Source organism: Myotis myotis, unplaced genomic scaffold (genome assembly GCF_014108235.1).
Source record: "Myotis myotis isolate mMyoMyo1 unplaced genomic scaffold, mMyoMyo1.p scaffold_m19_p_13, whole genome shotgun sequence".
NCBI lineage: Eukaryota > Metazoa > Chordata > Mammalia > Chiroptera > Vespertilionidae > Myotis > Myotis myotis.
Window position 1 is genome coordinate 21,194,814 of NW_023416317.1, and position 71,871 is coordinate 21,266,684.

A 71,871-nucleotide genomic window follows, 5' to 3' on the forward strand; every position below is an offset into this window, starting at 1 on the left:
TATCTTCCTCCCAACATCTGCCCCTCCCTGGGTCCCCTCACCTACCACAGCTCAGCTCTCCCGTGAACTCGTGTGCCATGTGCACCACATACGCTGTCACTTTGTCGCCCGCAATCCTAGCAGCCATCGCTCCCATTTACAGGTGGGTCTCCGGGCACACTGCCACTGAGCCGGGATGTCACCCCAGACTGTGGCCACGGAGGCCACACCGTGTGGCTTTGTACCACACTGCACCGTCTCCCCCACGGAGTGTCCCAGACCCCTTAGTCCTGCCTGACTGTGCAATCACAGAACAGAAACTAACTGTCACTAAACCGGCAGTGACTGACTTTGGCTTAAAGACTAACCAGCTCCTCATGCCCAGGCCACACCTTTCTGTTAGCTGGAAACTTCAATTCCGCCAGCTGGAGGGGCAAAGCAAGGAAACGCCCGGACTCGAACATGCAGACAGGTGGCAACACCCTCCCTCACTGGGGATCGGGGTAGAGGGAGGGGACCCCAAATCTGAATGCTCCAGGGCCCTTCTGCTCCAGACAGAGTACAGGAAGAATACCCAGAGTAACACAACACATTTCTACAGTGCCTTCTTCACTCTGAGAAACACGCCATCAGAAAATAAGGTCATGTCAAAGGCTTAACTCGAAGGGAGGAAGGAAGGAAGGAAGGAAGGAAGGAAGGAAGGAAGGAAGGAAGGAAGGAAGGAAGGAAGGAAGAGGGAGGGAGGGAGGGAGGGAGGGAGGGAGGGAGGAGGGAAAGGACAGCCTTCCCAGGTGCTGAGCTCCTACTGACTCTGAGCCCGCACCTGATCTCCTTTGATCTTTTCTACCCTGCAAAGCAAGCAGGGTCGGCCCATCTCACAGATGGAGAAACTGAGGCTCAGTGAGGTTACCAGAACTGCCCGGGGTCACACAGCTGGGCATCAGCAAGGCGGGGATTGGAGCCAGAGTACAAATGCTGCCCCCTCCACGCTCTTCCCACAGGCCCCGACCATTAAATAGAAGCAAAAAGAGATTGGGATTCTGAGCACAAGCCGTCAGGGCCAAGAAGTGGCATCTAGAAGGTTCTTCCCTGCTGGGAAACATAATTCCACTTGGGGTGTTTGTCTCAACCATGAAAAAAAACACAGTTCTCCCGTCACCCTTCGTGGCAAGGGCTGCATGTGAACGAGAAAGGAAAGCCGGCCGTGGCTGAGCGCGTGCTGCAGGCTGGAGCGTTGGGAATACCAACAACGAGGGGGCCCGTAAAGGGGGGGAAACGGGGAGGAAGTCCTCCTGCCTTCTGAGTAGTGATGCTCCCCACCTGGCAAGCACACACATACCCCATGTACACACAGGTATACACACACATCATGTACGCACATACATATACAAACATACATATGCACACACACATACACCGTGGATGCACAAATATGCACACACATGCACACACACAAGCAGCGCACACACTGTGCACACATGTACATGTGCATGCACACATGTGCACACATATATACATATTAACCGTGTGTGCAAGCATGTACACACATTCAGTGTGCATACACACATGCCATGCACACACACATACACACATGCACATACATACATACACTTGTAGCCGTCACCACCAACTTGGGCCTGAGGCATTCTCGTGTTGTGAAGCTCCCCAATTCCCGGAGACTCCTTCCTTCTCTGCATACGTGCTGCCCTGTGGGCTCCGGGCAGAGACGTCAGCCCCCTGCCAACCACTAAGCCCAGCATGGCTCTGGCGCCCAGGGGACAGCCAGCGACTGCTCAGCAGGGCGACAAAGAAGAAGCAAGCACTTGCGTCTGATGTTCTAAAACAAAGTCGAATTGGGGGCAGAGCCACATCCGTGGTAGTCAGTTTTGGGGTGAGGGCTGCCCTCGTGCGCTCTCTCTAACCCCCACGACGTCGGCTGGGTCTGGGCTACACAGTCAGAGCCGGCTCAGTCCGAGGATAGGGGAGGCAGCAATAGCAGGTCAGTCACATCCCGGCTGCTGCAAAGGCATGAAGCAGAGAACACTGAGGGGAACACACACCGGTTATCCACCAGAGGACCCGGGTTCGCTGGGCCTCGGCCGGGACCGTGGGGGCGGAGGGCCTGTGGCTGTGGCTCCCGCGGCCTCCATTGGAACAGCGTCCCCTTGGACCCACTCATTCCCGCTAGGTTTTCTCATTGGGTCACAGGCCAACAGTGTGTACGACCCGCTGGGCCTCAACCTTAACATGGTCCCTATTTATCCTGAAATGACATGCATGCGTCATTTGCATGTGATATACTGAGACATAATATATCATTTACACACCGTTTTTTAAAAAGTCAATGGAATGCCTGAAGTGAACGATAAAGGAGAAGAGAGAAGGCGATTTTCAACACGTGTATTTCAGTCTGTGGGTGCGCGGGCACAGCGCACGGGACGCCCGTGATGGCATCAGCTACAGGTGTGGACTGAAGGGCAGGGAGAGGATCAGAAGCTTTTCAAACGAGACAGGAAAACCAGAGAGGTTGGTTCTACATAAACATCGCCTTGTGTTCAGGGGTGATTGATGAGAGTCTGTCTGACCAAGTTCGGCACGAATGTCGTGGGATTTCTGCAAGTCCTGGGAGATGTGGAGAGGCGCTGCATCATGGGAAGTCCCCAGGCCTGGGGGACATCAGCTCTCCTGGACTCCAGCCACCAAGCGCCAACAGTGTCACTTCTAATCATGACAGCCGTCCCCTCCATTTGTACAGGCCCCTTGGGGCACAAGCACCCCCTCTGAGACCAGGAAGGTGGGGTGGGGACACCAGGAAAGGGGGGCTGGCCTCCCTATCGGCCGGAGCCAGAACCTCCAGGCAGAGCACACAGAGCTTCCGGGTTTCCAGGGAAGAGGAAGTGGAAAGCCTGGGGGAACCCTCCCTGTCTCCCCTGCCACCACCAGGCTCTGTCCCCACAGTTCAGAGCGTACCCCCAATGTAAGGGAGTACCTCATCCTGCCCTTGACCTCCCCCGCATGCAGAGCCTGTGGCACTGGCTGGGGGCAGCATCTGATCCTGGAAGGTTTGCTGGGCTCTGGGGTCAAATCAACTTTCCTTTGCCTCCCTGCAGCCCTCCCCTGAGCCCTGCTCCTCCTGTTAGCCAGCCCCCCAGCCTCTCAGCCCCCCCAGAGTACAGGAAACAGCGACACCCTGAGCAGAAGACTGGGAGCCAAGCCTGGGAGTGGCGGGTGAGAAGGCAGTGCTCATCTGCCTATCACTGGATGATGATGCCCTGGGAATGGCCTCTCCAACCAGGCCTGCTGGGTCCACGTCCTCCCACCCCACTGGGGGACAAGGGCTGGGGACAGGAGCTTGGGAGTCAAGTGAGGGTATAGCCTGGCCCTCTCAGGGTACAGCAATCCCCTTCAGGTCAGGGGCAGGTGTGGTAACATGACAGGGGCCTCTGGTTACCCACAGCCAGGTGCACAGTGGCCTGCCCAGCCCCCACACCCTTCCAAAGCCACCTGGGCATTCAGTGTGCAGGGCACTCCCTCTACCCACCCCGCCTGTCGGCACCAGCTGGGAGCTCCTGCACGTGACTGGGTGCATATGTGCTGCTCAGTGGACAGGTTCTAAAGCCGGCACATGACGTAAGCACCTGCATGCATCCAAAAACCACTCTCCCAAATCTGCCCCCGCAGAGGCACATGCTAGAGATCAGCATGTCCATCCAACACAGCAGGCTTGTTCTCTCCTCTGGGAACAGACTTTCTTCCGTCGGGGCACCTGTGAGGGGCACTGAGCCTTACAGCAGCCGTGCTGTGAGGAAGCCCAGGCTGCACAGAGTGGCCGCGTGTAGGTGCTCCAGCTGACAGCCCAGCGAAGGTCCCAGCCAACAGCCACGTCAACCACCAGATCTCTGGTGACCAGCCTTCAGGTGACTTCAGCCCCCTGCCCATGAGCCATCGCAGCCTTCAAGTCTTCCAGGTGAGGCCCCAGACATCATGCAGCAGAGATAAACCATCCCCATGATGACCATGTCCGAATTCCTGCCCCACAGATGGGAAGTCAAGTTCTAGGACATAAAGGTACTTTGTGCCGAAGTGCACTCCTTGGTGTGCATGCAGGGGCAGCCGATTCGTGTGCATCTTTAAACATGTCAGTGACACTCGGCTTGGCAAAGGCTCGAACTAGAAGGGGAATGCCTGGCCCAGGGAAGAGCAAAAGCAAACCCCACACGCAGTCAGCATTGCCTTCGCTTTGTCTGAAAGGTTTGTGTGGAGTTGAATTCTTGCAGGTTAAACACAGGACGGAGTCCCCCAGAGGAGTTCCGGAACGACTTGTGCTTGGCAGATGGTAAGGTGAATTTTCTAGGATAGACACGCCAGCGTCGGTAAGCGACATCCAATGAAGCCAATGATGGGTGAGCTCAGAGCCTGGTGGCCCTCCCTGGTGAGTGTGAGGGGCGGGCGGAGGGGAGAGCCAGCCGAGCCGGGTCAGATGACGGTGCAGCTGCAGCAGTAGCGCTCGGGGTAGTCCGCCACGTACACTCTGTGGTCGGTGCCGTAGATGTAGTAGACGTTGTTCTTCCCCCGGTACCAGTAATGCACTTCCGTGAGGGGGACCAGCTCAATGGTCTGGCGCTGAGGAAACAATTGGCCGGGAAAAGCCTCAGTGTCCTGCCCAAGTCGCTCTCCTGTCCGAGAGCTGTCGGGGGCTCCCCACCACCTGTGGGCTGCAGTCCCTGCTCTGGAGTCGGCATTTTGGCGGAAATCTGCCTTTCTAGCTGTATCTCCCACTACATTCCTACATCAACGCTTAGCTCAGGCCCAAGCCGAACCCTCTGACTCTAGGTTCCATGCCGTGGAGGCACAGGCATCCCCGGGGGAGGAAGGGGATGCACGGAGAGTCGCTGACGAATGGGACATCTTCCAGGACATTAATTTCAGATGGGGGTGGGGGGGGAGGGGAGAAAAGTAGAGGATAAAGTCATTTTAAACATTTTTATATTACAACAGCCATGGACATATTAGGGAGTGGATTATACAATTTGAATTGCATTTCAAGATAAACATTGACACCAAAGAAACTCCAAAGTTCGGTAGGCTGTTTCAGGCTATTTTCTCAGACCCCGTCCTCTCTTACCATGGTTTTGCATCGACCCTCCTTTGAGAAAAGTCTCAAATATTCCCCTCCTTTTACAGATGGGGAAACTGAGGCCCATGGGCTCAGGGATTTCCGGTTTGGAAGATCTGAGTCAAGCCCCATCTCCTCGCCATAGCTGGACCTGTTCAACGCTCAAATCTCTCCGCAGCATCCTCCTCTACCTAGAGCCTGGGACACTCCCTCCGACAGCGTGGCCCTAAAGCCCCTCATTCTCTGGCCCCTTCTCTGATCGATGACGCAACAACCTTCCAAAATGGAGGGGTCCTGAATGGGACAAGCCACCGCCCTGGGTGAGGACGCTGGCCTCCCTCTGAGGACCCACCCCCGTTAGTTTCTGGGGCTGTTTTGTTATGACAACTGCGGATGCGGCTGACCCAGCACAGTCACCCCTGATCATTGAAGCGAAGCATTCCTGGGTACATCCTGTGGGCCAGGCTTTATGTCAGAACCCCTAAGTCCTTCCGCACTGGCTCTTCCCCTGCCCAACACTCAGGTTTGGGGATCTCAAGCCCAGAGGGAGGTGGCGTGGCTGGCCCAGGATCAGGCCCTCTTACTTCCCCTCCTTAAGTAAAGAGCCCAAGTCCTGTTGCTGTAGGTAGTGGTTCAGGGCCCTAGGGAAAGGGTGAAACAGGCTGGGGGCGGGGGGTTTGAGAAAATGCTCCCTACTACACTGGGGGGAAGCTGGGGGAGGCATGACATTGCGGCAGAAGGGGATCAGAGTCAGGGTGTGCGTTTTCCACGAAGCATTCTGTAGGATCTCACACTTCCTTTATCTGGGCCTCAGTTTCCTCATCTGTGAAATGGGAATAAAACTTCTCTGTCACAGAGTTGTTGAGACGACCAAATGAGACTGTGAGACAGATTTCTCCGTATGCCAGAAGCTGGTCTCCAACTGATAACTTTGGAAATAAAAGACCACCCTTGACATTTTGGTACCGAAGGTTATTCACGATGACCAAGACATGGAGATGACCAATGTGTCCTTTGGTAGATGATTGGATAAAGAAGATGGTACATGTACATGAAATACTACTCAGCCATAAGAAAAGATGAAATGCTGCCATTTGCGACAACATGGATAGAGCTTGAGAACATCATGATAAGTGTAAAAAGTCGGTGGGAAAAAGTCAAGAGCCACATGATTTCACTCATGTGGGATATAAAACTGAAATCAACAAATAAAAAAACTTACAGTCACAAACAACAGTATGGTGATGATCAGAGGGGAAGGGGAGGAAGTTGAAGAGGGTAAAGGTGATCAAGTACATGGTGATGGAAGGAGATTAGACTGGGTGGTGAGCATACAGTGCAATCAATATACAGATGTATTTAGAATTGTACACCGGGAACCTAGATAACCTTATTAACCGGTCATTCCAATAAATTTAATACAATTTTAAAAAAAGAAAAAGAAAGTTGTCTCATTCTTACAAACCTCCATGAGGCCATTTTAGCATTTCTTTTTCCACAGGTGAGAAGCTCAGCTTCAAAGAGGAGGAGTAGGTGGCCATGGTCAGGTTAGGGTGCAAAACAACCAGGATCTGAGCACACTCTGCCAGACTCAGGCCCCCCGACAATCCCCTACACAGAACTGGCCCAGGCTGGGCATTCCCTGTCCAAACCCCCACCCTCCCTCTGGCAGCTTCCAGCCAGCTGCCGGGAAAGCCACTCCTGGGGACACGCCGGGCACCACTGCCACCTAGTGGCCGCTGGGATTCAGCACCAAGGCAACCCTAGCCCTGGGGATGTGGACGGCACCACTGCCACCTAGTGGCCACTGGGATTCAGCACCAAGGCAACCCTAGCCCTGGGGATGTGGACGGCACCACTGCCACCTAGTGGCCACTGGGATTCAGCACCAAGGCAACCCTAGCCCTGGGGATGTGGACGGCACCACTGCCACCTAGTGGCCGCTGGGATTCAGCACCAAGGCAACCCTAGCCCTGGCCGCCACCCCTGCCCCAGGAGGCTTGGGGAAGACAGGCTGGGACTTGGGAAATGCCCTGAGGGGCAGGGCACTGGGTTCCCACCCTACCTACCACCCTGGATTTGAGATTTCCCTTCCTGTCTGAATATCGGGCAGGTTTGGATCAAAATCACACTGAGCCAGATTCCTGCTTGAAACCCTGTAGTAGCTTCCTGTCAGGATAACAATCCAAACCTGTCACCATGGACTGTGCGTCCTGTCCCGCTCGCTGCCCCCGGCCACACTGGCCCCAGCTCAGTCCCCAGTCCACCTCGTGTTCCTTAGACTGGGACTCCCCTGCCACCCTCCCTCCCTGCCTTCTCAGGACGGAGCCCCCGGCAGAGGGAACATCCCTTTCCTCCCTTATGGGACCTGGGAGCCCCCTCCTGGCCCCAGAAGCAGCCCCGGCCCCGCCCGCTCACCTGCTGAAGGACGCGGGCTCTGGAGGCCAGGGTGGCGGCGCTGTGCTGGGCAATGCCCCGCTGGGAGGCCAGCGAGATCTCCCGCAGCGGGAAGTCCGCCAGGGGGTACACCTGAGGAGAGACGCACCACCTCGCCGCTCTGACCAAGTGCCAGCACCTGGAGCCCTGGCAATGGACTTCAGGTGGACGGGAGCGGGCACAATTGGGAAGGGCCCGAGGGAGGCCAGGCAGCAAGCGGATGGGGTGGCTGAAGCCTGCGGACCCTTGAGGACCCACATTCTGTTGGGAATGTCACCGACAGGGGGCTGTAGACACAGTACTCCTCGGCCGTGCCATTCCTAGGACAGTGGTTCTCAACCTTGGCTGCACATTAGAATCACCTGGGAATCTTTTTAAAATCCTGATTTGTGGGCCTTATCCTCCGGAAATTCTGTTTCTTTGTTATGGGGTGGGGCCACGACATTAGTAACAAAGAAACAGAATTTCCGGAGGATGAGGCCCACAAATCAGGATTTTAAAAAGATTCCCAGGTGATCCTACTGTGCAGCCAAGGTTGAGAACCACTGTCCTAGAGGGATGGCGCCTGCCAGGAGCCTGAAGGAAAGGCAGCGATGAGGCCGAGAAAGAGGCTGAGAAATACTGCTCAGCCACAGAAAGAAGGAAGACCTGGCATTGCCACCTTGAGGGGATTGTGCCAAGTGAAGTCAGACAGAAAGACAAATACCGTGTGTTCTCACTTGTATGTGGAATCCAATGAGCAAAGCCACCAAACTCACCGGTACAGAGGACAGATTGATGGTTGCCAGGGGCAGGTGAGGGGTGGAGGAAGGGGGTGGGGGGAGGTCAAGAGACACAAACTTCCGGTTATAAAATGAGTCCCAGGGATGTAATGAACAGTGTGGTGACTGTAGTAAATAATGCTGCGCTGGACATAGGAAAGTTGCTGAGAGAACAGATCTTAAAAGTTCTCGCTACAAGACAAAGATATTATGTAACTGTACAGTGACCGATGTTAACTAGACTTCTCATGGCGATCATTGCACAATACGTACATATATCCAGTCATTGTGTTGTACACCTAAAGGCTAATCTAGTGGTATATGTCAATTATATCTCAATTTTTAAAAATGCATATGGCAGAGTGAAAGAAGCCAAGCTAAAAAGGTCACCATACTATAGAGAAGAGAGAAACAAAGAAAGAAGAAATAAAAGGAGGCTGAGCACCTGGCCCTCTCAGAGCAAACAGCACGAGGACCCCGCTCAGGCCCCCCAGGCGGCCGAGCTCCTGCCGAGGCCCACAGGAAAGGGCCACGTCGCATTACTGCAGGCTCTGGGGGCCATCGCCCTCTGTCCCAACTACAGTGGAGCCTTGACTTAGGGTGTTTAATTCGTTCCGAGACCGAGCTCGTTAAGGAGCTCATTAACTCAAATTACTCTGTCAACTCAATGCAAAAAATCAGCTGAGAGACAGCTGGAATCTCAAAAAACTCCTTAGTCAGGACACTCGTAAGTCAAGGCCCCACTGCACTTAACTCTGCCCTCACAGCACAAAGCCAGCCACAGACAATACCTAAACCAGCCGGCATGGCTATGTTCCAATAAAAGTTTATTTATAAACTTTATTGTTAAACGAGGGCCTGGAGTTTGACAGCCCCTGGCCAACAGGGCCCTCCCGACCTGGCTGCTGGCACAACGCGAGTCCTAGCTCCTCGCTCCACCTGGCTCTCTGCCCTCCAGCGCCCTGCCCTGCCGCTCTGCAAGGCCTCTGTGAACTGCTCCCTCTGCCGGACACCCTCGCTCCCACGGCCACTTGATCCACCCCCACTGTCACCTCCCTGTCCCACCCCCGACCCCCGGTGCTGAAACAACACCCTACCCTTCCGGTCTCCTCACCTGGCTGCGTGTTTCTCACTGATCCTCACTGTCTCTGACACTGTGCTGCAGGTTACCATCTCTCCCTCCCCAGACTATGACATCTACGCAGCAGGGATGTCCTGGACAGTATCCCCAGTGCCCAGGAAGGAGGGTCCCCAAGGTTGTGGAGGGAGGGAGGAGGAAGAGGGAGGAAGGGAAAAGGGAGGAAGGGCCTGATATGTGACATTCAAGAGGCCTGGCCCCATGGGGTCCCCGAGGCCTCTGGCCTGACCAGGCTGCTCTCTTCCCTCCCAGCCTGTCCTTCTAGAGCAGGGGTGGGGAACCTCTTTTCTGCCGAGGGCCATTGGATATTTATAACATCATTCGAGGGCCATACAGAATTACCAACTTAAAAATTAGCCTGCTGTATTAGGGCAAACATTTAATTAACTCACCCCTAATGCCTGGCCAGGGCCAGACCACATGATTTCACGGGCCATAAAGGGCCCGAGGGCTGGACGTGCCCACCCTGATCTAAATGAATGCGGCGCCCACAGAGAGCCAGAAGAGCCAGAAGAGCCAGAGAGGCGCGTAGCTTGGCGTGGTGCCTGCAAACCCTCCTTACCGTCGTGTTCTCATCCTTGAAGAGGTTCTCTCCTTTGGCTTTAGCTAGGAGCTGCCCGGGGCAGTTCAGCCGGTGCTCGGACACAAACTCAAACAGGCTGTTCTTCCTGCAGGTGAAGAGCATGGGGGCGGCAAGATCGTGGGTGTGGGATCAGGCAGGCCTGGGCTGCGGGGACCTGGGAAGGTCTTGACCTCCCTGGGCCCAGCACGTCCAGCTGTGAACTGGGAAACCAGGCAGGTACCCACAGCGCAGCTCATCCTTCCCTGTGCGGGTCTAGCAAAGTGCCCACCAGGAGAACCCTTTAAGGCCTGGAGTGTTCCCCCACCTGGGGATTTAGGACACAGACGGGGACGCCAGGTGTTGAGAGGCTGCGGCACTAGGAAGTGATGATGTCGGACTGTGAAGTCGGTAAGTTCCAAAGCCCGCCAGCAGCCTGCCACCTCTGCCACCTCTTCCCAGGGATCTCTCTCTCCCCTTTCCTGGGAGCTTTAAGCCCTTCCCCACCCCATGCCCCCCAACCCCCATGGGTCCCTGTACTGTGTGCAAAAGCCCCAACCATATGGTTTCTCTGCAGAAACCAGTCCAGGCCATGTCCCACAGGGCCACGCATGGAGACACCGCCACGTACCACACGATGACCAGCTGGACAAAGTGCAGCAGCTTCTTTTCCCCCTTGCAGGTGGCACAGGTCTTGTTCCCCCTCCCCGAGCACGTGCTGCACCTGAGAGGGACACAGCGTCAGTACCACTCAGACATTCCTAGGCCCTGGTGGCTGCTGGGGGCCCCACCCCAAATCCTTGTTCATGGAGGAGGACTGTTTCTACCTTCCCACCATTCAGACCTCTTCCGGTGGCAGTGCCGCAATTCCCTATGGAGACCACCCTTCTCCTACCCCGTCTCTAGGGTTCTTGGGCTTGCCCACCCTTCTGTGACCAGCTTTGTCCATCTCCCTGGCCACAGTGGCTGATACAAAGATGGGCACATGATCCAGGGAAATGCCATGAGATCCACCCTAGAACTTTTGTGGGAACTTTCAGAAAAGGGACATCCTTTCCTAATGTGATTACTAAGCGTGGAGCTGCTGATGGTCCCCTCTGCCACAACAAGAGACAGCCTGCCTGAGACTAAAGCCATCACAAAGGAAAGCATAGTGCGGAGTAGAGACAGATTCCTGATGAGACTGTTTAAGCACCTGGATCCAGCTGTACCTGAAGCCTTCCCGGAAATCTATTCCTGGACGTTTCTGTTCGGTAGGACTATACATTTACGTTTTTGCTGAAGCCAGTTTGAACTGGATTTCTTTCACTTGTAAATGAAAGAAACCTGAGTTTCTTTCCCCATCAAAAACCTTCTATACTAGTCACAGGGGGCAGGTCAACTAAAGCTTCACCATCTGGCTTGTTAGAAGGACGGCCAGGGCCTTAATGAGCTAAAAGTATCTTCAACCAAAACAAGTTTGAATAATTTCACTCCTCATGGTTTTCTGTTTCCCTTTAAAGATTTATAAATACATTAAAGGCCCTGATTTACAAAATGCAATGCCCCGCTATCTGCAAAGCCCTGTGAGCAGAGATGCAGTTTTGCTGGTTGTTTAGTTAATCACCCAACCTTCCTGGACTCCCCCATTCACAGGCCCTCAGAGAGTTAAGAATCTCAGCTTTGGCTGCTTCTCTGTGTCCACTCCCCCCACCTCCAACGTGAGCAGGAACAGGTCTCCTTCCTTCCTTTCCCCCTCCTTCCCTGACCCATTGCTGGATGAGTTCCAGTCTTGTCCAGAAATACCAGGCCTCCCTCCAGAAAAGCCCACTGCTCCACAGATACGTATCAGCACCTACTATTCGCAGAGCCTTGGGACACAGGAGGACAAGGTGGACAGGGTGCCTGGTCCCCTTCCAAAAGGGCAGACAGTGAAAAGCCAGGGAGACCTGCTCCTACCTGTGCCTGCCCGACCCGGAGCACAGCTGGCACCTCCCAGGCTGCTTGGCTCTGCGCTTGGCTCCGCTGCAGGAGGGGCACCTCACCTGCGGACACACAGGCCTCAGTACCCCTGGCCGCGCAGGGAAGTGGGGCAGAGAGCATCCCAGACGTGGTCAAATCCCAGCCTGGTGACTTTGAGCAGCCCCTTCCTCTCCCTGGGCCTCCACCCCTCCCCCTGGAAAATGGGAGGGCGGGACGGAGTGTATATTAGGACCCCTCCAGCGGCTTTCAGGGGCTCTACATCCTCCATCCCTGGGGCAGCATCCTCTCCTGCTCCTCACTAATCCCCGTGATCCCAGGGACTGTCCCCTAACCAAGCAGCCATGGCCAGAGGACCAGGGAGAGGGCAGGCTGGCTGAGGGAGCTGGCGTTGGACATGAGGTCTCATCTTGGAGAGGCCCCCAGAGGTGACTTAGGCAACGCTCCCAAGGTGGCTCAGAGTGGGTGCCAGGGACACTCCACGGGGAGCCTGAGAGAGGAGGGGGAGGAGGAGGAGGAGCAGGGTGGAGAAAGGCACAGAAATGACCTCAGGGAGGAGGTGAACAGCAGGAGTGAAGGCACAGAATAGACTGGGCAGGCGTGGCCACAGCTGGCCCCACACGGTGCTCAGGCGGGCAGAGGAGTGAGCACACAGCAGGCGGAAGGAGGGCAGCAACGGGGTGAAGTGGCAGGCGGGCAGAGGGAGATGGAGGGAGACACAGCTCAGAGTGACAGTGGTCAGCATGTGCCCAGGGGATTAGGTGTAAATGGGAGAGCTGAGAACATGTGAGGAGCTTGGTACGACTCCTGGGACCATTAGTAGCCCTGGACGTGTATGCAAAGAAGGCTGATGCCACCAGAGCCTGGCTGTGTGCTTAGGGGCCTGTCCGGGGTGGAACAGTGTCCCACCTCTCCCCCCACCAAAATTTACACCCAACAGAGCCTCAGAATGTGACCTCATTCGGCACTGGTCTTTGCAGACTAATTAGTTAAGAGAGGTCATCCTGGACTAGGTGGGTCCTAATTCAATACCAGTGTCTTTATAAGGAGGCCAGGAGGACAGAGAGACACACAGGGCGATGGCCATGGAGGACGGAGGCGGAGATTGGAGGGATGCGGCCACAAGCCAAGGACGCCCAGGAGTGCCAGCAGCTGCCCAGAGCTCAGAGCCTCCAGAAGGGACCGCCCCGCTGACACCCTGATGCTGGGCTTCCAGCCCCCAGGACTGTGAGAGAATAAATGCCTGAGGCACCCAGTTGGTGGTGATCTATTACAGTCGCCCTCGGAAACTGGGAGCCCTATGAGCGTGACCTTCTCGGCTTCCATCACTCTGTACTACAAGTGCCAGTCACGGTGCCTCCCCCACAGCAGGGAGGCCTGGTGGGCAGGACCCAGGCCTTAGTCCTCTTTTGGGCCTAGTGCCAAGCAGGTACTCAATGAATGCTCATAGATGGATGAGAAAAAAAAAGAGCAAAATTAAAATCATAAACCACCCAAGTGAAAAAGGCCAATAGAGACCACCGAATCCAACCTTCCCATTGTACAGGTGGGAAAACGGAGGTCGGGCCAGAGGGAATGACTTGCCTGGGGTGCCACTGTTAGGCCCCCAGCCCAGCCCTCTGCCCCCGGAGAGCTCCTCCGCCCACACTACACTTACCATCGGCCACACAAGACTCACCATGCAGGCCCCATGGCAGCCGCTGCACTTGTAGCGTCCCCGCCCGTGGCACTTGTGGCATTCCTGAGGGAGAAACACTTTCCTTGGATCCAGTTTCTCAGTCACCTGCCGTTTCACCACCTCCACCCCCACTCCCGCCCCCATGTCACCATCCCAAACAGAGGTACCGACATTCAGAGCCAGAGGGAGAGGATGGCCCTTCCCACTGACCAGGATTCCCAAGGGCCTTGAATGCCAAGCCCAGGAGATCCTCAGAGCCCAGCCGGGTCCGACCTGGGTGCTGTGAAGGACACTTGCTCTCTCAGTCCCACGTCCTAACTCACACCCAGGGTAAGCCACAAAGGCCGGGGTCCTTCGCCCACTGAGTGGCGAAGGGGGCTCTGGGAACAGGAGCCGTAAAAATGGACCCCATTTTTGTGAACGGCCCCGAGCTAGCTACTGGAATTTAATCACTGCTGAAAAGAACGGAACACTGCTGGAAGCCGGCCCATCCTTGCTGCTTGACACAGTCGCTGCAGGATAGAAACATCTGCACAGCATATGTTTCAAGGGACCTGGCGTATATAGCATACTGTTCTTAATGTTTGCTCCCCTTAGCGCTGTGTGTTTTAACCAAGGTCACCTCTCCGAGAAAGGTTGTTTCCCCAGGCAGGGATTTTTCCCTGAAGTTAGGGAGGGGATGAAACTCCTTAACTAAGTGCCAGGTGGGTAGTTAATCACTTTAACTACAAACAATCATACTTAAGCTACATAATCTTTACTCCCTGGAATGGAGATAAGAAACGCCCTAACCTTTGTAATAGAAATTGACAGGATTAAAATCAACTGGTATAAATACGGATGTAACAAGACAATAAACAGCAGAACTTCGCTGGAGATCCAGACCAGAACTTGGCTGGAGATCCTGGCTAGAGATCCTGGCTAGAGATCCTGGCTAGGCTGCTGATCAACTGAACGCTGTCTCCGTGTCATTCCTTCTTCGCCGACTCCATCCACGCCTTTGGGGACCCCTGGACCTGCTGGGGCAGGACCCCGGCAGAACACTCCATTGAGCTAGCTCTCGGCGTCCTCCACCTCACAGCGCTAGGAAAACACACGGGGCAAACCACAGGCTTGACTCCAGGTCCGCAGTGGAGACAAGACAGGTAATCAGCTGAGACACCACATGAAGGGTCTCAGCCGTGCTCCTGTCGTGTGTTAGGTTACCCTTGCTTCGTGGCATGATTAAGTGCCTGTGAACCAGGAAAGAAGTTAAATTCTGTTCCCCTACTAACTTCCAGACGTTTTCACTCCATCCGTTTACTGTCAGGCCAAAGGGGGTGGGGCGGGGGGCGGACAAACACTCAGAGGGTGTAGGAATGTGAATGCTCACTATTCAAAGCTGGAGACAACTTCTGTAAATGGGACTGTCCTTTTGCTGTGTGAATAGACAGCCCAGAAATAAACCAGCAGCCCGGCTTGGGGGTTTCCTTTCTAGAAGGCTCATGTTTCAGGAAACCCACAGTCTCTGGGAAACCAGCTCAGGAGAAGCGGGTGTGACGATAATCGTGTTACCTTGACCAGTGACGAGTGAGGAACCTGGAACTTCCTGGTTTCCTCCTGGAACATCGGGGGAACCTGGACCTTGATGTCCCAGAGCTGGGGGGAGGTCCCTCTTCTCGGCCCATCGACTGCGTGGTCTGACACAGAAGCGATCGTTGTGAGACAGCAGACGGCGGCCAGGACAAGCTTTCATTTAGTCACCAAACAGCACGAGCCTTCCCGTGGTGCCAGGCATAGGCTAGACCCCGGCGCTACCAGGAGGGGTAGATACGGGCCCCCCTGGAGTTCGTAGTGAAGCACCCAAGCTTTGGGGTTGAAGGGTCTTGGGTTTGACTCCTGGTTCTTCTACTTCCAAGCTGGGTAAACTAGACACGTTACCTAACCTCTCTGACCTTCCACGGTCTCATCTCTAAAATGGGGATAATTTTTCGCTCACCAGAGGATGGCAGCGACCATTACACAGACGGCATCTGCGTGCGAGCACAGGGCCGGCACATGCCGGGGCGCAACACACAAGAGCTATCACCACTATTGTCTCCTCCCCGCCGGCTTCTTCCTCTTCTGTTCAAGGGAACAGATAGAGCTAAACCCAAGGGTGAGCACTTTGGCCAAGAATCGCATAAAGGGCTCCGAAATCCCAGACGACTGACTCATTCTGCTGGGGACCAAAGTGGTGGGAGAAGAAATGCTGAAAGGCTTCATAAAAGGGGCAACTTGTGAGCTGAGTCTCGAGGGATGAAACAAAAGGGTCAGCAGAGGAAACAGGTAGGGTGTGGGCTTCCCAGACAGAACCCAGAGCCTTAGCGGGGTCGGCAGGAGGCGGGCTGGCTCAGTGAACGGGACCTGGGGCAGCCTGGGGGGCAGCAGACGCCCGAGCACACACGCTGCCCGGGCCATCTCCCCCGTGGCAGCACCAGCCTGTGGCCAAAGGCAAATGCGAGGCTTTCTCAGGACCTTCTGCTAACCGCTTTCTGCACAGCAAGCAGTGCTAAGACCAGCACGGGGAGGTACGTCTCTGCCATGAAAGCCCTCCCTCTCATTTTACAGGGGACGGGGAAACCGAGGCTCAAGCAGAAGAGCACCTCCTTCCAGGTTAGTGCTCAGACTAGCTCCTGCCAGGCTTGCTCCCAGTGACACTCATTTCAGACAACTCACTAGTAAAGGGCTGAAATGTCCATTCGCTTATCCTGGACTCGCTGAAAGTCTCCAGTCGATACTGTAGAGAAAAAGACATCATGTCCACTCACACACTCCTGGCCGTAGGAATACGGAGCATTGTGCAAAAAGTGGGGAAACCAGGGGTCCCACACACCGCACAGGGGCTGCACAGAGCAGGCTGCCACCAGCGCCTTCTGTCCCAGCTGCCCCGGCACGTCTGCAGGGGGGTCAGTGGGCCCAGGAATCTCCCTGACAGGCCCACAATGGGGTGATTTCCGTTCCCCATTTCTTTATACGAGGGGTGTTCTATGAGGCAAGTTTTGGAGCGGCATTTGCCTTCTGACAGGTGGAGGCCCCTGGAATCCACTGCCCTGAGGGTCCCCCCTGGAGGAGCTGATCTGCCTGAAGCCATGGTCCTTCTTAATCCTCGTCCACAGAGTCACACACCAGAAAGGTATCGTGGACATCACCTGGCTCCTCCTTTCTCACGTGAGGAAACGGAGACCCAGAGAAGTCAGTGGACTTGCCCAAGGCCACACAGCTATGCAGAGGCCTTTTCCCCCAGATCCCTGCACTAACCAGTCCCTGCCAGGCCGGCCCCTTACCCTGCACACGGCCCCCCCGGCCGGCCCCTTCCCCTCCACACGGCCCCCCAGACCGGCCCCTTACCCTGCACACGGCCCCCCCGGCCGCCCCCTTACCCTGCACACGGCCCCCCCGGCCGGCCCCTTCCCCTCCACACGGCCCCCAGGCCGGCCCCTTACCCTCCACACGGCCCCCAGGCCGGCCCCTTACCCTGCACACGGCCCCCCAGGCCGCCCCCTTACCCTGTACACGGTCCCCAGGCCGGCCCCTTACCCTGCACACGGCCCCCAGGCCGGCCCCTTACCCTGCACACGGTCCCCCAGGCCGGCCCCTTACCCTGCACACGGCCCCCCAGGCCGGCCCCTTACCCTGCACACGGTCCCCCAGGCCGGCCCCTTACCCTGCACACGGCCCCCCAGGCCGGCCCCTTACCCTGCACACGGCCCCCCAGGCCGGCCCCTTACCCGGCACAGCATCTGTTGCTTCATCTGCTGGATGACCAGGTCGCTGGCGGCTGAGCGGCCATAGCAGCATTTGGAGCTCACAAAGCTGAGGAGGGCTTCACGCGCCACCTCCTCTGTCACCAGAGGGACTCTGCTGGGGATGGAGCAGAGAGGCAGGGGTCTGGGGAGGCCCTCATTGGCCCCCAGGGCGGGAAAGCACTCAGGAGTCCCACGATGGAGGGTGTGTCAGCAAAGGGGTCCATGGGAACCGATGTCGGGGGCGGGGGGGTGCGGGAAGGACAGTAACACTGTGTTAGCTCAAGTGTGAGCTCAGGAGTCGGTTGATAGAATCTCAGAAATAAAAATAAAAAAATACTTAAAGATGAATTATGCCATTTTGAGATGAGGAAATGGACAGCCAGAGAAGACATCACAGCTAAGGAGGTGGGGCTAGTGAGGTCCCTGCCCTCGGGAGCTTGACCTCAACCAGAGGAGCTGTGAGCCCCTTCACGGGAGGACCGCAGCCAGGAACCAGCCAGGAACCAGTGATGGCGCGACCACAGCTCGTGACTCACCGTGAGCTGGACCAGAGCGTGGCCAGGGGAAGGCAGACCCTCCTCGGCCTGCTGTCTGGACACCTCCCCCTCCTGCTACAAAACTCTCCTGAGGCCCAGCTGTCAGGTCCCCTCCTCCAGGAAGCCCTCCGGCCCCAACCTCTCCGGTGAGCAGGAGCCCTCTCCTCCTTCCTCCCGCTCACATCTTCATGCGTTTCTCCACAGCAGCCAAGCTCCCGTGGTCAGCCCCTCTCATGTGCATTGTGTCTCCAGCCCCAGGACCTGGCTGCCTGTGGGAGGCTGCAGGCTGCAAGGCTTGTGCCCCATGCCCTCCCTTTCCCTCCCAACAGGGAGGAGAGGTGACCGAGGGGAGGCGCTCCAGGCTGCCCCCTCTCTGGGCACAAAGCTGGCTGTGACCTTGGAACTCTGCCCCAGTCCTCGAAAAACAAGGAGGGTGTGGGCCTCTCCAGGGAGCAGCCGGCTTTTTCTGTAAAGATCCAGAGAGTAAATATTTCAGGCTTTGCGGACCATCTAGTCTGTGTCTCAACCACTTACCTCTGCTGTTGCAGTGGGAACGCAGCAAGTAAAACAGAAGAGAGGGCTGTGTTCCATAAAACTCAATTCACAAAACCAGGCGGTGGGCTGGGTTTGGCCCCAGGGCCATAGTTTGCCACTATGGTTTTCAACTCTGGCTTGGTAGCCAAGCAGCCTGCAGAGCATGGTAAATACAGATTCCCAGGCCCCGTCCCTGGAGAATCTGATCCAGGTCTGGATCCTGATGGGCTGTTGGGGTTGAGACCTGTGGACCCTGAGGCCCCCCAGGGGGGCTCTTGGGGGCAAGGGTGATGGAGCAGTTCACCCCCTGTGATCCTGTGCGATGGCTCCGGGAGGGTCACCAGGTCACACCTGCAGCTCACCTGTGTTCCAGGAACGAGGACCAGCATGTTTGCTCCTGGGGTCTCCGTGGGGCCTCCAAAGGCGGGAAGAAGATCTGCTGCCCTGGAAGAGAGGGAGGAGTCAGGACTCGCTCAAAGGAACGGACACCTGTGGTGGGAGCAGGAAAGAGGGGCCGAGTGTGAGGGGGAGCAGACGGAGAAAAGAATGACGGTTCCCAGATCAGCATCATTCTGTCTTAAAGGGTCATGGTCACGGGATGCTCGCGGACACAGGGCTTGTGCCCATGTCCTCCCATTCCCTCCCAACAGTGACAAGGGCCTTCCCAGGCCCCAGAGGAAAGGGGGGCTACCCCAGCACTGGCCTGTTCCAGAGACGTCCCCGCAACCAGCAGAAGCCCCAGGAAGAGGACGTAGGAACCAAGACCCCACAGACTTACCGCCTCCTTGACAAAGGCAGTCATAGCTGGGCAGCCTCTCCAGGAGTTCGACTGGGGGCACCAGAGGGCTCTCGGCCTCGAAGCTGAGGTCGGCCACACCTGCAGAGAGATGGGTGGTCCTGAGCCTCAGGGAGGGAGGGGCGTCTACAGCAACTTCCCAGGGGGCTGACAAGTGAGGGCAGGCACATTACTAAAAGCCTCACCCTAATTAAGCCTGGCTCTCTCTGGCACCCTCAGGAGGCAGAACACATCTGCAGGGTGAGAGGGGTGGGTGGGGGTGGGATAGTCGCAGCAGTAATTATAAGGATGGGAAAACCTTGAGAATGGCAGCTCCTGGTTGAGGGCCACCTGCTCTGTGCCAGTCACCATGACAGGAGCTTTATAAACATTGTCATAGGCCACCACCCTGGAGATACATACTGACTTACAGATGGTCACGCTTCCTTAGGGCCCCTCTCTCTCTTTGAAACATGGGTCTATGTCTCCTCCCCTTGAACGTGGGCAAGTTCAAGACCAAAAGAACACAATGGAAGCGATGAAATGACTGCAGCGCCTACTTCTGGCCTCTAGGAGCATTCCCTCTTGAGCCCTGAGCTGTCATGTAAGAAATCAGACCATCCTACCAGTCAGACCATGTGGAGATGCCCTAAGAATAAATGGAGAGGGCTCAGTGGAGCCCAGCCTTCTAGCCACTCCGGCCAAGCCACCAGGCAAATGAGTGAAGCCATCTGGGACCGTCCAGGCCCGACCAAGCTGCCCACTACCTACCACTGAGTGACCTGTTTGGACTACATGGCTGTGCCACTCCCCTCAACTCCCGCCAACTCCTATGTTGAAGCCCTAACTGCCCAGTGGAATGGTATCTGCAGATGGGCCTGTGGGAGGTGGTTACATCTAGATGAGGTCATGAGAGCAGAGCCCCCAGGATGGGACTAGTGTCCTTACAAAAAGAGAAAGAGACGAGGGTGTTCTCTCCCTGGCATGTGCGCACTCAGTGAGAAGGCAGCTGTCTAAAAGCCAGAAGGGAGTCCTCACCAGACGCCAGATCTGCCAGGACCTTGACCTTGGGCTTCCCAGTCTCCAGAACTAAAAGGACTAAATGTTTGTTGCTTAAGCCCCCCAGTCAATGTGTTTTTGTTACAGCAGCCCAAACTAAGACAGACCCTCACCCGGACAGACCATTCCTACCCTGTTCTACCAATGAGAACATGGAGGCTCAGAAAGGTGGTGACTCGCCCAAGATCACACAGCCAGTGGTGATGGAGCTGCATTAAGACCATGGTCCATTGGTCTCCAAACCCCATGTTCTTTCCAAGCACTTTTACGAGGCAGCCACTCTGGCCAAGCCACCAGGAAAATGAGTGAAGCCATCTGGGACTGTCCAGGCCCGACCAAGCTGCCCACTACCTACCACTGAGTGACCTGTTTGGACTACATGGCTGTGCCACTCCCCTCAACTCCCGCCAACTCCTATGTTGAAGCCCTAACTGCCCAGTGGAATGGTATCTGCAGATGGGCCTGTGGGATGAGGTCATGAGAGCAGAATTTATAGTGAGGAGAATCGCTCACTATAAATCCGCTGATTTTTCTTATATGTGAAATCTAAAGAACAAAAATCAATAAACAAAATTGAAACAGATTTATAGACACAGAGAACAAACGATGGTTGCCAGAGAGCAGGGGCTTTGGGGGACTGGACAACAAAGATGAGAGGGTAAGATCCACTAGCTGGAATTAAGCCCATTATACTAGTACAAGATTACTTAAAAGGGGAACTTATAATTCCATGTACAAGCCGCTGTAATTCTCCTATCTTTTCAGTAAAGAAACCAAATGGAAAGGATGGGGTAGTTATTCCCAGACATCCTGGGATTCCAAATCCACCTACTTTATTATCAACCATTCCTGTGGACTGCCGATATTTTTCAGTAACAGATTTATGTAGTGCCTTTTTCAGCATTCCAGTAGAAAAAGACAGTCAATATCTCTTTGCTTCTCCTGGGAAGATTGACAATTTACTTGGACTGTAATGCCCAAGTGATACACAGAAAGTCCCACCTATTTCTCCCAGATATTAAAAGCTGATTTAAAGGATGTTAGATTTCCTAGAGATTCCACTCTAATCCAGTATGTGGGTGATTTACTTTTATGCAATAGGACATTACTAGCCTCCCCAAAGGACACAATTTACCTATTGCAGCAGCTAGCTGTAAAAGGACATAAGGTTTCAAAGGATAAGCTTCAATTTTGCTTACCTCAAGTAAAATACCGTGGCCATCTCATATCTAAAGATGGCTACTGACTAACCCTGAGAGACTTAGAGGAATCCTATCTTTCCCTCTTCCAAAAATAAGAAAGCAGCTTAGATGGACTTCTGGGTTGGACTGGATATTGTTGAAACTGGGTTCCAAACTTTTCATCAATAGCCCAGCCTCTCTATGCCCTAGTGAAGTCAGATCAACCTGATCCAACCTAATGGAACCGCAAATGGAAATGAGCTAGAGAGGCTCTAAAGCAAGCATGTCAAACTCGCAGTCCGTGGGCCGCATGCCTCGTTTATTTGGCCCGTGTTTGCCTTTGAGTTTGACTTGCTTGCTCTAAAGCAAGTGTGAGGAATGTCCTGCCTGTGGGCCATATAAGGAATCATTTGGTCTGGCCCTGCCAAGGGATTAGGGATGAGTTAATTAAATGTCTGACCAAATATAGCAGGCTCATTTTTAAGTTGATAATTTGTATGGCCCACGAATGATGTTATAAATATCCAAATGACCCTTGGCAGAAAAAACGTTCCCCACCCTTGCTCTAAAGGAAGTACTGTTAAAGCTCCTGCTCTGGGACATCCAAATTATAAATGTTCCTTCTTCCTTTTCACACACGAAAGTAAAGGAAATGCCTTAGGAGTTCTAACTCAGAAACGTGGAGCTCATCATAGACCTATAGACTATTACAGTCAGCAACTAGACCCAGTAGCAAAGGACTCCCTCCCTGTGTGAGGGTGATCTCTGCTCCAGCCATGTCTCTCCTTTAACCATTCATGTTCCTTGTTCTGTTGAATCTTTACTGGACTCTATCACACTCAACACTTCTCTGTCAGTTGACTGGCTTCTTATGAAATGCTCCTGCTCTCTGCACCTAATATTACTTTAACTCAGTGTAATCATCTTAATTCTGCAGCTTTATTACCCTCTTTACAGGATGAAAACACCTACAAGTGTGTTTTGCTTACTTTACACCTTCTTGCTCCTAGGAATGATTTACAGAGAACTCCTAATGACAATGCTGACTTAATTTGGTTCACAGACAGATCTTATCTGAAGGATGAACAGGGACATTTCTGAGTTGGATATGCAATAACTTCCACAGTGGACATAATTGAAAGTTCTTATCTACCCGAAATAAGATCTGCTCAGCAAGCCCAATTAACTGCTCTAACTTGGGCTTGTCAATTGGCCAAAGATCAAGTAGCCAATATTTACACTGATAGTCTCTATGCATTTGATGTAGCTCGGGACTCTGGAATGTTATGGAAGCAGTGAGGCTTCTTAACTTCCTCAGGAAAGCCCATAAAAATGGCAAGTGGGTGGAGGGGGTTAAGGGGGTTGGGGGAGGGGACATCTGTAATACTTTCAACAACAAAGGTACATTTTTTTAAAAATGGAAAACTGGTTGCAGAATTTGTAGATGCCATTCAATTGGCACTTATCAAAACCCCAGGGCATTCTAAAGCTATCACCACGGAGCAAAAGGAAATCATTCCACTGATGCTGCAGCTCAGCAGGCGGCATTGAACAGTCAAGTTATCCAGACCCCAGAATGTTCTTTGCTTTCTATTAAATCAATAAAAGGTTATCTTTTCCACTATCAACATTCAGCTACAGAGGAAGAAAAGGGAATGTGGCAACAAAAAGGGGGAACCTTTGACCCAGAGAGACAGATATGGCTTGGACCCCATCAGAAACCTATTTTACCTATGGGGGCCCAACTCCCTACACTTCAGCATGCACATGAGCTAACACATTGTGGTCCTGAAAAGATTATCTCGGGGAGTAAACAATATTACTGAAAGCCTTCTCCTACTATCGCTCATAATGTGTACAGCAGATGTTCTCTGTCCAAAATATAACCCAGGAAAACCACTCCAGGGATCCCAAGGACATTGCCCACTTCTTTTGGGTCCATTGGAAGTACGGTAATTGGATTTTATCCAAATGCCACCATTTCAGGGATACAAATATATATTAGTTATGATTTGTATGTTTTCTCACTGGGCTGAGGCCTGCCCTTGCAGGAGAGCAACAACCTTAACGGTTCGTAAATTGTTATTAGAAAATATAATCCCCAATTGGGGAATTCCCTCTGAATTACATACTGACCGAGGGACTCAGTTCACTGAACAAATAATAAAATCATCTGTAATATTTAGCCTACACCATAGTCTTCAGGACTTGTGGAACGTACCAATGGTACAATCAAAATTCAACTAGCCAAATTTCGGAAGCCTTTCCTCTCCCCTGACAAAGACTGTTCACGGACGAGAAGCCGACCACAGAGGCAGACAGTTACCATAAGACGTCAAGTAGGCCTGAATGCTCACAAATTGACACTGTTCAAACCTTGTTCCTATATCACCTAATTGTTATTGATTGAATGTACATAAAATGATTTTTATATTGTTATTATCCTCCTTATTGTTTCCTAGGGGAAACAATATCTGTCTCCTCAGACCCTTTCCCTTATTAGACATGAAAAATTTAACTTGGGTACCTGATAATCTTTCCCATCTACTAGACAATGATATTCTGATTATCAGTTATGATAATGAAGTTAACATTTTGTTGGCCACACACAGGTCTTCTCCTATAAATATAAGCGTTGGTACATTTTTTTTTCTGGATATATCTATTATAAAGGGCCCAACTTGGGCAAATACCTCCAAGAATGCCTCGCTGATAATTCCCGTGGTAGATATATGGATCTAATCTATGAGTATTATATACCTTTAGGAATGGATGATGAAAAGCTAAGAAAAACACCTGGATGTGATGGGGAAAAAGCTTGCAGTGACCACCTGCCCTGTCTGTCATAGAATATCTTGTCCTCAGACTCACCAGCCATGCTCTTGTGGCTGGATGTCCATGAAACCAGAAAAAAATCAATAGGTCCCCATTTCAAAAATTATTAGGATTATTTGATGGGTAAATATGTCTGTAACTACTCCTGGATGCTTGTGGGAAGCCCTATGGAATACTCAAACTCTGGCTCATTTTGGGGGTTACCTCTACCCACTTAACTATAGCATGGGAAACTCAACATTTTGGAGTCCATTCAGTATACTCCAACTGCTCCCAACCCATAGCTACCCAATGGCAACAACATTCCTGGTGGATCCAATAACATTGGTCCCTAAAAGAAATAAAAGTGGAATACTTGGATGAGTAGGGGTTGGCCTTGGCATTCTAGGACAAGCTGAACTTGCAGCTAATGAAGAACGTCATTCATTAGAAAAAGACTCTCTACCTAAAATAGGTCATATGGAGGGAATGTTGTTTCAAGAAGGAAAAGGGTGGGAAGCAGCATGGAAAGGACAATAAAGCCTTAGCTCAGTGGATAGGACAGACTATAAAAACTCATGCACAAACCCAACAATGAGAACATGCCTATATCCTAACGCAACAGAACCTATTGTCACTCTATGCCAATGCAAATGGAATCTGAAGTAGCTATGAAACAATGGCTAACAATAATGGGTACGGAAGCCCAGGCCAGACACATATGAGACTCATACAGTTCTCCTGGATTTTGGAAAACTTTGGATGGGAAATGCGATCTACTTTGGTGTGTCTTAAAAACCCAGGCTCCTCAGTTAGATCCTAAGCTTAAATTCTCAGGACTTCAACTGGCTGGCATAGGGACCATCCTCAATAACACTAGAATACTTCCAATGAGAAGTAGATGGGCCATATTTAAAAACAATAGGTAATGGGAATCTATCTCACTATCTGATTGTGAAAATTAAAAAGGTGAACGGTTATGCCCCCCAATCTATATGGAATATTGGATTCACCCAGTCCTGGCCTACTGTATCCACCCCAACAAATAATAATATATGGCATATGGGAAAGGGGCATTTTTGTTGGGAAGGGTTAGAATATGTTTCTGTTATATTAAGTAATTTCTATTGTAATAACACCCAATTTACATTAAATACTACTGGAATATGGTATAATACTGAAATTATAGGCTACATAACTTTGCCTGAGGTTAATAAAACCTATGATAATATTGATACTGAAAATCCAATGTATTGGGAAATTGAACTTAATCCTCCCCATGAAGTCATTTCTATGGAGACTAACCAATCAGAAGAAAAATTACAGCTTTTAGATAATGAAATAGTAAAGAGTCTTAATTCATCTGGCCAACCATATCATAAGGTACAAGCAACAGTGAATGAAGGAGGAAAACATAATTAGCTTAATAAAAAATTATGATAAGACATGTAAAGGGTTTTTTGTTGGCTCGGATGCGTGTACCCCTCAGACTCTTCCTTGTCTAGTATTAGACATTTTCTGTTCCTAATCAGTGTTACTGGTTTAATACTGTTGCTTTTGTTTCCTGGTATGTAAATGTTATACTAGACACAGAAAAACAAAACTTAAGCAGAGCCCTAACTGGTTTGGCTCAGTGGATAGAGCATCGGCCTGTGGACTGAGGGTCCCAGGTTCGGTTCCGGTCAAGGGCATATACCTTGGTTGTGGGCACATCCCCAGTAGGAGGTGTGCAGGAGGCAGCTGATCAATGTTTCTCTCCCATCAATGTTTCTAACTCTCTATCCCTCTCCCTTCCTCTCTGTAAAAAAATCAATAAAATATATTAAAAAGAACACTTAAGCAGAAAAAAAGACTCAGATCATAGTAGATAAATATTAGAAATGATCCAGAATATTTTTTAACAAGGACATATAGGATCTGACTGCCTCCCATTCACCTGCCTTTTTATTTTGAATAATAATAATAATTCAACCTTGAATGACATCTAAAGTTATGGCCCATTCCCAATGGTCCACCCTATTCAGCTAGACAAATGGTGACACTGAGACATCCTAGGGATGAGCCTTCCTAGCACCGTGAGACCTCATTATCCAACCAAAAGGTTGGTCATCAAGGCATCTGTTAGATTGATTAATGACCAAAAGGGGGACGTGTGGTCAAAAAGAGGCCACATACTACACCTGACAAGCTCAGGAAGGCCTGTGTGATGGCCTTGCAAACTCAGAGACCTAAAATAACCTCAAACTATAGTCTGAAATTAAAACTTTTTAAACTAAAACCAGTTTATGGTCGGCAGGTATGTCCTAGGCCAGGCAAAGGTCAATCTTTACCTAAACTGAGCCTATTGTCTTTTTGCATCTATATCTTTGGAATATCAAAGCAATTTTCTTTTTCCAGACCCCTCAAAGCACAGGCACTGCTCTGCAGAGACCACAAATCCCCTCATTGTTATCGAATTAATCGCTGACTATTGACTATTCTGCACCCACCTATGTAAAAGAAGCATGTGTCTATCATTTTACTTTTTATCCAATCCCAGTGGTTTTCCCGCTTAGCTGTCTCCCACCTCCCTAATCTATCACCATTGGATTTCATGTAACCCACTTATGTCTCCTCTTTTGATTGTAATTATTGAACAAGATGAAAACTGCCATTCTCTGGAGCATTATCTCAATCTGTTGATATTTTGCTTCCCAGCAATTGTTGACAGTTTGGCTCAAATAAACTCACAAAAGTTATTCACAAGTCTGAATGTTTCTCTATGGGGGGTCTAACCTGCATGACTAGCAACATGCAGGGGGGGGGGGGGGGGAGGAAGGGAGAAGGTCCGAACCGCATGACCAGTGACATGAAAGATCAGGGGGTCTAAACCGCATGACCAGTGAGTGATATGCTAGGACAGGCCACCCTGGGGGGCGAGGCCCTTGTTTTCCCAGTTTTGCCCATTGTCAGGCACCCGGGGCTCTCCGCCCTGGTGACCTTCTGTACCTGGCCCCTCGTCCCTGCTCTGCCCATGCCTTTCTAACTGCCTACCACATAACCACTATGCTGAACACTCTAAACTAATGCAAAATAACATTGAATTAAGAAAAGAAAAAGAAATTTTGAAAAACCTCATCTTGATCCGTCAGGCTATGACATAAGACACATGGCCTGAGCCTCCAAGCAGGAGAGCATAATATAAGAACTGGTCTCCGGAAACTCAGGACAACTCAGGAAGCACTTGCCCACTCACTTGTTGCTCCACCCCACCCTCCACTGGAGACCTGGAAGGTAGGACTTCTAACTCCACTCAACACGAGGAGTCTGCGGCTCAGGGGTCACTCCAGAACCCAAGGGTGCACAGCAGTGGAGTGAGAGCAGGGGAGAGGCTCCAGTTGATCCAGTTCCAGCCCACTGGGGCACCCCTCAAACCTGTTCCCTGAAGCCCCTGCTGCCCTCAGGGACCAGAATCCCTCCACTCTCTTCCTAGCTGCCCAGCTAATCACAGGGAGTTGGCCCTAGAGCAGCCGTGGGCAAACTACGGCCCGCTGGCCGGATCTGGCCCGTTTGAAATGAATAAAACTAAAAAAAAAAAAAAAAAAAAAGACCGTACCCTTTTATGAAATGATGTTTACTTTGAATTTACATTAGTTCACACAAACACTCCATCCATGCTTTTGTTCCGGCCCTCCGGTCCAGTTTAAGAACCCATTGTGGCCCTCGAGTCAAAAAGTTTGCCCACCCCTGCCCTAGAGGGTGAACTGATAAAAATGGTCAGTTAAGTCCCTGGAGCACACTCGGATCAAACTTCCAGCTGACCCACCTCCCACCCAGGCCTGCCTTTCTTCTTTTTTCTTTCTTTTTCATTTTCCTATTTATTTATTTATTTATTTATTTATTTATTTATTTATTTATTTTGGCAGCTCTTTAAAGCCTATAGCTTTTGACCTCCACAAACTAAAACTGTCCTTTTGAGTTTAATAAAAAACAGAGGCCAGAAGAATAAGTAGATCTTGTTCTAAATTGGAGCAGCCTTGTTTGTCTGGAAGTGGAGTGGAGGGGGTGAGACAGACTGAAATGCTGAAACACATGACCAGTGAACAACCCCGTTCTACTTCTCCCCCCAAATTAGAAAGGTCTTTGTCCTCAAACACATATGCATTTGTAAGTATCTTTCTCCTTGCAGGAAACTTAAAAGGAAGCCGCAACAGAAGGATGTTTGCAGATGTAGAGAGTGCCTTTTTAGCAGGAAAACATCTGTAAGCACATGAAACTGGTGAGAGCGCCAGCTTGGACATGGGTGTGGCGCAACGTCCCAAAGCTTCACACTGTGGCCTGCCAATAAGCACTGAAGCCCCTGGTGTGATAATATGGAATTATTTATACCTTAGTTCCCAATATTTTGTTTCTAATGTTTATTAGCAACCTGAGCTATTTTAGCCACCAGGGACCCAGGGACCCACAAACATTTTCTATAAATTGGCAGGTGGTAAGTATTGTAGACTTTGTGGGCCAAGCGGTCTGTCTCAATCACTCACCTCCGTTATTGTGGCTCAAAGCAGCCGCAGACGCTACACAATTGAATGAGTGGCTCTGTTCCAATAACGCTTTGCAAAAACAGGCCGTGGGTCCTGAGCCATATTTTGCCCACCCACCCTGACCTGGACAGTCACCTGTGAGGATGGGTTTGAGGGGAAGGTGGAGGCTGGAATTTGAACTTTCTGGGACCAGGGCCCATGCACGTCCATCGTAGCTCCCGTGAGCCCAGTTATCCGAAGTGAAGCTGAAGGTCAGGGCTGGACGGAGGCCAGGGTGACTGGACTCGGAATCCCTGAGGCTCGGTGGTAGGAACCTGGGCTCGGATCCCCTGGAGCTGAGCCAGGTAATACATGAGCCTGTGCCAGCCACACACCCGCGCAGAACTCAACTCTCCAGGTGTGCAACCGAGCGGACACTCATGCCCATCTAATGAGAATGTGAACGCAGCCCTGAGCCTGGCGTTAATAAATGCTCAGTCAATGCCATGGGCCTGAGAAGGCAAGGTCTTCCTCTCTCTTTGTGTTCCTTTGAGCCAGGGAACAGTGGAAATGTCAGGCAGAGAAAGAAAGCAGTGGCCCCACCCACCCAGAAGTCTCAGGTCAGCTAGGGCATCAGTACTGTCCTTCAGGAGGAGACAGGGAAATGCCCTGTGGCTGCGATGTCCTGCTGCAAACCAAACAAAGGGGCAGGAAGCGGGGAAGAATGAGAGGTGGGAAAGCCAGAGCTCCATCCATCACGGGGAGCCACCCCGACCTCCCAGGGCAGTCATCAATCGTCAGCGCTAAATTAACCTCACCATTATGTTATGGACAAAAATAAAGGACTCCAGGCTGAACTAGGGGCGGACGCGTCATTTCCTGTGCAGATCTCATCGGGCACAACAGGAACACGGACGTCACAGGGCATTGTGTGACACCCAGCGTAGGGCACCCCAGAGGGGGCCACCGGGCCCCTCACTGTCTCCATGGTGCTGGGGCTGAGTCCCAGGGCAGCTGTCCAGCTGGGCCGCCCCACCCTTACGCACGCATGGTGGCCGGTGGCCCACCAGCGGATGGCGCAGGCATAATCTCTTTTGTGCTTCACAACAACCACTGTTTTCCCCAGTTTGTAACAGAACAAGATGAGGCTCAGAGAAGTGATCTGGGGCAACGAGCTCAGACATTCACAGCAGAGACAGAAGCAGTACTTAGAACTCAGGTCCTGACTCCAAGCCCCAACGCCCTTCCCACTTAGCTGAACACCCTACTGCTCCATGCAAACGGCATCAAGCGGCTGCAGAGAAGGCTTCGCAAAGTGTTACCAAGGCAGCGTTTCTGCTCATCAGCCACCAGCTGCTTTTTGTTTGTACAGAGAGGGATTTTCCTTGCAGAGAAAGGGACAATTCATGGATAGCCTCTTCAGTGCTCTTTTAAACTGCCAACTCCCTTATTTCAGAAGGATAAACAGAGCCACATCATCTGCCCCCGATTCCAGATCCATCACCTCACAAGCCCTGAAATAATGCCACTTCTCTGCTACAACGGCTCCCCACTGTTGCCTGCTCTGACTGGTTTTATACTTCATCTCCTTCAGCAGGTGTGAGAGCCCCTTTTAGACAGGGAACCCCCGCCCCTGCTTCTTGCATACAGTTGGTGGACACAGACGTCCGATGACTTAAATTCTACTTAAGATGCTGCAAGAGAGAGTCAAGTGGTCAAATTCACAGAGACAGAAAGTAGGATGGTGTTTTGGGGGGGGGGGGAGAATGGGGAGTCCTCATTTGATGGGGACATGGGGACAGTTTCAGGTGGGAACATGAAAACATCCTGGAGATGGATGGAGGTGATGGTTGCATAACAATGTGAAGGCGCTGAAGGCCACTGAGCTGCACACTTAGAAATGGTTAAGATGGCAAATGTTATGTTACAGGTATTTTACCACAATTTAGAATAAAATAAAAGAGAAAGATAAGGAGGTTCGGGTGATTATAAGATAAAGAAAAGAAAGAAGTCCTGTTTTGTCTAAAAGGACAAGCAGCCCTGGCCGGTGTGGCTCAGTCGGTTGGGTGTCATCCATGCACCAGGAGGCTGCTGGTTGATTCCTGGTCGGGGCCCATGCCCGGGATGCGGGCTCCATTCCTGGTGGGGGGTGTGCAGGAGGCAGCCGATCCATGTTGCACTTTCACATCGATATTTTTCTCTCTCTCTCCCTCCCTCTCTCTCTGAAAATCAATAAACTATTCTTTTAAAAAGGAACAACAAACACACAAATAATTGGCTACACTAATGAAAGGCCTTCCTAGCAAGACCAGAAAGCTGGCAGGCCATCCCCTCTCTCATGCACTGCAGTGGCTCACTCCTGCCCGTAGCTGATGTCCAGGCTCCTGAACCTGTCCGATAAGGCCCTGCATCACATGTGGGAAGAAAAGGTTCTCTCTGCTCACATGATGAGGAGAAACTCCTCCTGTGTTGTCCAGAGCAGGTTGAGAGGAGGGAAGACAGCTCCCTGGGGAGGGGGAGGGGGTAGGAACGCAGAACGGAGCAGAAAGGGGGAGTGAGAGAGAGAGACAGCCTGCTTGAGGCTTGACAGAGAAGTGTGGGAGCTTTGGCGTGGGGAACATTGAGAAAATATAATGTGAGTGAGACTGACATCAACAGAAACGGGGGAAGAAGACCTGGAAGGGGTTCCCCTGGAGTTAGCAGCCCCTCTGTGCCAGGGAAGAATGCAGCAAGTGCCACCACACAGCTCCACTAAGTGGGATGGAAACCCGTGCTCTGTGGAAGGTGCCATCGCGCCCAGAGAGGCCCACGTGAGGGCCGGGCTTTCTAAGAGCTGCCTGTCCCTTCTGGAGGGGCCCTGTCACTTCATGACACTGAGGTTTGCATACATCCTCACATATACACTGTGCCATTTCTCCCAGCCCTTGCTCTGGCCGCTTCTGCCCATGACATCCCATCACCTGGTTCAGCCAAACTCGGCCCAGATCTCCCCACCTGCAAAGCCGGCCTGGGTGGGGGTTCTACTGCTCTGTGATCTCAGAACTCTACTGCCTTCAAGAGAATCCACTCCCCATCATTGCTTTTGCCAAATGGCTTTGTAAGAATTACTAGAGGCCCAGTGCATGAAATGCGTGCACAGGTAAGGTCCCTAGGCCTGGCTGGAGATCAGGGCCAATCAGGCTCCCCACCTCCCTGCCTCCCCGCCTCCTCCTTCCCTTGGTCCCTCAGCGCCCTGCCACTGCAGCTGGTCGTCCATTGTGTTCCGCCCCGCCCCCTGGTGGTCAGTGCACATCATAGCGAGCGATCCAACTCCTGGTCTCCCAGGCGAACTCCCCAGGGACAGTTTGCATATTATCCTTTTATATATATAGATTACTTGTAAAATACCTGCTTGGGGTCTGCCTCCCCTACGAGGCTTTTAACAGCTTGAAGGTAGGTCAGTGTTTTATTCATCCTTGTTGCCCCAGCCATGAGCACAGCACAAAGCAGCTAGCCTGCTGTGTAGTCTTGAGGAAAAATCACTTTACTTTTAGGGTCTTGATACCTTTCCCTAAAGCAGGGCTCAGGGAGGAGAAGATAGTGCTATGGATAAGAGATCTGCAAACAAATTTGGGAGAGTTCTTGGGCTCCCCACTAAGCTATGATATGATGTCATTAAAGGTTTTATTTCTTACTCCCCAAAGGGGACAGTATCTTTCCACTAGTAGTTTCCAGACCCACAATCCCTTTCCAAAGATGTGGCAGCCCTTAGGAAAGACTGGAGGGGCCCCGAGAGGCCGGGGCGAGCCTGGCAGGGAAGGCCTGCATCCCTGGTGGCTGTGCCTCCATCCTAAGAGATGTGTGGAAAACCCCAAGGCCCAAGGTCAGTGACCAAGACTCTTGGAAACTGGGCCCCTGCCCGGAAGTTCAGCATCCCTTCCCACCCAGGGACCATGTCAGCTTCGGATCTAGTCTCTGATCTCCAATGCAGAGCAAGGCAGGGGGCACTCTGTGAACAAACCTTCGGGGACCGGAGCTGGTCCAGATGCCAGTCCCATCTCTTCAGTGCTGAGTCACTAATGCGACAGTTTTGTGGCCTCAGATCATTGCCCCACCTCCCTAGGGCCCAGGGCCCAGGAGTGAGGAGATGCCACTGAGGTCCTACGCTCCTGGACCAGTGCAGCCTCCTCCTAAAGTTACCAGGGGCTGCAGTTCGAATCCATCGTACTCAAAGAGGCTCTGACTTACCATTTCTGGGAGGGCTGTAAGTCTGCAATCAAAGAAGCTATATTACAAAAGATATGGTTTTTAGAATAAAGGAGGAGATATTTCCTCTTCAGCTCTGAGCAAGGACATCTCCCTCTAAGAGAAGAATGATTAAAATCATATTATGTCTGAGACCATCGAAGAAACAGGAGAAGAAAAGACTGAAGAGTTCTTGTTTTAAACACAGGACAGACAGGTTCTGAGGAGCTTTGCGGGGTAGAATAAACACCAAAGAGTAGAAGCTCCAGGGAAAGAGATATCAACTCAATGTAAGAGAACTTTTGACGGGATCAGCTGTAGGAGGGGCAGCTGCCCGCCACGAAGGAGCTCCCCTCAATGGGGGGATGCTGCCTCCAGCTGGCGATGCTGTCGGAGGCATCCCAGCATCCACCAGTGGAGGTGCTAAACGGCCTTCAAGGTGGCGTCCACGTGGGTGCCACATCCCAGAATGTCCCCGTCTGTGCGACCTTTGGTCCCAAAGTGTGTCATCGGAGGAGTATCTTCTCTTGCTGAAGCTGCCCACATTACAGACTCAAAAACTCAGGGACAGCACTTCAGTGGCTGGGCAAGGTAACTCAACTGGACAAAGTGGGCAGCTGCCTCTCACCTGAGAAGGACATTTAAATTATGGAAGTCCTGTAGTAATTAGTAAGTCTGAAACCTGGAGAAAATTTTACTTAGTTCCAGAGTGCATCAACTCGGTTTCTAAAGCGTTTTCTGGGCAGCCCCATCCCTTGCAGGAGGCCCTAAGTGCTGCCCTGAGCTTTGATTGGGTTAGAAGTCCACACAGGGGGCGACCCTATGACAGAATTGAGTCTATCAGTTTGGAATGTTAAGGGAACTAAAACATTCGCCTTACTCTCACCTTGCTTACTAAAGGGTGACGCCAAAACAGAAACATCACGGGTGATAATATCTCCCCTTAATGACAGCTTAATTTTAAAGCTCTGGAGGGTAAAATCTGATAATTTTCTAGAGTCATTATTTACTTCATGCCTGCTCTAGACTGAGTGATGTTTTAGGCACTGTATAGCCAATTAATCCTTGATTAAATCTGCAAGATGACACCATTGAGCTTAAATGTCTTAAAATCTCCCAGCACAAATGGGCCCAGCTTGCATTTGAATTGAGATCTGACTTAGCCCGTTTCTACTCAGAGAAATTCCCAATATAAATGGAAAGGCTGCTAATGAGCAGTGTTTTGACAGGAAAGACTGTATTTGAATGTTAGTAGGAGCTTATTAAAATAAGACTAAGAACACACAATTTCCAACATGTCAGGTTAGGTCCTCCTCAAACACATGCTAAGATATCTCCATACAGCTTCCACTTCAATATGAAAAATTTGAATTGAGCCCTAAGAATAGCATGAGTTTATTTTATATTGCACTTGGGCTCTGAAGCCTAGAGCTTTGAGATAACAACAGAGACAACAGAGAGTGCTGGACCCTCGAAGGACCTTTGCGGCCCCCGAGTTCAGTAACTATGAAAATGGACTAGTGCCCCAGGTCTCGCTGGGAGTCAGATGAAGCTGTGGACTCCACCTCCAAAAAAGCACACTCACACAACATTTTGCCCACCCCTTCATGGTCTTCAGATGAAGAACTCCTCACCCAATCTCCCTTCATGGATGAGAAAATTGCGGCTCAGAGAGTTTAAATGACTGGCCCACGATCACACAGGCAATTCACAGCAGCGTCGGTATTGAACCCTAGCCTCCCAATTCCCAGTCTGAGACTGTACAGCATTCCTCATTCCAATTCAGGATCAAAAATTTTTTAAACATAGCACATTTTTTCCTAAAGATACCATTTTTTTTGTTGTCTCTTTAAATAGTCCTTATATTCCACTGTATTTTTGTCCCAGTAAAGACAAGAAGGGGTCGCCCGGGCTGTTTCGGGAGTGGTAACGAACAGACCGGCTCTTTGATAGAGGGAGACCACCAGTAAAGACCTTTCATGACATTTTTAAATTAACCTCATCTAAGAGCTGAGCCCAGCTGCGATTGAAATAAGACTCCTGACAGTCACACTTACATCTGGCTCTGGAGGAGGGGGAGTTTCGACAGAGAAAGGAAAGATAGGGCTGTAAGACTTGGATGCATTAAGTCCTTAGGGAGAAAAGTTCTCCTCTTGGGTTTTACCGTCCTTCTCCACTGCCCAGGGGCCCTTGCAGACACCAGACTGCAGGCTGGGAATAGGCTCTGCACACAGGAGGAAGGAGGGAAGGAGGGAAGGAGGGAAGGAGGGAAGGAGGGAAGGAGGGAAGGAGGGAAGGAGGGAGGGATGCCCTCCGCGGGGCAGACACAGAGCCCCAGCAGCACTCGGGCTCGGTGCTCACTACAGAGGTGTGTGTCCGCACCGCCCGGCTGTACTTACTGTCCTCATCACTCAGATCCCTGTCCATGGTCCAGATGTCCAGCCAAAGAGGTTTCTGCCCTTCCAGTGGCTTGGCCTCCAGCATCTGAGGGACTACCCTCGGCCCCTCCCGGACGGGAGGCCCATTGTTGCCTGATTTGAATACAACAGAGGGAAACATCAGAGGGGAAGCACCTAGCCCATGAGAGTAGCCGCTCTGGGCCCATTGACAGGGGTTCCTGGAGCTCCTACTCACCAGGCTTTCTATGTGCCAGCCTCTTGCTGGGTGCCTCTAGTCGCCTGAGTCCTCACCACCCAGGAGGTGGGCACTTTTAGGTGCCCATTCACCTGAGCTGAATCCAAACCTCATGCGCCTGACTCAAGCCGGAGCCCTTGACTCCTGTGCTGCATTGCGCAGTAGGAGGCGGGCTCTGAGTGTCAGGGTGGGGATTGCAGAAAAGTGTAATAACCATGAGGGGGGGTAGCTCCCCAAGGGGGAGAGAAGAGATGGAGGGGCCTCTCAGGTCTTGAGCGTCACATCGTCTCACTGGGGAAGAAGCGAGGTCACACAGCACATTGTGGGCACAGCCGGCTCCCGACCCAGGCTGCGTGGGCCACTGCTGTCACACCAACCGAGTCCCCTGTGGAACATCTGGGGCATTTCTCAAGGTCTCTTCCAAGCCTTTTGCTTGGGGCTTGGCCCTCCTTCAAGCCCTTGGAAGCTCGCCCCTCTCCTTCAGATGAGTTTAAGCAATGGACACCTGGGCCTGGGTTACCTGGTGGCAGAGGTGAAAGCGTGTGCGCTGCCCCCCTCCCCCTGCGCTGCATTCTTGACAATGACCCCTGACCCCTGGGCCTGGGGCTCTCTGGCCAAGGAAGCCTTGCTCCGCAGGGCAAGGGGACGCGCACGCCAGTCCTCCGGGAACACTAGCGGCTGTGCTCGCCCGGGATGCACTGATTAATCTGTCACGGCCGCACCAGGCGGAGACGGCTCCGAGGTGTGCCACCAAGTGCCTTCAGTCTCTCTCCACTGCTTTCACCTCATCACTCACTGCCCACCCAGCAGGGTGCTGGCGACAGCCATGAAGGCTGCAGCAATATCTGACAAATGCTTCTTATATTCCTGCAGACGGCTCAATGCCCACACATAGGTTTTTATAGTTGGTAAGAGCACTGAATTTCTTAAACTGGAGAGTTATGTAAGTTTCATTATTGTATATGCATGAGAAAGACCAAGATCCTGAGGAATGAATTTGTCTTTTGATACCTTTATACATTAAGCAATGATTGTAAGCCCTTATAGAACTGTCTCCATGGGAACAGGATGTTTGTGGCTGGCTGTGTGTATATTTCACTCTAAACATAATATGTGTGCGTCTATGTGTGTGTGTCTATGTCTGTGTACATATGTGTGTGTTTAAGCTAAAACATTACAGATAGATAGATAGATAGATAGATAGATAGTAGATAGATAGATAGATGACAGAAAGATAGATGATTGATAGATCGACCACCTGTGGCTTAACTAAAATAATATGCCACTATTATATCTTGAATACTTTTTAAGCAGCAATATATACTTGCCTAAAGCCCTACGGCATTTGAAAAACAATCATAGGAAATCAGTAAAATGACAAACAGAAGGAACAGAATGTTAAATAGAGCTGAGTATGAAAGGGACCAGAATCTTGAGGTTGCCAGATGCAGACAATCATGAGTTGTATCTCAGGAACCTGGGAGTGTAGGTCAAAAGGAGGGACAGTCCCTTGCTGAACATGAGTAACGGGTTAGCAGATGACATAGTAATGGGTGAGTAAATATCTCTTTAAATGTATGGGAGGTGAACAAACCAACTAATCTTGCTTAGGCATTGAGACAGGAGTGCTGTCTTAGGCGGCTTGAGTGACTCGGGGAAAATAATATGCCCGTCACCACCCAGTATTCATGGTGTCAGGAGCGAGCATCCCTAATTCTAGGACCCAGGCCTGTATGAGGCAAATTCTGGTTCCCACCTCCCACTAGTGTCAAAGGAGTTTGGGGTGTGGGAAGGGAGGCCCCCACACTGTGCCAGGCACTTCATCTTCATCTGTATCACTGCTGTTGATATAAAAAAGTGGGCTTCTTAGAGCTGTTCTTCCTGAACTGGTCCTCAGTGGTCCACAGACATGATCCATCACAGCATCCTCATGTCCTGCACATGGCAAGTGCTCCTGAAACATCTGCTCTATGAAGCAGCTGCCTAAGAGCCAACCCTACCTATTTGTTGCTGTCTGAGAACCTATAGAGTCTATGTAATCTCTGAGTTTGGTCTCTGAGCCTGGAGGCAATGTCAGAGTTGCGGGACACATGCGAGGGTCGGGCACGGCTCTAGAAGGGAAGTCTAGACGGCACACTGCATGACTGCAGGGGGCTATGCTGGTGAGGAAAGTGCCTAGAGGGAGCGCTCAGCAGTGCCTTCAAGAATTTAAGGGCTGTCAGGAGGAGAAGAAGGCAGAATGGAATCTCAGGACACCTATCCATGAGCACGAGTACTGAGAACTGGTCCGGAACGGGGACCATTTTCCACTTACCAAGCAGAAGATGTATCCGGCGTGCAGAGCCTCCCACCGTTGGACCGGGCCTCTCGGAAGGGCGTTAAAGCAGAAGCTTCGCAATTACACAAAGCGAACAGTGGTCGCAGAATCAACCGTTTGAGGCTTCAGAGTCAGTGCAAACTGGGTTCAAAGCCCAAAAGCGGATGCTGCAAAAGTAAAACATTCCTGAGGGACAGGGGAAGGGAACGTGCCCAGAGGGCAGGACTTTGAAATGCACCTGATTGTGCATTTTGCCTGGGAAAAGAAGTACCACAGGTACAAGTCTATACCAACCCATGAGCTGCGGAAAAGTGGTCTGGCTGGCTGGTCAGGGGCATTACTGGAAAACTGGTGGCAACAATATCTGGGAGTGATACAGTGTCGATTTCTCTAAACGGGCAAAGAATGTGAAATACTTGTGCCCCATGCTAACACACACCAAAGGGTGACTTGAGCAGAGGAGAATTTTAATAATCGAGTGGATGGCATGACCCACTCTGTGGACACCCCCGTCAGGCTCTCTCTTTGGCCACTTCTGCCATCGCCCGGTGAGGAAATGCACGGGCTCAGCAACATGGGTTTCCACTCACCGGGCTGAGTGCCTGGCCAGAAACTGCGTCCTGCTGGGGCGCCATCCTGTGAGGTGAGGGGAACTACCTGATGGCAGGTGGATTACATGGAACCACTTCCGTCACAGAAGGATAGCACTGTTTTCTTCTAAAATGGACACTCTGGGTAGGGATCTGCTCTCTCAAAACCACCATATCTGACCCAGCCGGTGTGGTTCAGTGGTTCAGTGTCAACCCACACACCAAAAGGTCACCAGTTTGATTCCTGGTCAGGGCACATATCTGGGTTGCAGGCTCAATACCCAGTGAGGCGCGTGCAGGAGGCAGCCAACGGTATTTCTTTCCCATTGATGTCTCCCTCTCCCTTCCTTTCTCTCAAGTCAATAAAAGCATTAAAAAAATAAAAATTATCATCTCTGGACTCCAGCAAAAAGACCAGGCTGGTTAAGAGACAGAGGTTTCTGACAAGTAAATCTGATGTCTAAGTAACCAGAAAGTTCACCAGATCCTCATTCAATGGTTCAGGTGCCTACTGTGTACCCCTCCTGAGAGGTAAACCAGGTAATTCCTGCCCTCAAGGAACTCCCAGTCTTAGGTGGGAGACAAATTCATAACCAAGTACTTACAATGCAGAGGACCCAAGGCTGCCACGGGGGGGCAGACAAGGAGTTCTGGAATATGGAGGCTTCCTCCCTGTGACTACACCTCTGTGCCCTGGCCCTCTCACTGGCTTTTCTCCCACCAAATGGTGGCCACCCAGATGGCCGCTGTGTCTGCCCCAGGCTTCCTAATGAATTCACTGGGCTGGCCCTTGGCTCTTATTTTTCACTCAGTCCACAGGCATCACCAAGGGGTCGGTCTGTCAATAATACAAATTCCCAGGCTCCATCCACCCCCCGAAATCCTGATTCAGGATGTGTCAGGGGGAGGCCTGGACCGTGCGTTCTTTTTACGAGACTCCCACCAACTCAGGGGGTCTACACTTTAAGAAACACTGGCTTAAGGAACCCACTCGGTACAACTCAGCATTCTAACCTTTTATTTCTTAAAAAAAGTCATTTCAAGATACAACCCATAAAAGTTTAATGCAATTTCCCACCATCTGTCTTTGATTTCTTCCCTTTTTATGGAGGAACTTTCTTCAGCTCGGGATAAAGATTTATTATAACGCTGGGTTACGTGCTGTAGGGAGGCCATTCTATCAACCCACAGGGAAGGATCTCATTTTCCTCCCTCAAGGGCACAATCTCACGGGGGCAACAGCAATAACCACAGTGAGAGCTGGGAAGCATTTCAGAGGCACAGATGTTATCTCAGTTGGTGGCAGCTCCACCTTGAGCAGCCTTAGGACATTCAGATACAGACGCCACCCACCCCATGTCTCCTCTCTCCTTCTGACCCCAAAGTGCCACCTTAACCACCTAATACGTTGACATCAAGAATTCACCCGGGACTTTAAATTATTCAGGATTCAGCCATTTCTACATGTAGGCATGTGGAAAGGCTCAATTCTGGGTAAGGTAGATTGTGTTTTCACACAGAAGGTAATGATTACATAGCACTTTAAAAAATTTTGTATTGTGATAAAATGCACATAACATACAATTTACCATTTTAACCAGTTTTAAGTGCACACATTCGCATTGTACAACCATCACCACCCTCTACCTACAGCACTTCTTCTTCACCCCCAGCTGAAACTCTGTCCCCATTGAACAACAAGCCCCTGCAACCACCATTTTTCCTGTCTCTATGAATCTGCCCACTCTATGGACCTCATAGAAGCGGAATCATACAGCATTTGTGTTTCTGTTGCTGGTGTTTTTCACTTAGCACAGTGTCTTTAAGGTTCATCCATATTGTAGCATATATTTGAATTTCCTTCCTTTCTCATGCTAAATACTATTCCTTTATATGTTCAGACCACATTTTCTTTACTCATTCATCCATCCACGGACACTTGGGTTGCACTTTAAAAATCACAATTATTATTATCTCCACTTGACAGGTGGTTTTAAAAGGCTCCAAGAGATGACATGACTTGCCCAGGATCACACAGTAAAAAGCCAGGCCTTGCCCAACCAGAATGGCTCAGTGGTTGGGTGTTAACCTATGAACCAGGAGGTCACGGTTCAATTCCCAGTCAGGGCACATGCCCAGGTTGCAGGCTCGATCCCCAGTGTGGGGCATGCAGGAGGCAGCCGATCAATGATTCTCTCTCATCATTGATGTTTCTCGCTCTCTCTCCTTCTTCTTTCCTCTCTGAAATCAATAAAAATATATTTTTAAAAAAGCCAGGCCTCCTAACTCCTGCCCCTGCCCCATCCCCCTGTCACACAATGACATATGAGCACTCATTCCAACTCTAGTCTCGCTCCTTCTGGGTAAAGGTCTTGCCCACCACCTATACAGCTTGGGGTCACTGACTGAGTTCATCAGTGAACACTCACTGGGCACCCACTAGGAGCATGCCTATCCCGGGCCCTCTCAGCAGTCCATCTCCACCTCAATCCACCCAGAACCCCACAGGAGCCAAGACTGCCCAACAAAGGCATTCTGCCCCAAAGGGCCTGGCAGCTGCGATAACATTGTCACTGGCTTATCTGCAGGCGGGGTGGATGGAGAACAGTGGTGCCCATGGCAGGAATCGAGGATGAAGTGGAAGAGAATGGTCTTGACACAAATAAGAAACTTGCCCAAGTGGGAGGTTCCTGGAACACTGCACTCAAGGGCCGTCCTCTCCTGGGGAACCAGGGAAATGGGCACCTCCCTTGAGGCCAAGTTGTGGGCTCCCGACTGCAGAGACAGAAAAGGCGCTTTCCTGCCTAAACCCTTAGAACAACCCATGAGGTAGATCTTATTCTCTATAGAGGAGGAGGCAGGGGCTCAGAGAGTGTGACTGATGTACCCAAGGTCACACAGCTCATGTGTGGCCGAGCCAGGATTCAAGCAAGACCTGTTGGCACTAAGGCCCCAATGCTGACTACTGAAACAGTGGGCATGACTATGTGTCATTATATGAATGGGGGCTGGGGGGTGCCATGGTTGAACAACACAGGAGAGTGGTGAAACTCATGCTACAATTCCTTGGCCTTCGAGAAGCTCACCCTCCCCTTTCCTAGCTGAGTGATGATCATCTGAACCTTGGTCTCCTTGACAACAGAAAAGCCACACTTTAACACGCGTCCCTCCCTGGCCTTTCTGGAAGTTCCCGAGGAACACGCACCCTTGAGTGCACACTGGGTGTGCTGCCACATGTCACCTGGCCTGATGCTCTTGGTTCCTCCTCCCTCACCCCTGGACATAAGTGAGGCCCCTCCTGCCAGTCCCTGGAACCAGGCTGTCTCATTTCCCAGAATTCAGTTATAGAAATTTTGGAACACCAAAGAGAACCTCACCTGGATTGTAGACTCTCACAGTTCCTGATTCCACAAGTCCTGACTCCCCAGGGAACCCCAAACTTGCCAACTGTCCTAATCGACCTGGCCCACCGCCGTCTTAATAGGCCCAGCCACTTCCCCCAGTGGGTGCTTCAGGTCCCCTTCAGGACCGAGGCGCACACTCCCCAACCCACGGCAGCATGGATGCTCAAGGCCCCAGGGCCCTGTCCTTCCTGAACGCCGGGCCACAGGAAGCTGCCTTGCCTAAGAGCCACATCCAGCGACCGACCAAGGCAGGGTCCCCGTGCCCGAGTTCAGGCCACGCTAAAGGGCCACCTACCGGGCTCCCCATGGAATCAGCTGAGGCCCGGCAGCTGGACTCTCCCTCTGCTGCTGCCTTTGCTCCCTCACAGAACCTGCTCCCCACAGCACCCCCAACTGACTCCCACCTGCACATCCCGGCCTGAGCCTTCCTCCCGGACTTCCACCACGTCCACCCAACAGGGCCCCACAGCCCCGGCAGTTCACAAAGATCCAGGAACTACATTTCTCACTCTCACAGCAGTTCCCGGGGCAATGAGGTAAGGCTGGCACCTCCTCACCCGCCTCCCATATCATCTCTGCCCAGATACCCTACTGCCCCCTACTCCAGCCTCCCCAGCCTGCCCATTGCTCTAAGCCACACCAAGCACGCCACCAGGGCTTTGCACTGGCTGTGCCCTCTACCTGGAATTCCCTCCCAGATCTCCACATGACTCACTCCCTTGCTTCTTTCAGGCCTTTGCTCAAATGTCACCTTCCCAATGAGCCTTCCCTGGCCTCTAGTTAAAATTAAACACCCACACACACAACCCGGCCAAATCTCCAGCTCCCTATTCCTGGTTCCTGCTTTAGCTTTTCTTCAGAGCACTTATTACGCCCCACACATTGCCTACCGTACCATTAATGTTGTTTAATATCTGCCTCACCATTCTGTCACTAGGATGCAGGCTCCCGGAGGACAGTGTTTGTCTGTTATGTTTCCTGCTGCAGCTTAGCTTGCTGAACGGGACCTGGCAAATAATAGGTGGTCAATATATGTGTCATGAATGAATGAATGAATGAATGTATGAATGAATACACAGTCCACATTATTACTCAGGGACTTTATCGTCCTGGACTTCTGAGCAGGGCTCTCCAAGGATGATTCTGTCCCATCTATGGAGCAACAGGGGGGGAAACTAGTAATGATTAAATATCAGACGTTCACATTTTCAAGAACAGAGGGACTCAGTCTCAGGGTGTCTCATCACAAGGACAGCAGGAGGGAGTCACTGTGACCCTGAGGCTCACCTGCTAAACTAAGGAAGCTTCCCCAGAAGCTGGGAATAAGAAAAGCTCTGTCCCCACAGGTCAGAAAAGTGGCCAGTGACAGCTCAGGATCCCTCCATGGCCACGACTCGGGAAGGCACTTCTCGAGGCGCTCTTAGTAGGACCACACCCAGGCTGGCGCTTCAGATTCACTCCACCAGAGAACCGCTTTCTAGGGTCTGGCTGCCCTCCTCTCTGGGCAAGAAACAGGGGGAGGTTTGCATTCCTGGCTCCTGGCAGGAGGACAGAGTGGTTTGTTTGCAGCAAAAGTCAGAGATACTAATCTCATAACGGGCAAGGCTGCCTGCCAGCAGTCCACACACGGCGAGCCGGCCCTCTCCTGCTCCCTCCCTTCCTACTAGCCTAATCCATTTGTCTCCAAAACCAATTTGGAATTTTAAAAGGCAGGTCTATTTGGTCACTTAAATTTTCAAACACAAATTCAATTTGCTCTGTAAGGCACCGCCAGCCTTCCGAGGCCTGGAGACAGCACTGACCACTCGCCCTGTGACTGTCACCAATGCTGGGGGCCGCTGTGAGGGGGAGGGTCAGATCCGTGGAATAAACACGTGCTGGCACCTCAGAATTCCTCTTGCCCCACCACTACATGGTACACGTGGGGAACGGAGGCCAGGAGAAGGAGGGTGAGTAGCAAGTCATAGTCTTAAAGATTTCTTTCATAACAGATAGCCTTGCATTTTATTTTATTTGTTTGTTAATCCTCACCCGAGGATATTTTTCCACTGATTTTTAGAGAGAATGGAAGGAGGAGACAGACAGAGAGAGAAACATCGATGTGAGGGATCAAGCTTGCAATGAGGTACATGCCCTTGACCAGAATCAAACCTGGGACCCTTCAGTCCGCTGGCCGATGCTCTATCCACTGAGCCACACCGGCTAGGGCCTCGCATTTTTGCCCTGAGGGCCACACAGGAGCTGGGAGTAGGGTTGGGAGTATACGGCAGGTATTTTTTTTTTTTTCACTCCTCACCATTAACAGGCTTTGTCTCCTTGCAGACAGGTACTGGAGCCATAAGTAATATCGGACACATTAAGGCGCCTCCCATGAAGCCGAAAATGGCAGAAATGATTTCTCCCCCGCCCCCTGATGCCGGACCTCCCACCTTGTGTCACCTGGAGACAGAGCTCTGAGCAAGAATGATGTGTTACCATGACTCCATCTAATTGCTTTCCTCCCAGCCCAGCCCCTCCTTCCTCAGCCTCTTCTTTCCCAGTGGCTTCACCATCCACAATCGCCACTCCACAGCCGCACACTGGAAACCGCTAGTTATCCTCAACTCCTGCCTCTCCTCAACCCTGTGCCTCCTGCCAACCTCTCCTCCCCCCATCTCCCCTCACCACCCCTCCATCCTGCCCTCTGGGCCTCTGCTCACCTGCTCTGTAGCGCCCCCCAGCGGGAGCCGGTCTAAAGCATGCGCATGCGCTCTGTGATAACCCCAAGAGCGGAGGTAACGGGTGCATCACGGGACCTCCAGCGGGGAATCGAATGATCAGACGATCCTGAGTACACTCTGCGTCCAGAGAATGCCACAGGACACTCTTACCTTTTCCTGTGGAGCCACCTCTCAGGTCCCCCGCCTCTGCACCACCGCCTTGCACCCACACCTCGGTCTCAGGTGCTCTATGAATGGCACCTGTAACCTTCTGCACCTGGAATGTGTATGGCTTCACCAGCTCTAGATTCCCCCAAATAAAACATCCACAAGCCAGCAAAACTTTTGGTCACCAGGACCAGCCACCTCCACAGCATAACCTCCACGCTGATCATGCCTACCAAGATCCTGCCTTTCATTCCTATTGGCCAAGTCCCCACCCTAGAAGGAAGGATGTAAGAGGAAAGACAGGGAAGGATCGGCAGCTCGGCCCTGCCACATTGCAATCTGAGTAAGTCTCCTGCTTCAGTCTTCTATGGCTCTCTGTTGTCATCATGATGGAGTCCAGATCGTCAGTCTGGCTTCAATAGCTTTTCCTGCTTTACCCCTGGTGCTTTCCCCAGTTCCGCCCACGCCCCAAGTTCTTGGCCATTCACGCCCACATTTCCCCAACATCGGAGCCCAGTCGCAACCTCAAGCCTTTGTGCGTGTAGTTCTCTCCATTCAGAACATCTTCCTCCTCCACTCCCTGCCTGTCCAGCTCTTACTCATCTTCCAAGGACACACTCAGGTGCTTCCTCTTCCTGGAAGCACTCCCTGATTGCCTTGGGGACAACCAATTGTTTTCTCTTTTGTGTCTCCACATCACGCTGCACAGGGCCATTATTTATGGATATGTGACTGCTTCCCCCCCTAACCCCAGGGCATTTTCCCAATGGATCGGGGAGATGCCACGCTGGGGCCACTCCTTGAATGGCCATCCTGAGGCATGTCACCTGGCTTCCATGCATCAAACATGACTTGAAGAATCCATGATGAAAACCCAAAACAACAGCCACAGGAACGAACAAGGCCAAATGCCTTTGTTGATCTAAATTTAAAAATCACAAATGAAGATTTAATGCCAGGCGCTTCAAACCTGGCCACCACTATTGCTGGACATGGAGGGGTTCAGCGTTAATCACCAAACCTAGACTGGGTTTGGGAGACCTCAGACATCATCTGCTCCAGACCCCTCACATCTATTCCCTTTTATTTATCTTCATTATCCATTTTAATATTCATCAAAGAAATACTCTAATGCTACAATGATCAAGCCTACAAAAGATTAAATGTTAAAAATTAATGGTCCCTGACTTCCAATGTCAATATGTGAATTTTATAGCTAGATCTGCATATAAATGTATACACACTTAGAATTTTTCAAAGCATAAATGGGGTCATACTATAAATATTGCTCAGTATCTTTTATTAAAAACAAAATATATCACGGGTGCCTTTCTATGTTGGCATACACGGTTTTACCACATTCTTTTTTCTTTTAAATTATTGTAGCAAATTTACATTTGTAGTGTACACTTATTGGGCACTCAATACCAATAACAGAGAAATGACTGAAATATTGTTCACCAGCCTTTTGTTTTTATTGGTAACCATTATTCTTATTTGGATAGGGTTTCTATCCTTTTGTGCATTTTACTGAAATATAATATCATAAAAATGCACAAATCTTAAGCACATAGCTCAATGAATTTTCACAAAGTAAAGGCACCCACATTCGATGAATAATCAGATCAAGGACAGTATGTGGCCCAATCCCAAGGCCCCCTCATGCTTCTTCCTGTATCCTCCTCTAGCGCCCGTCCGAAAGGTAAGCACTCCACTGCCTTGTAACACCATAGCTCAGTTGAACTTTATATACTTGTGTTCACTGAGGTACCTATATTAGTCACCTCGGTCTGCATAACAATAGATGGGGACAGACACTTTTTTCTTGCAGAGCTGGAGCCTAGAAGTCCAAGTTCAGGGCTCTGGTGAGGGCTCTATCCCTAGCTTACGGGCCTTCTGGTGGTGTCCTAATGTGGTGGAGTGAGCTAACTCTCGGCCTCACCTTTGAGGGCACTAATCCGATCATGGAGGCCCCACCCTCATGATAGCATCTAACATTAATCACCTCCCCAAGGCCCCACCTCTATATACCATCATATTGGCAGTCAGAGCTTCAGTGTATGGATTGGGGGACACAGTGCAATGAACGGCAGGCCTCTCGTGCATCTGGCTTCTTTCACGCAACATTATGTTTGTGAGAATTGTACCTGGCACCTCAGCCACAACCATTTTTAACACTTCACAGCATCCTGTTGTAGGAATGTACCGAGGTAGCCAACCATTCTCTTCTTGATGGACTCCTGAATTGTTTTTGACTTTTGCAACTACAGACAGCATTGTGATAAAAATCAACCCTGTACGTGTGTGCATGTTTCCATGGGGAGATTAGTAGAAACAGAACCGGTGTAACTGCTTCACCTTACAGCAGACGTTGGGGCTCAGGAGGAAAAGGTCAAGGCCCCAGTATTTCAGTGGGTGACTTCTCAAGGTCACAGTGAGTGAATGGTCTCCGAAGGTCACACGGCGTGTGGCAGAGGCAGCATGCTTCCTGACTCCCATGCCTGCCCCATTCGTCCGCCTTGCCTCATCTACTTCATTTCGTTGAAAATAGTCGCCTGGAATTAGTTGTGCACATGAACTAGCTGGAATCTCAGTGTGCCAGGCCACCCTCTGATTGACATCTGAGCTGAGTGAGCACAAGGAAGGCAGCCCAGTGACCCAGCCTCATAACCACTCGGTGTCTGTCGGACGTAATGGACGCTTTCTACAGCAAATGGCGCGGATCGCTGGTCAGTGGGGGGCAGGAGGCAATGTGACACAGACTGCGGTTTTGAGAGCCCGCTCTGCTCTTTTTCAGGTTCAGGACAGTGGGGAATTTTTCCAACTTCTTCACTGTTTTTCCTTCCCCTTGCACCACTCCGGGGCAGGGGAAAAAAAATGAATTTCAAAAGGATATTGTTCTAAGCAAATATAAGCCTTTGCTGCTATGGAAACAAAGTTGTTGGGTTTTTTTTTTTGGGGGGGGGGGTTGTTTTGTTTCTTTTGTGCCTTTTAATAATAATAATTGTGTCCCACTGCAACAATGGCCAAGGAAGTATTTTAAGAGAGAGACAAGCTTGGTGCAAATCTCAAACACACAACTCGAAAGGCATCGTATTCAGGCCGAGAACTGAGACGTACAGATCGCTGAAAACACACATCCTCCCCTTTTCTGTCTGCTATGAAACAGCTCATTTCCCATCAACAAGTCTAGCAGGAGAGGGAACAAAAAGTCCAGTCCAGGACAAACTTTGCTATTTATTCCAACAACCCCCAGGAAACGAGTCCTCTTAGAATGGCTGCCGCCTTCCCACGCCGGCCGGCCTGGTCTTGAGTACCGGGCCCTCTGTGCAGACAGCTTGCCGGTGCTCAGGGGAGGGGCGTTCATCGGCTGCCCATTCACTGGCCGATGCAATTCCAGAGCCTCCAAGGAAAACGACCTGGTTCTGGGTGTGGAGTGATGTGTGCAGGCCAAGATGGAGGGGGGAGGGGGGTCCTTTGGAAAATGAGGTCAGGGTGAAACAGGGATGCAAGCAGCCAGGCCCCCTGGCAATCTTGCCATCATCGTCCTTGGAGACCAAAAGCAACCGAAGAAGCACAGTTTGGATCTGAACTTCAGACGGAACCCCAGCAGCTTCTATTCCCCTCCTCTGGGCTTCAGTTTCTCTGCTGATGAGACGAAGAGGCTTGAGGCAGGTCCAGGGGAAGGGACCCCCAGAAATTGCCCCTCCCCCTGTATTATACAGACAGGGGCTGGAGAGAAATGAAAAGGACTGAGTGGGAGTTTGATTTAAAGATGGTGTGGGGCCAAACTGGCACAAAACCCGTTTGTGGCTTGATCATTTCATCTCTCGGACCCTCAGCTTCCCTTGACCAACAACAGGCCATCACTGCCCGGGACGCAGGGACAAAGAAACAGCCCTGCCACCGATGGCTAGCATGCCACCACCATGGCCCTGGCCACGTGGAACTAACGTGACTGAAAGGAGGAAAGGGCCCTGTGTTCTTCATTCATCATCTCATTTAGTCCTCACTGCAACCCTGAGAGGTGGGGTGAATAGTATCCCCATTCCAGAGACGAGGACACTGAGGCACAGGAGCCAGCTGGCCAAGCTCCTGCAGCTGGAAGTGGCAGCGTCGGGACTTGATAGGGTTTCTCTCACCCCCATGAGCTTTTCCCTCCTTTTTCCTAGGTCTTGCCGCCCTGTGTTGTAATCGCCTCCTTCCTATGGAGACTCCCTGGTACTAATGTATCTCTAGGCCCTACCATTGCACTCGGTAATGCTGAGCAGGTGGGCGGAGGGACAGATGAAGGCTCAATCCTGTGTGAGTAAGGAGTCATTGAGGGTCTGAGGGCAGGGATACGAAGCGATGCACAGAAGCACGAGCTCAGGCCTACCCTCCAGCAGCTCTGCCTCCAGCAGGGAAGACGTGGACACGTGAAATGCCGCCAACACTGAGAGGCCACCTCCGCTGAGGCGCCCCATATTTACAGACCGGGGGTGGGAGGGTGGGGGTGAGACAGGAGGCCAATTGGCAGGGACCTCACTCTGCTCTGGGCTGGGAAGGCTGCCTGGAGGAGCTGGGCTGGAGCTGGACACTCAAGGATGGGAAGAGTTGGACAATGAAAAGGAGGAGGGAGGGAAGGGAAAAAGAAAGAAAGAGAGGAATAGAGAAAGGTTATGAAGAAGAAACAAAGAGAGGAGGGAAGGTAAAGACAAGCCTTCTCTAAGGAATCTTACAGAGGATTCAGCTCTGCGGGTGTCTGACCCACAGCTTCCCCTCCCCCAGTCCCTCCCTCCCCCCCATTAGAGAATCAGGCTTGGAGACACACTCCCCCTCCAGTGTGCGGGCCTAGGGCCGCCACCATCATGCATTGGGCTCTCCAAATCTCTTTCGCCCCCTGCTTTCACAGGCCTGCTGGCCAGGAGCGCAGGCATTGCTTTCCTCATAATAACTCCGAGGCCTGAAGAGCACTGGCTGGAGGTCTGGGTCAGGGACAGGACCAGGACTGAGGCCAGCTCCCTGACCACTCTCTGTTCTTGTTCTCCTGCAAGGCAAGTAGTGAGGGAGGCCAGAGAGGCATCCACTGTGCAGCCAATATATCTGGGGGCAAACTGCTTCCTAGCTGGTTAGCCCTGGGCAAGGGACTTAACTCTCTGAGCCTCAGTTTGCACACCTGAAAAATGGGGCCATTCCTCACAGAGATATTAACAGGAGAAGAGATGGTGCATGTAATGCCCAATATGCAGTGGAATCTCAGTAAGTGGGAATCATTACTATTAGTAGCAGCATTACCTTTATTCATTTGCTATTACAGGATAAAGCTAAACTCCACAGCTTCTTGCCTGATGACCTCAGAAACTCTCTCAGTGAGAATTCTGGTCTCCTAGTTCCCAGCTGAGAGATGAAGGTGGGGGCAGGTCACTCCAGGAATTTTCTGGCACATCGGGCCTCCCTGCCAGGGAAAGTCCCCAAGGGGTTGGTTGTTTGCTTTCCACTGACGCCTGCAGAGACCAGCCTTCGCTGGTGACTGGCTGCAGCCGCCAGGCTGGGTGGGGCTGGCTCGGGGGCCCTGGGGTGCATTCTTGTGTGCACCCCCCTCCCCGCCCGCCCGAGTAAAAATAGTTCTGCTTTGTTAGGCGGGTGCTTACACACGCCTTGCCTGGCAGCCTGCCCACTGGAAAGGCAAATGCCAGACTATTTCAGGCTGTGAAAACAAGCCCCAGGGTCAAGCCCCCAGAGGGCAGTATTAATATCCCCCTATCTCATTCTCTCAGGCTAGAAAAACAGAAAAGAAAGCTCTGTGGCTACATGATTCCTCCTTTTGTTACCCACAGTCCCAGCTGCCAAAGCCACTGCAGACAATGCTCATGACCCTCAAAGACATGCTCTCCCAAACAAAACAAAAAAGCAGAAAGGCGATAGGAGGAATAGGAACAGCAATAATAATGATGATGATAATAATTAATAATAATAACAAGGCACTTACTAGACACAGAGCACGAGACAGGCATGTTGTTATCATTTGCTCATCTGCTCACAGCAGCCCTATTACAAACCCATGTCCTAGAAAAGGAAACTGAGGTTCAGAGAGGTGGAGTGACCTGCCCAAGGTCACACAGCGAACAAGCAGAGAGTCTGAGACTGAAGTCCAGGACTGCCTAACTCCAAATCTATGCTGTGTCCTCCAGCCATTTCTGACGCCTTCCGAAAAGAAAGCCCATTTTGTCGCTTTTCTTTGTTTTCTTTGAAGTAACAGACTCCAAAGGGGCATTTTCAATGGCTCTCTGCAGCCTCCAAGATAAATTCCAGACTCCTTAGCGTGGCCCTGAATGCCCTCAAAGCCTGGCCCAACTACCGCTCAGCTCCCTCCTCCTCCTCTCTGAAAACGCCTTGTGCTGCTCCGACCTCTGGTCCCATGGCCTTTGTTCTCTTCTCCTCGCCTTCCACCTAAATCTCTCTATGGACTCTGGTCTGAATATTTCTGTCCCCGGCCCCCAAATTCATAAGGGTTGAAGTTCTAACCCCTAATGCGATAGGATTGGGAGGTGGGGCCTTTGGGCGGTGATTAGGTCCTAAGGGTGCGGCCCTCCTGATGGGATTAGCGCCCCTATAACAAGAGACCCCAGAGAGCTTCCTCGCTCTGCTGTCCACCACATGTGGACACAGCCGGAAGAGGCCTCTCATCAGACACCAGACCTACCAGTCCCTTGACCTTGGACTTCCCAATCTCCAGAATTGTGAGAAATGAATGTTTGTTGCTTAAGCCACGCAGTCTATGGCATTTTGTATAGCAGCCCAAGCCGACTCAGACACCTTCCTTCTGCACCCAGCTCCAGCTCCCCCAGGCAGTCTCCCTGATCTCTCCCTGCCCAGAGAAAAGTGAGCTACCTCCTACCACACCCGCTTCTGTGTGCATGGGGCACCTCTGCAGCCATGGCCTTTCAGGGTTAGAGACTCCTCAGGTCCCTGTCGTGTCTTCCCAAGTGGACGGGAAGCTGCTGGAAATCAAGGGCTACAACTGTGCTCTGTGTCTGTTCACATCACGCCTGTCCCCAAACCCTCAATGACATAGGATCACATTCATCCCTCTGTCCATGCCCACATCCATCCATATGATTATCCATTCACTCAGCAAATAGTTACTGTGTAAGCGGAAGCGATATGGGAATCAACCTCACCTACAGTCAGAGAGGAGAGAGCTATGGAAGGAGACAAGTGAAAGACAGCCAATCAATGCCTGGAAGGGGAGGTGGGGGATCCTGGCAGTCCTTCCACGGAAGAAAGCACCTGAGTTGCATCTTATGGGAAAAATGGGGGTTAGTTCAGTGCAACTAGGAGACCTTTCTTAGATAGGCTTCCTGACACTCCCCCGAGAGTCTCAGGAGCTAAGGCAACCTCGCAGGCAGGGAGCCTAGAGGATCCTTACCCTGACCTCAGTCTCCCCCACACCCATTGATCTTCCACTGGAACCTCCCATTGGCTGACCCCGCCAGCCACCAGGGTAGAGAGCAGGGTGGAAAGGGTAAAGGTTAACTCTGCAGGTACAAAGCTGCTGGGGCCATCCAGCCATGCATCCCTGGCTGCAGCACGCTTGGACTGACTGCTGTTCCCTGAACCGGCCCTTGGCCTTCAGACCCTGTGCCTTTGCTCATTCTGTTCCCTCTGCCTGCAACTGCCTGGCCCAGCTTCCAAGCCCATCAAAATCCTAAGCCCCCTTTATGCCACACCCACAGGCTGTGTCCTCTGAGTGCTTTCCTTATCTACTCAGAAAGCAATCTTTTTAGCGCTTATATCATTCTCTTGTGTGTCTTTCCCCCTCCACCTCCGCTAGTATCAGAGCCCTCTAAGGGCAGGGACTGTAGCTGACTCATCTGTAAAATCTTAAATCATTGTCTCCTCTAAGTCATCAGCCCAGAATCTGTCAGGAACTGTGAAGGGTCTGAGACTTTCGACTTCTTGTTAGCCTGCCAGTTTCATGGATGCTGGCGGAAGACATGAGACACCTGGGTCAGAGACAAAGGACATGATCACTCACAGAATAGCAGTATCCAGGTGGTCAGCATTTTTGCCCCAGTCCTCTGAACCCCAATTTCCACAGGAGCACATGAGGAGAACCAGGTAACACCTGCACATGTGTGGGTTGCATTAAGAGAGTAACACCGAGCTCAGGAAACCCAAATATTTTCTAGTGGGCAGGAAGCTCTTTGTTCCAGAGGAGGACTATCTGACTCCCAGTGATGTCTGCTGTCCAAACATCCGGAAACGATGGCCCAGAATAAAGGACAGATGGGCCTCTGCTTGCAAGACATGCAGAAACCCCAGAGGCCTGTGGGGAAGAGCCTCCCTGCAGAGCCCGCTGCACACCTCGGAATGTGGCATGCCTCCCCTCGGTCTCGTGCTGCCCTCCTGGAAGCAAACATTGGATTGAGTCTCCAGCCCTGACCTGGTCCCTCTTGGGGGCTCCCTTCCGGCCAGTGCCAGGACTCGCAGGGCTATCACCATCAGAAACTGGGGAGGGGCTGAGAGGTAATAAAGAACCTGACTGGCTCCCCAAAACCCATGGAGCCCTCAGCCCTGCATAGGGAAGGGGGAGGGAGACCAGAGCGAGGAGAGGCAATAGAGTTTGGAGAACCCAAAGCAGGGTACAGAATTCACTTCTGAGCCTCATTTTTCCCAAATGGAATAGAGCCTTAAGGACAATGGACAGCTCACAGGGTGGTTGGGAGGATGAAATGAGTTCAGTCCTTAGTCTAGCACACAGTAGGGCTATATGTGTTAACAAAAAACAATGAAGGAAAAAAAACTGATGTGCACAAGGAGAAGACTGAACACGGGGACCAGAGGGCCCGCCCTGCTCCCGAGCAGGGAGCAAAAGCACAGCTGCAAAGTGAAGCGCCTGGTTACACCCCCCCACCCCCCCACCCCCGCTTCCCAGGCTCTGGCTGGGCTCAGGCAGATGCAATTTCCTACACCATTGACTCCGATTTCCATCCTGCATCTTCATTCACAGACAGGACGTGATGACATCCAAATGGCTGAGCATGGCCCCAGACTCTGGTGGTGCTCACTTGGGACAAATTATTACCCACTATAAAATGGAGGCAACAAAATTATCTTAGCATCTTTCCGAATGCAAAACAAGTACCCAGGCGACATCCATGCTATTATTCCTACTCTCATCCTCACATTGTTCACTCCCTTCAGCAGCCATGCCGTGGCCCATATCACTGGAAGGCCATAATGCCTTAATGAAGACAGCCACTGCCACACACTGAGCATGCTGATCAGAGTGCCAGCCCTGAGCCAGGGCTTTGCCTACGTGCTCCTATCTGACCCTCACCACAACCCCAGGGACAGCCATTACCAGCATTATCCCCATTTGACAGGTCAGAAAGCTCAAGTTCATGGACGTGAAATAACTTGCCTCGAGTTCTAAGCTCCGATGTAAACCCACGCTGGCCTGACCCCAAAGTCCAAGCTTTACCCACTGCATTCTGCTGCTATGGGGAGCCTGGGAGGTCCCCTGCCCCCTCCTGCTTGACTACAGAGGAACAGAGGAGACCTGCAGAACAGCCATGGCCCATGAGTTAGAGAAAGTCCCTGCACTAAAACTTAGAAGTTTGAGTCCTGACCTCTGTCCCCCAACCTGTGTTCTCTGATAGCTTCACCTGGGCTTTGTGAGACATAAACACAAAAAGACATTAATGCAGAGAAAATTCAGAAGAGTGGCTGAAAGCAGAGGGGGTGGGGGAAGGGCAGAAACCATAGCATTTGTGGTTGGGAATGCTTTTCCAATTCATCCAAGTCCAAGAATTCCATGGTCCATTAAAGTAGCATGCCCACCAGGGGGCGCTATGCATTTGCTAACTGAGTAATTAAGCAGCCTCGATCCCAAATCATTCAGCATGCCCTTAACTTAAAATGAATGTGTGTGGTTGGGGCGGGGGGACTTGCTTTCTGACTGTGGTATAAATATTTTCCTTGGTTAGAAAGTGAGGGATTCCTTGGCTCTTTAACTTCCAAAAATATAACTTCTGGTGAAAGGGCTTGCCGAATCAGCTTAATAAGCTTTTCTGGTCTTGGCAATGCAAAGCGTGTGCTGACCTGGGGGTCCTGCTGGGGGTTCTCGCAGGTCACGAAGCCCCCCGGCTGCTGCTAACCCAGAAAGCACTCAGGAGCCTGCATTTCTGTAGGTGCGGGAGACGCAGCACCCACAGGGGTTGTTCTGTAGCTCCTGGAAGATGAAACTGAGCAGAGGGGCAAAGGGATGTTCCATCCTCCAAGAGCCTCGCATCCTTCTTGGCAATTTCAGGACCTTGGAGGAGACTGCCATCTGCACAGCTCCAGGGGCAGGCGCCCATCACAGTCTTCCCGAAGTGCCCCTCTTTCCCTGGAGCTGCGAGAGCACAGCCGTGCTTACAGGCCCTGATGGTGAGTAGCCAGCCAGCTAGCCAGCCAGCCAGCCAACAATATTTCTGAGCAATAGCTTTTAGCCAGATCCTATGATAGGCTCTGCTTTTTGAAAAATCACAATCACAAAAATGCCAGAGAGGGGGGATGGCAGCTTTGGACTGAAGAAATGCGTCCCATTTTGTGAATCCCACTTTTCCCATTTCACAGATGAGGACACTGAGGTCTTCAGAAGCTATTTACATGCTGACGATGACAAAACTAGAAAATGGCAGCACTGGCTCAGTGCCAGGCCTCCTCCCCATGCTGCCCTTCAATGGGCCTTTGACCTTCACAGTATCTCTAACCTTTGGAAAGGACACAAATCATTGCTCCCATTTCACAGAAAAGCAAATGCAGGTATCCAGAAGGCAACCTGGACATGTTATCAAGAACAACCTTAGGGAACTCTGAAATGTTTCTGGAGAACTGATATCTCCCAATTCCTGCAAGTCATTCCTGGTTGTGAATCACACAAACACTGAGCTTGTATTCTCCTAGCATCTAGCGCCTTTACAAATGCCTTCCTTAAGAAGAGCTGTCACACACCATCCCTGCTGAACACACCACCCACTTCTGCCCCCGATTTGCTGCTTCACATTCAACCGTGGGAGTTCTTTTGTGTTGATGTTTCAGACATTTATTGTCAGAAAGGTAAGAGGCTGACTGCAGCCACCTCAGTTTGGGTGCATTTCAGTTGCCACAAAAGAAAGAGGAAGAAAGAAATAAAAGAAAGGAGAACAAGGCATTAGAGGGGGGGGTGAAAAGAAAAGGGGGTGAAAGAAGAAGAAAGAAGATGGAGCGAGGAAAGGAAGAGGGAGGAAAGACGTGGGGGGGGGGGGCGCGTGTATGCTGAGAAGGACAGGGGTCATCTGTTACTTTTCCCACGAAGGATCTGGAACAGCCAGGACATGGGCGTGAAAGTGCACTGCCTGCCTGAACAGGAGGGTGTTCCCCTCGGCCTCTGCCTCTCAGTGTGTGGACTGAAACCAGTTTAATGCAACTTTCTCAACCTCCCCTAACTGGGAGGAAGGGTATTGGGACTCAGACAAAACTTCACTAAGAAAAAGAGAATTTTATTATCCGATGAAGACTGTCAGAGCAGGGCAAGACCACACAGACCTCCAAGGGAGGGCTCTCAGCCTTCCAACCCTCATCCCCTTCCCATTAACCCAAAGCACAAACCAACTGAAAAAGCCGGCTTCCTTGAAGTGTCTAAACGGATTAATATCACTACTATAAATAAAGCAAGGCTACGGTGATTTTAGGTGAAAATAATTTCTCTTTCCCTGCAAGGGAAATCAAATCTTTATTCTATTCACATGATATCAATCTACTTGCCTGGCCCAGTTTTTCTCTCGTGGATCAAAAGTAGCAGCTAAGCCCTAACCCAGGGGTGGGCAAACTTTTTGACTCAAGGGCCACAATGGGTCCTTAAACTGGACCGGAGGGCCGGAACAAAAGCATGGATGGAGTGTTCGTGTGAACTAATATAAATTCAAAGTAAACATCATTACATAAAAGGGTACGGTCTTTTTTTTTTTTTTAGTTTTATTCATTTCAAACTGACCGGATCCGGCCCGCAGGCAGTAGTTTGCCCACAGCTGCCCTAACCGGTTTGGCTCAGCGGATAGAGCGTCGGCCTGTGGACTGAAGGGTCTCGGGTTTGATTCTGGTCAAGGGCATGTACCTTGTTTGCAGGCACATTCCCAGGAGGGGGCGTGCAGGAGGCAGCTGATTGATGTTTCTCTCTCATCGATGTTTCTCTCTCATCGATGTTTCTAACTCTCTATCTCTCTCCCTTCCTCTCTGTAAAAAAATCAATAAAATATATATTTTTTAAAAAAAGTAGCAGCTAAAACATAACCAAAATCATTTTTTACATCAAGGCTGTGGTGTCCCTTTTTTATGCTGACAAAAATAGAAAATGATGCACAAGAAATGCTTACGTGTTTTCAGGAAATGAGAGAGACAATTTACTCCCTAAAATATTTAAAGTCAATTTGATGTAAGTTGTCTTGGTCACTAAGTCAAGCCTGAGTTCCAAAGCACTTGGGGAAGATCTGGAAAAGGCTGGAAAGAAAGGAAAAAAGAAACAGTTTCAAATGTACTGTTCAGCCTCAAAATTAGGGGGGAGGAGTGCATATCCTGAATTCACCCTGCAGACACATTTGATGAAATGCTATTTTTTAAAGCAAGAATATCACCAAATCCTAACACTGACAAGACAATTTTTACATGGATATGATGTATCTATAGGTACATTTGGCTATAATTTCTTTATATATATATATATTTTATTGATTTCAGAGAGGAAGGGAGAAGGAGAGAGAGATAGAAACATCAATGATGAGAGAGAATCATTGATCGGCTGCCTCCAGCACAGCCCCCACTGGGGATAGAGCCCACAACCTAGGCATGTACCCTTGACTGGAATTGAACCTGGGACCCATCAGCCCACAGGCTGATGCTCTATCCACTGAGCCAAGCCGGCCAGGGCTGGCTATAATTTCTTGACATATGAAATACTAAGAAGTGAGGTGATTTTATTTCATAAAATTTCACTACCAATGTATTCGACATTTCAATACATCTGCCGAGTAGGCCATGTATCTGAAATAAGGCCCCCAAGAAGCAATCCCTAGGGGTGGGTGCATTATGGGAAGGATTTATTGAGAAGAAATTGTAATGGAGTGAGGAAAGCAGGATGGACAATGAGGAAAAGGTGAGCAAGGGGGCCATATAAGCAGCTCCTAACCTTGCCCTGGTCCCCTGGGGACCTCCAGAGAATGAGTTACAGCTTGGAATTTATTCCCCCACCTTTCATACCCAGCCCTGCAGTCACCGGCTATAGCCACTCCAAGGTGCAACAAATTTCCAGAATGCACTGCTCTCTACACCTGTGCAGAGGCCCCAGTCACCCAAGGGTGAGCCTGGAAGAAGCAGCAGGTGCAAATGACGGAAGCAAAGCACACAGAAGCTGGGATGTGAATGCTTCGAACCCGTACAAGAGACGCGGGGGCGCCTGCTGAGAGGGTCCACTATACCAAGCTGTGTGGAAGTTAATGCTTTAGAAAGTTTGAAAAGGTCTCTCCCTGACATTATTCTAAAGAAAGAGTGACTGTGACCTTCACTGATTCCAGCCAAGTTAATTTCCCTTTGGCAATAAGCAGACCTTGGTATTCTGGATCAGCCCTCAACTCTTCACACAAAAAGGCAAATGATGCCATGTTTGGACACACTATTTCTCACAAACTGGTTATCTTGGTAGCTAGCGCGGACTCCCCACACAGTTTTTCACCCCAAGGTTTGACAGTGATAAGACATCCTAAAAAAAATTAATCTTCTCTTGGATTTTTGTCCCAAAAATCTTATCCTGGCATTGCCCAAATAACACCAGTATAAAGCCAATCTTATTTTTTCTAATTAAGCTCATTCCCTCAAAGATTTTTGACAGCACTTCAAGGAACACAGCTTCTTCAGTACGGCATGCGAAAACAAGCAGCCAAGTACATTTTTTTTAATGGGTTATGAAATTAACCTTGAAATGTGATTTTTCTCGGCCGTTGACTGGAAAAGCAAACAAAACAATACTCTGGGATTTATTTTTCATTTTCTTTCCAAGTGAAGTTTTGTCAGCACTCAGAGTTCATGGTTTTCATGAGTCTCTTCAACAATAGGAAGTTCTTGTCATTCTTTGTGATTTAAAAAATAAAAAAAAACTATTTTATAACCTTGATAGATTCATGATTCCCTATTCTAGTACATACAACCTAATGCCAAAGAGAATTGTTCCTTATTTTTTTTAAAAAAGAAATCTGTTATTTAAGATTTCTCTGTGTGGCTCAAAGCTGCACCATCTCCATTCGGTATTCAATGGGGTCATGAATAAAGTGGTCCTATGGCAAGTATGCAGGTTATGCATACGGTTGGGTTTGTGGACTTCCACCCTTCCAACTTGACCACCCACAGCTAGGGCTGGGTGCCAAACCTGCCAGGAACCTAGACCAAAAAAACGGTCCCTCACATGACACCATTCCCCAAGTGGACAGGCAGTTGCCTCATAGCAGGTGATTGTCTTAGCACTGGCTACAATGGAAGGGGCATTGTTTTATCCTTAACGGTCTAGACTCCAACTCTGGATACACATTGGACTTCCCTTTGCACAGTGTTTCTGTAAACTACCATCTAGAACAGTGGTTCTCAACCTTGGCTGCACATTAGAATCACCTGGGAATCTTTTTAAAATCCCGACTTCTGGGCCTCATCCTCCGGAAGGAAATTCTGTTTCTTTGTTATGGGGTGGGACCATAGACTGAGTTACCAGGACCACATCCCACATCGGCGGCAGTGCTTTGCAGTGTTGGGGCAACGTTCCCCAGGAAGTTGCTTAGGCTCTAAACCACTGTCCATGATACAGCACTAATTATCCCAGAGCCAGGATTTACGAGTTCAGCAATCAAGGGTGGAAATGGGTGTGCACCATTCACCACTGCCAATGCTACACTAGTGAACCACAAGCATAATGTATGCTCCATGTCCCTGTGCCCTCATGGCAATCTCGTCTAGGAGTCTTTTTCCAAAGGAAGGAAGACGTCCACCAGGAAATACGTGATTTCACTGGACTGGAAATGAAGACTGCCACCCAGGGACTTACAGCTCCTCATGACTCTGAGTCAATAGGCAACAAAGGGAGTTTCTGAGCCGTCTGGGGTGATTGAGCCTGATCACCATGGGGTAATTGGACTGTTGTTCCACAACAGACGGACGCATTGCAGGGGATGTGGCACCATTCCCTTAGGGCTCTCTTGGTATTACCATGCCCTATGATGAACATTAATCCCAAGTTACAGGAAGGAAATCCAGGCATGATTAGTGATGGCCTGACCCTTTGGAATGAAGGGCAGGGTCAGTCATCCAACCAAGCAAAAACCACAACCAGCTCAGGTGCTTGCAAAGGGCAGAGGGAACACATTTACTAGGCAATGGATGCACGTAGTTATAAATACAAGCTCCGAAAGAGTGACCAGCTGCAAAAGCATAATTCTGATTGCTCTAATGCTTCCTTATTTAGTTGTGAGTAAATGTGTTTGTGTATATTTTATGTTAAATTTGCATAAATGTAACAAAAACATTGAGCGGCGCGTGAAGAAAAAGAAAGCTGAGCCGCCGCGTGTCTAGTCTCCATGTCCTCTCCCATCCAAATGAAACACCAGGCCACACAATGAAAAGCAAGTGAAAAGCAATTTTAATGACTTATACTTTGCTGTATTGTTTAAGCTATAAGAGTGATACATCATGCCAAAAGGATACAAGCATCAACCTGAAAGCACTCCCACTAGACAAAGCTGGAACAATTGGAGCAATAAAATACCCCCCACATAAATACATAAATAAATAAATATCTGGGACCCCTCACTGATGAAACTGAATGAATACATACATAAACGGGGGAATGTGATGACTCTTCCTTACAGAAGAATTCCAATGAAATGCAGAAGGAATGGGTAATAGAAAGCCATCGTCAGAGCTCCACAGGAGTACTGGCTGCAAGATCCGCCAATGAAAACTGGAATTAGTGGGTAAAAGTTTAAGGAGAAACAGGATATTTGATCATCTTGTCCCCCATATCTATTAATTACACAAGGAGACATAGTAACTTTACAGTGAAGAAAGCTGGCAGATACCTCCTGAGCAAGGTCAGCCTCAGCAGCAATAGACACACCAATATCATGTACCCCAGTATTATGCCCTGATAGGGCACCTTCACCTACCCCCCCAAATCCATAACCTCAATCTATGTAATCATGAAAAATCACACAAACCCACACAAGGAACATTCTATAAAATACCTGACCAATGCTCTTCAAAACTATCAAGGTCATAAAAGACAGGACTGAGAAACCATCACACATTAAGAGGAGACGTCTCCATGGAGACATGCTGCCTGAATGTGCATGGGATCCTGGATGGGGTCCGGGCACAGAAGATGGACTTCAGTGGGAAATGGAGAAATCTGAACAAAGTTTGTAGTCTACTTGGTAGTCTTGTACCAGTAGTAATTCCCAGTTTTGATAAATGGACCATGGTAACATTACAGGAAGCTGAGTGAAGGGTATATGAGAGCTCTCTTTGCAACTCTCCTGTAAGACTACAATTATTTAAAAAAAATTTTTTTAAATAGCACAAGCTTCTTGTAACAAGTCAAACCAAGTAGAAAGTATAAAAAAAAACTTCACCCTCCCTTTCCTACCCATCCTACCTCTTGAGTGACCAGATTAGTGTTAATTTCATGGTTACTTTTACTCATAAAAATATATACAGACATAGATATATATACATATATATACATATATACATATATACGCTATATTAAGGTTTTTCCCTTTGCTTTTTATTTTTGTGTCTTAAAAAATTAGTTGCAACAGCATAGATGGTATTATGCTAAGTGAAACAAGCCAGTCAGAGAAAGAAAAATATAATATGATTTCACTCATATGTGGAATCCACTGAACAATATAAACTAACAAACAAAATAGATACGGATAACAGACTGGCAGCTGTCAGAGGGGAGGGGTTCAGCAGTCTGGGTGATAAAGGTGAAGCGATTAAGAAAAAAAGCCTCAAAGACACAGACAACAGTATGTGAGTACCAGAGAGAAAGGGAGGTAGGGGAGGAGGAAGAGGGTCTAGCGCAGCAGTTCTCCACCTGTGGGTCGCGACCCCTTTGGGGGTCGAACGACCCTTTCACAGGGGTCGCCTAAGACCATCCTGGATATCAGATATTTACATGACGATGCATAACAGTAGCAACATTACAGTTATGAAGTAGCAACGAAAATAATTTGATGGTTGGGTCACAACATGGGGAACTGTGTTTAAAGGGCCAGAAGGTTGAGAACCACTGGTATAGGGGACTGAATGATGACAGAAGGAGACTTGACTTAGGGTGGTGAACACACAATACAATATACAGGTGATGTATTGTAGAACTGTACACTTGAAACCTATATAATTTTATTAACCAATGTCACCCATAAATAAATAAATAAATAAATAAATAAATAAATAAATAAATAGTTGTTGTGAAAACTGAGGTAAACATGTCCTGATTTTACCTTTACAGAAATCCCTTTAAAAGGCTCCGAAGGTGACGGGATTAAGAAGTACTAATTGGTAGTCACAAAATAGTCGTGGGATATGAAGTACAGCCCAGGGAATATAGTCAACAATGCTGTAATAACCATGTACGGGGCCAGGTGGGCACTGGAAATATCAGGGGGAACACTCTGTAAAGCATATGATTGTCTAACCCAGCCGTGGGCAAACTACAGCCCGCGGGCCTGATCCGGCCCGTTTGAAATGAATAAAGCTAAAAAAAAAAAAGACCGTACCCTTTTATGTAATGATGTTTACTTTGAATTTATATTAGTTCACACAAACACTCCATCCATGCTTTTGTTCCGGCCCTCCGGTCCAGTTTAAGAACCCATTGTGGCCCTCGAGTCAAAAAGTTTGCCCACCTCTGGTCTAACCACTAAGCTGTACACCTGAAACTAAGATAAAACAATGTTGAATGCGAACTGTAATTGAAAAATAAAGTATAAAAAAGAAAGGGCGCCAAAGAGACAGTCTGCTGTAGGATGCCGATCAAAACATGCGGGAGCCCCTCTGCACCCCCGATTTATTTCTGGGGCTCTTGCAGTCTCTGCTCAAAAGCCTTTCCTCTATCTCCACTGTATTCCTCACCTCCAAGTTTCTAACCCCAAGTGATTTCCTTCCCTGTTGGTTCATCTCAACACCGCACCGCCTACCCCGCCTTCTAAATCCACTCTGCGGAGTCCATTCTTCTGTGGCTACTTCCCGCCCCTTTCCAGTGGAAACCAGTTCAACCCTCTGCCTCCTGCCACGGCCCCAACTCCTCCCGGCGTGGGCTCCCTCACCAGAGGCCACAGCAACCAGCTAAGCATCCTTCAAGGTATCTGGCCGGGAAGCTGTAAATATACCAAATGCTTGCTCCTGCCACACTGGAACTTACTCCAATGTTTTTCAAGTCAAGAGTGCTATGTGGTGGCATTGCTCAGTATTTCTAGACATAGCTCATCCCGAGAAATTACATCTTATTCTTCGCATCAACATGGATCCATATTTGTCGCTGATATGAGCCTTGGAAATGTGGGAGAAAAGGATGTTTGCTGCCATCGCTAACATGAAGATCCCCAAGAGAAGAAGGGAGGGGCGTGACCATGAGGAGAGGGGCTGGCTGCTCTTTCAGGGTGATGGATTGTGTCAGTTGTGACCTGTTGGGGACAGAGCAGTCCCAGAAATCCGTGGGACCAGTTCTTGTTTGTCTCCAGGTACACTATGGTCCCATCTCACTGCCTAATGGGGTGTAAAGGAGGGTCTGTGGGCCCTTATTCTGATTTTTTTTAGGCAAAAGTGGAGGGGGGATTCTAATTCATCAGAGGATGTCATCAAAATAATTGTGTGTGTTTTTTGAAACTTACAAATCTAACTTTATTTGGCACCAGTCAGGCCTGGCACTGAATCTGTCTTCCCCTTTGCTTGCTGTGTGACCCTGGGAAAATTGTTTCCCTCTCTGGGTCTCTTTTCCTTATATGTAAAAAGATAATATTATTCATCTTATATAGTTGCCGTGAGGGTTAAAGAGAGAATATATGTAAAGTGCCTATGCTAGAGATTGGCATTTAACCCTCCCTCCCCCGATCTTAAAAGGATAAATTATATGAATCATTAATTGATATAGAGATAACAGGTAGAAAGGAAGAAAGAAAGATGTGTGTATATGTAGATGTGACATTTAGAGACGTTTCATTTATGTGGAAGTGCTCACCCACCCAATTTTGCTAGATAAACAAGTAGACACTGTTCCTAAAAGGCCTCTCAGAGCTCCTGCGGGTGCCAAGCAGCGGCTGGTTGGAAAGCGGTGGGTAGGGCTAGCCTGCTCTCAGGGTACACCTGTGGCAATCTTCCAAAGACAGAATGTGAATCAGATTTACTTCCCATTTGTACACCATCTCAGTGAGTTGAATGAGCTTCCTTTCTTTAAGAAACCAAGAAAGAAAAAAATTACATATTTTGAATAAGTAATCTACCGCACTCGGAGTCACCATCCATTGCCTCCTTGAATGAGTGGGAACAGGTGAAATGAAATGGGTCCTACCAGTGGTGAAACCAAGCCCAGATCTGAAAGGCAATTGCTGTTTATTGAGTTCTGTATTACACATGGTACCTAGATTATCTGAATTAATCCTCACAAGGATACTTCAAAATTAGGACTATGATTACCCCTGTTTTTGAGGAATTAGGCTCAGAAAGTTATAATGCATACAAAGTGCACATCGTAAGTGTGCAACCTGTCATAGTTACCAATGTAATTATGAGTATTTATCAAAGTGTCACAGCTGCTTAGTAGCAAAGCCAGGGCATTCTGAAAACGCACACTTTTAAAACCAGGTGCTTCCCAAGACTTTGTGGAAACTTACCAGCTTCCTCCTTCCTTTCTCCCTCTATCCAAATGACAATTTTTTGAGCACCTACTTTTACCTTCATGTCCAACAGCACCTTATTATTTACCCTCAATTCGACACTTTCTTTGAGTCTTAATCTTGTAAGGTAAGCAGAGAAGAAATTGTCTCCTCTTTCTACAAACTGAAGCTCAGGAAGGTTCTGCTGTTCACAGAATTCTTAGATACAGCTTTTCCTCAACATTCATGCTTGTGCACACCTGCGCGCGTGCACACACACCCCCCCCCTCCCCCCTACCCCACCCCCACACCAATCCCCTGGGGTTATGGTCATTCATGTTTTTTCTTTAATTATAGAAATACTGTGCATTGATTTATGAAATTGGAAAACTGCCAAAGCTATGATAAAGATAAGTTCAATTCTCCAGTAAGCGCACTCCTCAGAGACAGTGGCGGCAACGCTGTGGTGTAACTCAAAGGTGGAAGATTGGTGGACAAAAGGCTAAAGCCAAACCACCAAAAAAAATTTTTTTGGGGGGGGGGCAAAACAGTGTTTAAAAAAGTGTAAATTAGTTGCTAACATTTAAGAATGGGGGACTTCATATTAACACCACAATTTCTAGCTTCTCTTTAAAATTTTGAGGAGTAGCAATACATGGCAACAGCTGGCTAAACAGCTGGCTAGGAGCCCCCTTTCCAGGGGACATGTTCTCTCTAATCTTCCTCAGGCCCTGCCACTCCCTCTTTTTTTTTAAATAAAAAAACATATATTTTTATTGATTTCAGAGAGGAAGGGGGAGAGAGAGAGAGACAGAGAGACAGAGAGAGAAACATCAATGATGAGAGAGAATCGTTGGTCAGCTGCCTCCTGCATGTCCCCCACCGGGGATCGAGCATACAACCCAGGCACGTGCCCTGACCAGGAATCAAACCGTGTGTCCTCCTGGTTCATAGGTCAATGCTCAACCACTAAGCCACACTGGCTGGGCCCCAGCACTCCCTCTTACTACATCTGGTCTGAGTTTTGAGTTTCTATTAACCACTGGTGCCTGCAGTCATCGAAGTTATAATCATGGGGTATATCTTTCCTGTCCTTGGTCTATGCAAATAATTTTTTGCATTTGAGATCATCCTGTAGAAATAATTTTTCACTTGCCTTTTCAGTTGACTTTATCATCATCAGTCTTTCCCACATTATTAGAAATTCTCTAAATATTGTCAATGCTATAAAGTATTCCATTGTGCCTTACTTCTGACTTTTTGCCATTATCAAGGACTGTGGTGGTCTCTTTTAGATTACGTTGATTTGGAAATTTTGCATGTATCTGAGACTGGAACGATTGGAGTATCTCCAATCACTGGAGTCTCCAGTTCTGGGACTGATCTTGTTGGTCCCCTTCCAATGTCATCCATGACCCATGACCTTGACTACAGTGGTTACTGCGCTTAATAACCCACCACCAGTGTCAGGACTCCGAGTTCAGGTTCTGAAGTGGTTCCCGTGAAGTCAAGATATTCCCTTGTCTGCAGGAATGATGTAGGGCAGTGATGGCGAACCTTTTGAGCTCGGCGTGCCAGCATTTTGAAAAACCCTAACTTAACTTTGGTGCCGTGTCACATATAGAAATATTTTGATATTTGCAACCATAGTAAAACAAAGATTTACATTTTTTATATTTATTTTATATATTTAAATGCCATTTAACAAAGAAAAATCAACCAAAAAAATGAGTTCGCGTGTCACCTCTGACAGGCGTGTCATAGGTTCGCCGTCACTGATGTAGGGGGTGGTGTTGCATGGAAGGGAGCCACCCACCATGCTGCCCTAAACACAGGACCACCCTGCAATGACCCACCCCATCTGCTTTCCTGCCACCCCGGGAGTCTCGCTTTCACCCGTACCACCATGTGAAATGCCACTTGCTCTGGGAATTCCACCTTTCGGAACATGACTCAGAACACAGAAGAAAGCTGAAAGGACCTTGGCAAAGTCAAAGCTACTGTCATCACCAAGTCCACACAGCGGAGCCTTTGCTCAGGCCGTGACTCACACTGGAGACAGATTTCTAACAAGGTCAGTTATCTGATAACCCACATCACAGCCAAGGAGAAACAACGAATTAAGAGGGGACAGAAATCACAGAGCTGGCTGATAGTAAAAAGAGGTGCCCGTTGACAGTGAGGAAAGAAATGAAAAAGCTATTAAAAAGCAGCCAAAATCATTTTTAAAAAAACCCATAGCAATCTTGGGCCCAATGATAATAGTGGCATCAAGTGGAGGGGGCAGGGCAGTCAGTAATGCCAAAAAGTGAAGGCCACCACCGAGCCAGAACACAATTTCATTTCGCGCAAGGCTGAGCTGGTCTGGCCGGCCGAGGCTGTGCGGGTGAGAGGACCTGCCTGAGGACACAGCGAGTGGCAGAGGCAGGACAGGGGCAGTCCCTCAGACCCCACCCTGGCTGCAGCACCTGACCCTTCCCCACTCTCAGGGTCCTGTTAGCAGTGCCAATGGGCGGGGGCAGCCCAGAGCGAGGAGCATGTGAAAGCCGGGGCTGCCATTCCCACCAGACGCCCCGGTGGCTGGGGGGTCAGAGCTTCGGTAGAAACTGAACATGACCCAGGCAATGGGAGACAGTCAGGATCCCCCCCCCGCCCCCCCCCCCCCCCCCCCCCCCCCGGCTTCTCATCCAGTCCCAGGCCCCACCTGCATCCGGACTGGGGGTAATTCCTTAACCCTCTAAACCCCACTCAGCTTCATGTGAAGATTTCTGTCCCTGTTTTACCTGCCTCACAGGCAATCTCAGGGACTAAATGTGTTGTTAGCACATGAGATCTTTCGAAGCTGTTACACTGTGTGGGTAGACAGCGCAGCAGTGGGAAAGGGCTGGGCCTGCTGGCTTCTAGAGGCAAGACAATGCTCCATGCAGCACTCCATCAGCCAGCCTGCCTACGGGGTTATCAGGATGCTTGCTCCGTGACAAATGGGTGTCAGAGAGGCTTGGTTCTAAGACAGAGCAAAGGGAAAATGATAAAACAGACACTAACCGGTGACTCTATCAGATAGGAAGCCTGGAGTGATCATTTTGGCGAAGCAATAGTTAGGATAAGACATATTATTTTTATACTTACACATCTTTTTTGAGAGTGGGTGTGATTTTAAACATAGCTTATTATCAATCCACTGTGTCTATTGGGGTTACTTTTGCCTTATTCCTGATGAAGGGTGCCCATTAATGCCATCCCATCTCTGTTTAGGCTGGCCAGCTGAAGATTGGGTAAGAAAACTGAGGCCAGAAAGGTGAAGGGACTTGCCCAGGCGGGGGACTGAGTGGCAAAGATGAGCTTCAGATCTTTACTTTGAAGACTTGGTCAGCATAAGGATGGTCTAAGACAGTGGTCAGCAAACTCATTAGTCAACAGAGCCAAATATCAACAGTACAACGATTGAAATTTCTTTTGAGAGCCAAATTTTTTTAAACTTAAACTATATAGGTAGGTACATTGTTATTAAGTTAATTAGGGTACTTCTAAGGCTTAGGAAGAGCCACACTCAAGGGGCCAAAGAGCCGCAGTTTGCCGACCACGGGTCTAAGAGACAGAGGCTCAGAGAAGGGAGGCCACGGGTGGGAAGCCTTGCACATTTTAGCTGACACTGACCATCGAAAGTTGGGTGAAAAATGTTATCCTCTTAATGGGCACCTAACTTCATTTGGGAAAATATGTTGATGAGACATTTGGGGAGAAGGGTCACAGGAGGCCATGAGGATAGAAGAAAATGAGCAAATTGGCATTCCTTGGAATTGCCCAAGAATGTGCAGACAAGGAAGGAAGGGAAAGAGAAATGGAGAGGAGATGGACAGGAATTCGGCTGTAGAAATGGCAGGACACGCTGTGTAAAATGCCTGCAGCGGGCCGCCCTTCCGCTCTAGGCAGAGATGCCCCACCCAATTCAGTCAGGAGGCTGCAACCCAGCCCTCCCCTGGCTCCTTCCACCTCACAAAGGAACGCCTAGCACATTCAAACCTGCCCTGCATGTATGAGGTTTTGATCAGGAGAGGAATTCAAGTGTCACATCTGGGCCCATTAAGTGCAAAACAGAGAAAGCAGGATGAACTACAAGACAGAGAAGCAGGAACTCCAGACTGAAGACACCCGAAAACGGAATCCCTCCCAGGAACTCACTGAGACTTTGGGGAGGGGTTCAGACTTCCATGGAGAATGGTCCAGATGGGGCTCTGGTCCAGGTAGTTAATGACAAGGGCCGAGGGGCCCCACCTGACATCTGGTTACAAGGCATTTGCAAAGAATGTGACTGTCCACTCCCTGGAAGATTTTAACACGGAGCGGAGGAAGCCAACACAGAAACCCCCAAGTCCTATGGTCTCCCTAAGCATCCTGAACCCACACCAGCCTCACCCATCAATGTGACTCCCCTTCCATGCTGCACATGTGCACGGGTGGAGTCCACACCTTAGTTCTAGCATGGCACTTGGGACGGAGCGCTATCGCAGGAACCTGTTTTAGAGCTAATTCTAAATAAGAGTTCCATGTGTACGAGAAGCAGGGATGCAAGAGTGGCAGCTCTGTGAGGGGGCATTACCTGCTGGGCCCGCTGGTGAGCGACGGGGTGGTCTCTTGACGGAGGGGAGATGGAGCAGGGCTTCGGGAGGCAGGGATGGTTTTAGCAGAATGGCCTTGCCGGGAGAGCCCTGGGCCAGGCGTCAGTGCCTGGGCTCTTGTCCCACCGCTGCCCCACCCTTGCTGAGTGACCTTGGGAAAGTCACTTTAGGCCTCAAGTTTCCTCTTCTGTAAAATAACTGCAATGACATCTGCTCTCCCAATGTCAAAGCAAATTCAAAATGAATGTGCCGTGTAGAATGGAGGCATTTTCAGAAGTAACAAGCAGGCAGGCTTGAAAGTGTGCCTACCTTGTCCGCCTCCCATGTGGCAGCTGAATGGAGGAAGAGTCAGACAAAAGCCCTGGGCCTTTGTTCTAAAGGCCACCCTGCCACATGCCAAGGACAAATACAAGGGGGACAACCGTGCTCCAGGCTGAGCGGGACCTTTAAAGGAATGAGAATGATGGTGGCAGCAGCGGCAAGAGCAATTGAATGTGTCCATGCGCCAGTCACTGTTAAAGCACATGTTGCACGTATTATCTCATTTAAGCCTCTCAATCAACCTACAAGGTTGGTACTATGATTATTATTTTTTTTAAATATATTTTATTGATTTTTACAGAGAGGAAGTGAGAGGGATAGAGAGTCAGAAACATCGATGAGAGAGAAACATTGACCAGCTGCCTCCTGCACGCCCCCTACTGGGGATGTGCCTGCAACCAAGGTACATGCCCTTGACCGGAATCGAACCTGGGACCCTTCAGTCCGCAGGCCGATGCTCTATCCACTGAGCCAAACCGGTTAGGTCGTACTATGATTATTATTCCCATTTTTGCAGAGAAGGAAACTGAGACACTTGCTGAAAGTCACGCAGCTTCTAAATGTCAGAGCCAAAACCTGAACCTGGCAGTCAGCCCCAAAATCCATGCCCTTAGCCATTATGCTATAATAGTGATTATTATAAGTGGTCGTGTTGCTATCATAGTTATTAACACAACTATACAAACAAAGTAGTCGTATAGTAATAATAATTATCATTACCCATTGCATTTGGTTCCCCCTCAGCTAAGTGAGGAAGGCATTTGATACCCATTTCATAAGTCAGGAGGGAAAATGAGGCTCAGGGAACCACTCAGAGTCCAGGGGGCAAAGCCAAGATGTGACCTCCTGCACACACATGTGTCCAGAGGTGTGGCCAGCAGACGCAAGCTCACAGATTTTGAAACAGTAATAAAAATTACCACCTGGCGAGACCACCTGGCTCAGGGTGAGCCACCCTCCACTGGACCATGTCTTGAAGACTTAACGTCAAATATAGGAAGGCAGGTCATCCTAGCTTTCATGGCATATTTCTTAGTGACAGGAAGCACCAATAGGGATCTCTGACCCTTGAACCCTGGTGATGACAGGGTTGAGGTGAAATTTACAAAGCACAAATGACTGGTGAGAATAAAAGAAGGTTTTAGTCCAAGGAGGAAAAATTAATATAATCAATGGTAAAAAGGGAAGAATAAAGAATATCTTCAGTTGTAAACACAATTTTTAGCTTGTTGGTTTGTTTTTCATAGAAAAGATGCTAGTCAATTGTTTTCTCCAGGTACTCAGAAAGGTAAAAGAATGGAAAATATTTCAGTTGGAAAAAAGGAAGCATGTCCTCCACGTGAGCTGATAAAATACTAGGAAAGCAACCAAACTAATAGATTGAAGCAGAGAATGGAGAAATTAAAAGGTTATTTAGTAGCTCATAGACTCTCCAGGAGGGTCAGATAACTAGGTTTGCCCTGCCAGGATCAGTGTTAGAAATCACGTCACAAAACTGGGTCAATGAAGGTGCTACAGCAGCTGCCACTGGGCACAGATGCTCCTATATACCCCACATCTCCCCCATGGGATGGGGCATTGCCACAAGAAGTGGTGCCACAGGAAACTGGATGTGGCCACTGCTGCCTGCCTCACTCCTCCTAGCAGCAGCCTCCAAATCAAAGGTGTGGTTGCATCTGATTAGGGGATTCTGGGTCTTGTGCCCACACCTTAGCTGCAAGGGAAGCTGGGAAGAAAATGGCTGACAGTTGTAACACAGGGTGAGCAATTCATCCTGATTTGCCTGGAACAGTTTCGGTTTTTAAACTGCAAGCTTCACATCCTGGGGCTCCCTTAGTCCCAGTTGGGACAGCATCCTTTGATGGGGATGGGGAATCTGGCTGGTGAGGTAGGGAGGGCATAATGCTCCAAAATGCAGGAAGTTCACATTCCGAGTGGCCAAAGAGAACGGAAAATGCCCACTGCATTCTCCCAAAGAGGCCAGAAAGACTCCGGTCCTAATGGAGTTCAGGAAGAAACGACATCTGAAGGCCGGGAGCAGGCTCTGTAAACTTGCCCATTCCCTCAGCCACGGAACCCTAGAATTCTGGAGCACCGGAATTGGTAATCTGCAATGATTCTTCCCAATGATGACGTCTTGCAGACACTCGAAGCAATGCATCGAACCGTTATACAGCGCTCC

The 71,871-nt window shown here is 50.0% G+C and overlaps 1 protein-coding gene across 1 annotated transcript; it reads right to left on the reverse strand.

The window, feature by feature from the left end:
* Window positions 1-2,383: 2,383 nt before the first annotated feature.
* SSUH2 (ssu-2 homolog) lies at window positions 2,384-35,485 on the reverse strand. Its single transcript, XM_036332030.1, has 12 exons — window positions 35,415-35,485; window positions 19,242-19,340; window positions 18,826-18,907; window positions 17,376-17,505; window positions 16,324-16,384; window positions 15,181-15,305; window positions 13,627-13,689; window positions 11,928-12,013; window positions 10,621-10,713; window positions 9,993-10,098; window positions 7,514-7,624; window positions 2,384-4,602 (listed from the first exon to the last, which is right to left on the reverse strand). Exons 1-12 carry the CDS (start codon window positions 35,440-35,442, stop codon window positions 4,456-4,458), a joined length of 1,131 nt encoding a protein of 376 aa, XP_036187923.1. The 5' UTR covers window positions 35,443-35,485; the 3' UTR covers window positions 2,384-4,455.
* Window positions 35,486-71,871: the final 36,386 nt, after the last annotated feature.

Coding starts and splice junctions, on each gene's coding strand:
- SSUH2 (XM_036332030.1), bottom strand. CDS start 35,442: ATGGACAGGGATCTGAGTGATGAGGACA. Junction 18,908..19,241: donor CTGCCTTTGTCAAGGAGGCG/GTAAGTCTGTGG, acceptor CCTCTCTTCCAG/GGCAGCAGATCTTCTTCCCG. Junction 17,506..18,825: donor TCCTCGTTCCTGGAACACAG/GTGAGCTGCAGG, acceptor CATCCCCAGCAG/AGTCCCTCTGGTGACAGAGG.